Source organism: Lycium ferocissimum, chromosome 5 (assembly GCF_029784015.1).
Source record: "Lycium ferocissimum isolate CSIRO_LF1 chromosome 5, AGI_CSIRO_Lferr_CH_V1, whole genome shotgun sequence".
NCBI classification, from domain to species: Eukaryota; Viridiplantae; Streptophyta; class Magnoliopsida; order Solanales; family Solanaceae; genus Lycium; species Lycium ferocissimum.
This window is the reverse complement of record NC_081346.1, coordinates 755,185-827,035: the sequence shown is the minus strand read 5'-3', so window position 1 is coordinate 827,035 and position 71,851 is coordinate 755,185. Positions and strand designations below refer to the sequence as shown.

Here is a 71,851-nt window from a genome sequence, read left to right as displayed (position 1 = left end):
CTCGGCTATCAAGCTCCACTCAATGTGTTATTATCGAGAAGCGGATATTGTAGTTCAGGAATCAGACTATTGATTCACGCGGATATGAAATCTTGTTTATGCAACTGCATGCAACCTACTACCAAATAAATTTGAGAAAGTAACTCAAACAGACACCCAATTATTGGTAATTATCTAACAAAGTAATTTTTTTTTTTAACAACGTCGCCCAATTTTTGTCTGTATCACTTTAAAAGTCTCTCTTAGAAATCATAAGTTTCAAATTGTATTTCTATATCTGCTCATTACTATAACATAATTACTGCGAGCTATTAATTTATTTACATTTTAGATGTGGATACAATTGAAAAAAATCTAGGTAGAGAACAAAGAATTGATCATGTTATTCTTTGACGAGGGAGGGACACCTTGAACCGGACATCTAATTTGACCTTTCATGCAAAAGGTTACTCTGTTTGGATATAGAGAATTCATACAGGTCAAGGATTGGTAGTAGGGCCCGGCAGCACCGACGGAGTCCTCCTGCTTAAAACACTGCTCTTTCACATCAATATTTGACTTGTATAATCTCATTCCCTTAAACCATCACATCGACGGTCAATGATATTCTCAAGTTGATGATCCAAAATTTTAAAGTTTTATGAGTTTTTGATTCCCCCCAGTTAGTTAGAGATCAAGTAATTATGATACTCAGTAAGCAAAATGCGGTCGTTGCTGAGGAAATTGGTGGTGAATAGTTAAATGTCAATCATTTCAACATCTACATAAACAACTTGAGTTAGCATGTCTGTCCACAAAAAACTTTTTTAAGTCATTTTCAGTTTTCTCAAGTATATCTTATTATACGCATAAATCAAAACTGAATAGGCGCTTTTGACTTTGTTTTATAATGTGAGAAAATAAATAATGGCATGTTCTATCCAGCCATAATAGGTAGTTCAATTCCTTCCCTTAGAACAGTCTTGATAATTTATTATCTCATACAACTCATCAATTAATTCTTTTGGTGTCCCATTTTGATCTATACCATATTTAATAAATCTAATGATTGGTGAATAACACAAAATTGGTCGTGACAGCTTCTGTGTTTAGGAGACCTTTACTTAAAGGTTGATATACTATAGTCTACAAGACATACTAAAAAGAGAGAGAAAAATTAATGATTCTAATAAAGGATGGAATGATGCTACATAAACCTAAGATGTTTAATGATCACACAGACTGACTAAAAGCACCATAGCTGAATGCATTCAATCTTTGTTTCATTGCCACCGAATTAATATTATCCTAAACAGTCTAAACGTCTAAAAATCTTAATCTAAAGCATGGTAGAAATCAGGATTTTACTTTTTCTTTGGCCCAGGAAGGAAGTTTTAGACTAAGGGAGCTAGCAAGACTAATCTCTAGAACTGTATCATCATTCATCACCGAATGCAAACACTTAAAAGAGTCTTGGTATTCAATTTTCATTGGTTCCATAATGCAAACATGGGAACTGGCTGAACTAGGTCCATATTCCCAATTTGGCCTGAGCTCGATGAATTATCATCATTTCCCTTGCGTCCATCTTCAAACTTGTGTTCTTGAACTACGGATGAATAATAAGCCTGAGGATACTCTAATCCGACCCCAAAATCACAGCTCATTTCACCAGAGCCAGAGCATTTGGGACTTGGTGCACCAGAAGAGCTCCTGCTGCTTGATCCTGCAGCAGCCATCAATGGCATCATGTCCATGAATGAATCTATGGGCTGTTGCAATTGCTCCCCATTTGTTATGGCCAAAATGGGCTGAGGTGAAGTTGTGCATGACTTATAGTCTTCAAATGAAGACGGGCTGATGCCAGAATCTTTTGATGGGGAGCGCTTGGCTAGGTCTCCAGCAATTAAGGTTGAGCTTGAGCAAATCCGTTTGACATCGTACCTACTAATATCAAAATTGGTCACGGCACTTGTCCCCCTGAACTTAATCGCAGCAATATCATAGGCTTCCGCTGCTTCCTCTTGAGTACCTGAAATAAGACGCATGACAAATTTTGAGCACCAGAAGGCTGGACTATTTCAAGTTTGAAATGAGTTGATTCCAACATTATATCATTTAAGTTTGAATTACAAATCCTAGTTTTTTCTTAAAGTATACCCCATCAGATTCAAATACACCCATACCCCATCAGATTCAAATACACCAATATTCCTATGAGTTCAATACCCGATCGGATTAAAATTCTCTATAATTCTCCTTTGTTAAGTATTAGTTATATTATGGATCTCACGAATTAAACCCGCTTTCACCAATCTAATACAAATGAAAAACATATCACAATCCGAGTTCAAATTCTCATGCAAGTATTGGTGTAAATAAAGAGTTAATTTCAAAATGATCATCAAACATACAGTTTCTTTGACATACGTGGCTAAATTAATTTTGTCATTTTAAATTCGCTGGTACGTTACTCAAAATAATTGGCCAAAAGATCCATTAAATTTTACTAGAGGCCGGGTTAGCTAAAATGACTACACTGCTCTCGATTAGCAGTTCTGGCGAAGCATGATAGTAATACAGTAAATTCTCAAGCATATTGATGAGAATAAGAACAAAATGCCCGGCAAGAAAATTGAGGTAGACAGCGAACAGATGTTGAATGAGAAATTGAATAAACCAGAGTAAAACAATAAGACAAGAAAATTACTTACTAAAGGTACCAAGGTACAAGTCCTTGTTGCCTGCAACTCTCCCAATTCTGGCTTGCCACCTCCCATGCTGATGATGCCTGCCCAATTTCCTAAGTTTTAATCAATGGATATTGCTATACTGCTAGATTTTCATAGGTATGGATTATTGGTTTTTGCATGATTGCACATGCATCTTAAAGTTTGCCTGCCTGTGCCCTATTATTGAACATGGATAATTGCATTCAAAGAAAGCTGCAAAGTTTGCAGCAATAAAATAGTGAATGTGAAAACAACTTTAATCGTAAAAAAAAGTTGCCTTTTGGTTTAATGCTACGAACAAACCTCGTTACTCCTCTGTACATTGATGCCCCTCTTGAGAACCCACTGCTTTTCCTGTTTTAACATAAAAATGGGATACCCCTACCAGGTCAATTTTAGCGATTGGAATGCAAGTATGTTCCATCTTTTTCAGTGTAACAGGCCATCAAACAGAAGAAAGTAAAACAGGACTAGTGAAGAAAATGGAAGGGACATTACTCCCTATGTACCTTCTCAAGTGTGCTACAAATTCTTGTCTATTCATGTTTTTCATCTCCTCCAGTTCCTTTTCATAAGTGTTTAGCTGAGATTATACATGACAAGCAACTATTTAGTGAATGGAATATCGGTTAATGCAGATCCACAAATTTAAATTATGGGTTTAACCTTTAATGTTCTTAGGATTGAACTCATTGTATTCTTAAAATTATGTTTTAAGACATAGCATTTGTTGCAAATTCAATAATTTTTCTCACATAAATTTATGCTCCGGTTCAGATGAATCAACTCTACATCCGCCCCTAGGTTAATATCATCAAAATTATCAGGAGTGGATGCTACATAGGCTCAATAGATCAACTTAAACAAATATTCTATGCACGTAACATAGATTTATACATGTGAAAAATTATCAAAACTTTAATAATATCAAGTTATTTAGTGGTGAGAGCATAAAGGTTTAAACTCATCAAGGTTAAATTATGTATTTGTATATGAAAATGACAAGTACTTACGGGAAAATTAATATGCGTGTTTGGACCCCAGTATTTTAAAGCGGCTAAATCATATGCTCTAGCTGCCTTTTCCTCCGTGTCATAACCACCTGAAGTTAATTTAAATTCAAGAATTAAATTAATCGCCCAGACAGTCCAAAATGTCACATACGTACACATTGTTTTCCCTTTGAAATGTCAAAATTATTTTAAGCCCAAAGTCAAAGTAGAAAAACAACCAAAAAACAACGTAGAAAAGAAAAAAGCAACAACTGGAGAATGTCAATTACCTAGATAGACTGATTGATCCGCATGTCAATGGAAGCAAAGGTTGGAGAGAAAATAAGAAAAAAGTTAATAGTTGAAGAGAGACATTTCGAGAATAAAATTAAATGATGAAACTCAGTGCATGAAACAGTTGAGTACACACCTTGCCTGCCTTTCCTAGTTTGCCCTTCCTTTCTGCAACTGTTATCCCACAAATGAGCCTCGTATCTTCCAGTCCACCGATGTCTAATTTCGTCCATTTCATTAAATATAAACGAGTTTAATTTATATACACTATCAATCTATGTTGCGGAAGGTATTACGTTTTATTTTCAAGTTTAAAATCCCACGAATTAAAAAGACTTACATGTAACTATTAACTTGATGGCGTAAAAAATTTAAAAATTATTCAAAAAGTTTAAGCACGGATACCGTTAATATATGTTAAAAAGATGAGAAAATGTTAAAAACATATCATTTTTTCGTGTTTCGCACGTTCCTTTTTTCAACCATTACCATCATCATCTATGTATTAAGACATATCAGGTTGATAAGAAAGGGAACAACTAATAGTAAGCCTAATCAGCTTCGAGGTATGTCTTAATATGTAGATAGTGATAGTTCATGTAGAAAAAAAGTAACAGCTGATAGTGAACTCGCGAAAAAGTAATAGTAGTAGTTTAGAAGTGTTTTGACCATTAACTCTAAAAAGAAGTTGCATAAGTACCTTGTGACACCGCGGTACTGAGAGGTTCGTTGTCCAAAAGTATCAATGGATTTACGCGGTACCGGTTCTCTTGAACCACTAACATTTTTAACAGTTACTGGCCTTTTTTTCGGAGCAGTAGCAAGCGAAAGCGCTTGGCAATTGCTAGCACTAATTTCTTCAACTGATGAAATTAATGGTGCAGCAGTAGCAGCTTGGCGTAACCACGATTTGAATCCAGAAACAGAAGTAGCTCCATCAAATGGCACATGATAAACACTACCTGTAGAATTTGTGGCGAACTCATGAGAGCTGTGAAATTGATTATTTGGTAACATCATCTGTTGTGAAGGTATTAATTTCATGTTTGCTCCAATTCCTGTTGGAAAAAATAATTCATAGAGGTAAGAAACACAAATTGGTTAAGCTTTTATAGTCAAATTTATATAGGAATAGGCTTTTCTGTTTTAAGTTAAAGTAGTTATCGTACTGTTATAAATAAGGGTGGTGTTAGTTATTTTCTAGCGAGAGAGATAAGTGGAGATTGTAGAGAGTATTAAGAAATAAAATATTTTCCTTGTAGCTGGTGTTGTTCGTGATCAGAGTGATGATTTAAGCTTGGCGGAATGTTAACGTTGATTTCACCAATTTGTTGTTCATCATGAGGTGGAGAATTTGAATAACAGCATCCTAAGAAATCTTCAAGCTTCGGGCCTTCTTCTTCCGGGTTAGTAGCAGTACTCATATCATGATTCTCATACCTCCAACAATCTATTTTTCAACCAAAAAAAAAAAAAAAAAAAAAAGGTTACATATCGACTTCATTTTGGCATATGAACTAGCACAAGAAAAACAAATTAATTGGAATACCTTCAATCATACGTAGAGACTCATCAGAGGGTAAAGGCATGACCGACAAAAGAGTTGATTCTAGTGGGTTAGAGTCAATATTTCCAGTAGCTTGATTTTGTGTATTTACTTCTTCTTCTTCATCATCGATTCTGAAATCAGGAGTTAGAGAGAATCCCAACCAATTACTCATTATTATAACTATGAAGAGCAAAACGAAACTCAATTTTGTATGTTTCTCTGTCTCTCTCTCTCTAGAAATCCGTGAGGCTTTTTTGTCTAGCTTCTTCTGTGGAGTTTTGAGCTCATAGTTCGAAGATCCAGTGAAGGAGACTGGCGTGTTGTGTACATATATTTTATGTTATGTTACTCTTCCGGTGCCCATGAATGTCTTATTTTCTCTGGTCACTCAAATGGACTAGTGGAACATTATATAAGATGACAACAACATTTTTTTCTTCTATTCACATTCGCATGATGAGTATGCATACAAAAGTTGGAGACATTCCACATACTAATTTGGGTGAATATTTTAAAATATTATGATAAAGTCAAATTTATAGTGGTGTCGTTTCTAAGAATATTTTTTTTATTGCTATAGTAAAATGCTAGTAATATAGAGAACATAAAATATAACATAGCATGAAAGTAGATTCCAAATAAAACTTGACTATGATAGTGAAGTCTTGTTACAAAGAAATGATTATTATAGAGTATGCGTGTTTGGACATAATATGATTGAAATTTAAAATGAATTAGTAGTATTTAAAGGTATTTTTTTTGTTTTCGACCAGGTATCCGTGCCGAAAGTCCTACATTGAGGAGTCAAGCGTTTCCTAAAAACATCGACAGCGTACCCAGCAGGGCTCGAATCCGAGACCTCAGGTTAAGGATGAAGTAGTACTTACTGCTCCATCATAACCTTTGATGGTTAGTAGTATTTAGAGTAGATGTCAAAAAAGGATATATAAAAGTTGAAATTATATCTTGACATGATAACGAAATTAAAGTTTGTGGGTGAAAATTTGAAAAACTCCTAAAATAATACTTACTCCATTACCCGTCAATATTGTTTACAATTTAAGAAAGTATACCGTTAAAGGCTTTTTCTATTTTCTGTTTCCGTATAAAGTACATTTCAAAAATTACAACACTTACTTCTGTTTTCCGTATAGAGACTTTTTCTCACTCCTTGCAAATTTGTGCGTACCGGTGAGTATAATGTAGTTGGGATATTCATGACAAATACTAGTAGTAGTATACATAGCAGAATCTATAAATTTTATCGTATTATAAAAGAGTCTGAGAAATAGGCAGAGAGCAGAGAGAGTGTGTAGACTGTGGTTCTTTATAGAGGTGCCTCGGTTTTCGTTCCTCCCTCTCCTTTCATTTCATTTCACAGTTGTAGCAGTGCTGAAGACTAGCAGCAACGTCAGGTGTGGACATATGAGAGAGGAATGCCCAAAAAATACACCATTCTTGTTTGTTTCTGCCCAAATGCACTGTATATATTCAGCGTGATAGTATCTGCTTTGGACTCGACTAATTTATACTTGTATTAAAAAGTCTCGCTTTGCGAAAGGCTTTGTACAAAAGGCATCTCGTTCCCAGGGGCGGAGCCAGCTTATATCCAGGGGATTCCGAACCCCCTCGGCGAAAAATTACAATATATTTTCAAACTTAAAATTATTTTATTTTGTATATATAGTAGGTGTTGAACCCCTGATTTCTTCGTATATTTACCTTTTAGAATTTTTGAACCCCTGGATAAAAATCCTGGCTCCGCCACTGCTCGTTCCTATGGCTCGAACCCAAATCTCTAATTAAGGATGAAAATATATTTATCATCTTACCGCAATCTGTACTGGTTTACCCTCCAACTTTCATTAACCTCATTAACTCCTTCAAGCACCTTTATCAAATGCTATGACAAACATTTTCTCACATCTTCAATTCTGTAAGTTTTATATTCTATTTTATTAATAGAAACTTTGTACGAAAACAACTTAACCTCAATCTCAAACGAGTTGAAATCGGTCTGCTCCATTTGGATTTGTTTCATTTTACCACCATATATCATCGACAAGTTGAATTGCATAATGTAAATGTAACATACAAGAGTAGTACTAGTTACCATATGACCTCAACTCTCTTCATGCAATTTCTCTGAAATGAGTACCGTGAAGGAAAGGGGCCTATTAAGGCTCTACATACGGGTGTACAAAGTAAATCGATAAACCGCACCAAACCGATAAACCGAGTCAAACCGAGAAAAAAACTCGACTAGTGGTTTGGTTTGACTTGGTTTGGTGTTGAAAAAAAAAACCGACCATAATTGGTTTGGTTTGGTTTTAGCTAAAAAAAAAAAAAGTCAAACCGAACCAAACCAACCCGACATTAGATGTATTCAATTTTTAAAATATTTTATACATAAAAATATTTATTTGTAATGTAATTTATAAATATTTCTTAATTTTTTCGTAGTTTTTTTTATCTATTATGATATCATTCAAGTTTGAACTTAGAATTTTGAATGCGAATAAGTTTTATATCCTATGGATGTTAGTAACTCATATAAAGTTCAAATCAAAACCAACTCAACACTAATACTAACAAAAGGAATTCAATTTACCACTAGGAATGACAATAATGTTGGATATCTATTCTTTAGTTTTACATAATTAGTTTAGAGAGTGAAAATACATAACTTAAGTTTTTTTTCTTGCCATGTAAATAATACTTATTAGCCGTACTTATTTTAGCATAACTTAGTATTTTTAGATTATGGTAATTTTCTTTATGGCTAATTAATTAGCAATATTTATTTTAACAGATTTTTATTTTAACCGATTTTATTATCTTTTGTTGAATATTTTAATACAATGTCTTCACTCTTTTCACATTTTGTGTTATTTTCTTATGAAACACCTTAATTACATAGTTGTATCTTACTAGGACTAAAGAAATATTTGAAGTAAAAGTTATATGTTTTGTATCAAGACTATTCTGGAAAAAAAACCCGAATAACCCGAGGTTGAAAAACCCGAATTTTATTGGTTTGGTTTGGTGTATAAATTTAAAAACCCGACGCAATTGGTTTGATTTGGTATTTAAAAAATCCGATCCAACCCGATCCATGTACACTCCTAGCTCTACATAAGCTTTAATTAAATTGGGCCTACTTACCCATTTTAGAAAGACCGCTGGGAAGGTTGGTCATTTGCTCTTTTGACCCTATTTTGTGCTGGTCTTTAATTTTTGTCCTTCAAATGGGCTGGTCATTAATTTTTGCCCCTCAAAATCGAACTTATGACCCTGACATCATAATATCCATAAATTATGTCAGCGTCCTTAAAGAATTTATGCTCCTATAGGCATAAGTTCGATTTTGAAGAATAAAATTACAGACCAACCCATTTGAAGGCCAAAAATTAATGAGCAGTCCAATTGAAGGACAAACTGTGCAATTACTTCTGGGAAGTTAGCAAAGGAGTTTAACACTTTGTTTGGATGGTTGTTACATATTGTTTCATAATGTATCGTATTGTATTGTAATATGTTATATTGTATTATTTTGATTAACACAACGTTTGGATAAATTGTATCGTTTTCCGTCGTAACATAATCTCACACATCAGCGATCTGAAGGATAAACTTACAAGAAAAGTAGGGTACCAAATAGAGCTACCTCAAAAAGGTAGAATAAATGATAAAATAGAATTATTAGATAATAAAAATGAGAGGGAAAGATAAGGTAACGACGCAAGAATACCGAATCGGTTGTTACATGAAATGGGACTTTTCGTCGTTACGTAACGACGGATTTAATGATATGATACATTAAAATTAAAATAACAATAAAAACAAACAATGTGTTTAAACTAACAACACAATAGAATACAATAGGTAACAACCATCCAAACAAGCTGTAAAAGGGGCTTCGGGTATTCATAGTTTTCCTCGAAATACTTGAACTGCATTTCTGTTGGAGTTATGTTCACGTGAGCGGTAAAAGAGAAGCTCCAAATTGGGGAGAAAGCCACTTTTAGGGTTGCTGTTTGAAACATAGCCAACATTTATTTAAATTTTAGTCACATCGTCTCCTCCGCCGCCTAACTATCAATTACTTGTTGGTCTGTGTTGTTCTGGGAAGTTCCAGAATCAATTGAAGAAAAGAATCTATTATTTCAATTCGTTTATGACTCTTCTAATCGGTTTATGTTGGATTCGATCATGTTGCTCAAGGAAATAAGAAACAATTTTCTTATATGCATAAGCTTGTTTGTTCAGAGGCAAATTGAAATTAAAGTTTACAAAGTATGTGACGAGAACAAGTATCAACCTGAAAAATTGTCTTTCTAAGTATACAGTAAAAGTGACAGAAGGAGACACCCTATTGCACATGTAACAAAACTAAAGCTGTCTGCCATGATGCACAGACAAATAACCAATCTAGGGAAGCAGCTATTAGAGTTAGAAGATGGCCAACATAACTTAAAAGAACAGTTGAAACTTTACGACACAAGCCTGAAGTTCAAACTTCGAACTGCAAGAATTGAAAATCTGAACAGTGCCCTGAAGGTTGAACTGCAAGAACTGAATGTCCTGAATACCGAAGAAGCAAGTCTTTGTTGCTCTTTTTAAGTTGTGACTATGTTTGAAATACTTTGCAAACACTCGAATACATTTTAAACAGCAGGACCAAAAGTGGCTACTGGTGCACTTGGCACAAAAGAACGACCGAAGAATTATCTCCCTGTTTTAACCCAAGTTCGTGCTCTTAAATAAACCAGACAGTATGTACAAACCTTTTGCAGAGGGATAATGAAAATGGTATTCTAATTCAAATCCTCTCAGCAGTCGCAAAAGTTGAGTATAACATCCTTCAAGAGTTTAGAATACAAGTTACATTAAAAAAAGAAATTCCACTTGTTCTTAGGCTCTCTATGTTACAAAACAATCAGAAACATGCTAACTATACAGAGACAATGGTGGGAGCAGAAAGAATTCTCTGAACTTCCGATACTAATATGGAAAGCATCCAACTATACTCTTGACATGATGATGGTATAGTAATTCACATTCAGGATGGGTAATGTTAATCATAGTCTACGAAGAATAGAAAATTGACAAGCATCAGTCACTCCAACAATTCACGTTTCCACGTTGACCAAATTTATTATAGAACAAATTGAACTGTACTTGGATGATATGGAGTACTGTGGAAGTTATAAGCTTGCCAGTTAAAGGTGTTATGAACTAGTAAAGCAAAAAAACAGGACCACTCAGCCGCATGGCCATGGTGTGGAGCATAGTTAAACACTAACTTACCATCAAACCAAAGTTGTGTTAGAGAAAATAGAAATGCAATATATCAATCAACAATTTTGAACTAACTGCACACAGCTACTAATCCCTCAGTTTTAGGCATCTATGACCTGCTTAAATAAACAATCAATATACGACTCCACCAGTAGAGAAACAGTTGACCAATATGAAGCAATTTAAGGATGAATTTAGGTAAAATAAAACTATCAGAGAAAAAAGTGCGAAAAGGTTACTTGTGTATGACATTGAGCTGACTGCAGCAAGTTCGACTCCTACTAAACAAAGGCAAACACCATCTTTTTTGTTGATATTTTTTTCAAGTCATACACCATTTGAGTGCATCCAAAATGAGAACAGATATTTTCCTTCATTTCACAGAGAATAAATTTCTTGGTTTCCCAGGATCTAGCATAAGTTATGTCCTTTCAACTTGACACGGTAGCTCTCGTTCATGAACTACAACAAGAAAACCCTGCCGTGTAATCTAAACAACGAAAGAATGAAACAATTCTAGGAAGTATATGAGCAACTATGACGACTTTTTCATCAATGCGCAACCATGATTCTCACAAGAAAATAATGTTAAATGAGTGATAAATGTGTATACGCTTTTATCACCTCTCAAGCAATTTTCTCACCCTCTAAATGCTGATCATCAGAATTCCCTATTTTACTTTTATATCCTGAATGGAATAGACGAGGGAGGGGTCTGGGTGCCCTCCGCTTTCTGTCATATCCTCTCACACATGTATACCCTGCAAAAAGATCAAGTTAAAATACATAAGACAATTTTTTCCTTCAGCAAGGAAAATATTTCTCGTCATTTTCAACCATCATCAAATCCAACGCTAAAGGTGAACTGGGCTAATACGCCTATGAAAATGCCTTTTCACGGTCATTCGAGTAATAATATTTGGCCCCTAATTAGTTTTTACCTAAAGACATGATATTGTACTTTGTTCCAACATTTCTCCATCACCTAGTTCATGTTAGGGTTTGCCCTGATTTTCTTACCTTATTTGGATTTTCTTTTGTCCGGAAGGAAGCGCAATTTTTTTACCATAATTGGTTAATCCTTTTCACGGAGGAAAGAGATTTGGACCGATCTTTCCTTCTCATTTTACAGCATCCACAATATAGTCCTTTAGTTTTGGAGAGTCATGTTTAGGGGGAGAATTTATTCTTTTGATATTTTTGTAGTCTTTTATTTCAGTATATTGTTCATCTCTCTCATATGGATGTAGGTCAATTGACCAAACAACGTTACAACATTATGTTTTTTATATATTTCCTTTTGTTTCTGACTTATCGTCGTTCAAGGTTCCTTTACGAGCTTCCACATGACACCTGGTTATTTCGATTCCAACAGTTTGTAGCAAGACCTCCTAGTCATTTCATTACATACTTCAAAGATTTCCTTTATAGTTGAACCTTATATATTGTGCAGCTGTTTTAGCCAAGACTGGCTTTCGATTTTTTCATCAGACTCCAGACCATTCTTAATAGTTCTATTTAGTATATCAAGTTCAGAATATGAAGGTACAGACATTCTCAAAAAAAAAAAAAAAAAAAAAAAAAAAAGAGAAAGACATGAAGGTATAAAACCTCATAAAATAGCAACATCTTTTTTTCAGTTTTGTATATATAGAAGAGACGTCCCATACCTCTCCAAAAGCAATACTGAATGTCCTCCGTTGACATGCCTGGTTTGATATAATAAGTAACATCAATATTTATAACGTCAAGTCTTGATAAAAAATGATCATATAAAAGTGAAAAATAACAAGCAACAATATATTTTCTACCTTTAGCAATGGCGTGAACTGTAGTTCCACAATATAAAGTCTTTCGTCTCAAATGCCATATTGACACCCGCGGAACACGAATTGGGCATTCGCTCGACTCATGATCAGCAAAAACCTGGTTTAAAAGAAAATTAAATTTGTGAGTTGACTGTAAAACAACGAACTAGTCACCATCCAACACCAAAAAGGAGTTTATGGGGAGACAATCACATGATCTGATTACCTCGTTAACTTGAAAATATGTCCCATTAAGTGGAAAACTTCCCCTGTTTGCCGTCCGACATGGTATCTGTAAAACCATGGTTGTATGTCTCATATCCAAATGAAGAATCTCTTGGGAAACAATACGAAAAGAAATGTTCATGATGTACTTACCAAAATAGTTCCATAAACTATCTGATCATTTTGGGAGTAACTTGTACTGCCCGAGCATATCTTTGCACCATAAAGTTCTAATTCCTTGGAGCTAGAATCTCTTCCAAATTTTTTCTGATTTTTTATTTCTTCCTCTAAAAGTTACAAATTATAGTCAGTTCGAACTACGTCTGTCGAGAAGCATTATTAGGGGAGGAATTTCATAGTAACATTCACACTAAGCGTCCACAAATAACAAATCTACTTCTTTACCTGTTTGGCAGATGGCAAGAAGGTAAGGGCACGGGTCATCAGGCTCCCGTTTCTCAAACTGCAAAGTAATAAACATTATGAATGTAGTTGCATCAAAGAATATTTGATAAATTAAGATGTATAAGAAATTACCCCACTCAAAAGAGGATGATAATCTGGAAGCTCATACCTGCAATACAACGAGGAAGTGTTAGCTTTTATATAACTTAGCAATATGCTCTCTGCTGAGAAATTTGTTGTAAAAACATCAAACATGGCATCCTTATTAATCAGTCAAATGCTCTAAGCCAAAAACTTAACCATACACCAAAGCAAGTGTTCAATATACAAGCGGGACATACTATTTGCTCATGTTATAAGCATATAATTTAGTAACTTAAGATATTTTCTATACACAAAAAGATGGATTAAGTATTATTACTTACACTGTGTGCTCAGTCCTAGTTCGACTCTCACTTTTCAGTTTACGAGCATGACGTGAAGCAGATTCTGGATCCAAAAGAACCAAGGCTTTTGATACTTCTTCATCTCTATGCAATGTACTGATCTCATTAACAAAGTTCAACACATTTTCTTGAAACTCTTTAGCGTTGGACTTGTTGATCAAGTTCAAGATATTTTCTCGAAAATGGTTAGTGTTAAGTTGGATAGTAGGTATCTCCTGCTCATGCTCCACCCCACAAGGAAAGTCTTCAATGTCTCGTTCCAGTGATTCTATAGGTCTGTGCTCTGGAGATTCTGGCATTTCTATGATAGGCTCACATTCTTGAGTCTGGAACCTGGACTCCAAGAAGCTTTCGCCAGAAAGGGACAAATTTGGTGACGGCACACACATGTTTGGGACTTCATCAACTCTAACAGGCTGCTTAACGGCGACCACTCCTTTCTGCTGTGGTCCTGGAAGGCAAAGCCTAGCACTGCATAATGCAAATTTGAAAATATTCTGAGGCACAAGGATGTATTTGTCAAGGTTTCTTGGAATATGGAGTATTCGTTGTTGAAAAATTAAGTGTCTTACGGGAATTGTTAATATGTCAGATATTACATACAATATACAGATTATTGTAAGTCTTAGATATCAATTTCATCAAAAAAAAATTGTTTCAATTTAAAGTTGAGCAGTAATCTGATGCAAACCTTGCAAATGCACTAGCAAAGTGCCTGCATTCGGCTCTCAGTGGGCACGCATTACAATTTGGATTTTTCTTTGTACAGAAAACCTGTGTGATATTGAAGAAAATTCTTGCTGTTAGTGCTGCTCTCTGAAGAAATAAATACAGCTGATCAATCTATGGAATCATTGACTGTTGAGTTACATCTGACCTTTCCAAATGTGATCATGTGATAATGCAATTCATATCTGCCACACATACCAACTTAATGAGTTGAAGTATTTCCGGAACAATTTTTCAGTTACTTAGTATTAAAGCTATGAAGCAAATCTATTGAACAAGAAAACTCTAAAGAAAGTGGAAATGCTTTACAGTGTTAGCAGATCAAGGTTGCATAGACGTGGCCAAAGGTACTTTTGTATGGAACTCTCTAGGGGGTACCTAATTGAAAAGAAAATCAACTCTTAGTATATATTAAGTCAAACTTAGACACAATAAATAGAATTTATTCAATACATACTTCTCCAGAAGATGCATCAGGATCCCATCAGGTAATGGTTGCAAAGGAACCCATCCTAGACGTACTGATACCCGAGCAACATTTATGTCAACCTTTCAACCAAAAAAAAAAATTAGAAAAAACCAGAATGTTGAGATTCCAAAGGCCAAACAGAAGTGGACAACCACTCCATGCTGAAAACTTACAGGAAAGGCACAATGCCGAAGTGTCAAAAGTCGAAGGCAATCCACGCTCTTCGGCCCAAGCCCAACGATACTCAACAAGTATTCTCTGAGCAGCAGCAGAGTAATAAGAGAATGCTCCATGACATCTTAGCTTTAAATATCACAATGACCATAACTTTGACTAAATAATTTACGTTCTTACTTCGCTTTGTCTGTGGGGACATCTCTTAACCACTCGAGGTCAATGCTTCCATGATCTTCAACCAATCGATTAAGAAAATTCTGCAAAGTTCATATCACCACCCAATTGATTATGAGAGCACCAATGTAAATAGATCAATCAATCAGCTATGCCTTACTCCAATGTTGTACAGACACATTATAAATAAAATGAGAGAATGAAACCACTAACTTGTACCTTAATTTTTGCAGCAAGAACATTACCCTGTCCTCGAGATTTGATTGGCTCAACAATCTTTTCAACATCTGCATGTCTAATGGCTTCCCAGTCAACAGAATCCCGATTTCTTTCGGTAAGACCACTAGATCTACCAGTAGAATAGGTTTTCCTCAGCTCGTCCCAATCAATTTCTTTTTTTGGGAGTTCATCTTTCTCTCTCGATATATTCTCGGGCAAATGGACTGCTTCATTTCCTAAATCGTCACTCTTAGCAGAGTTTATCACTTCTGAGCTACAAGAAGTGACCGTAGCCTGACTTCCACAAGTACTCTCAGCTCTAAGATTTTCTTCCACTTGAGTTTCATGCAATCTCTCAGTTTTGCAGTCCCCAACGTGATGTAAGTGGGTATAAGATGTAGGCAAACATTCTGACGTGTTTCTATCATTTACAGAAGATAACTCATCTATGCTTGATCTACATGTGGACATTTGACTACAAGAAAAACCAGCCAACTCAGGATCTTTCTCATCGGCAGACACTTCCCTTTCAAATGAATCTGGCATTCCCTCTGTAATCATTAAAGCTTGTCCTTGCGGAATAGTCATTTCTTGTTTATTTTGAGGTGGGAATGCTGAAGCAAGAAGCATGAAGGCATTGCTGCATAGTGGGGTACAACAAGATTATTTACCCTCTACAAAATGAGAAAGAAATGGGCATGTAACACAATGAAGTTTACCTTGAAAGATTATCTGATACATTTTGTGTTAGGTAAACACCAACCACAGAGTCTACCACTGACCCTTTCCATTCGGAAAAACGCCTATCACCTGGAAGTATTCCTTGAGCATAAGAATTAAAGCATTGAACTACTTGTAAGACAAAAATGTTTGAGGTGTACCTAAGACAAGACGCATGCGGGCAATGAATGAGGCAGCCCTTCCTTGAAATATTTTTCTTTGCTCCTCCCACCATATTTCCTTCTCTTTATCCAGGTCTTCATCAATTTCACCTTCGTTTTCTATGAGTAGCTTCCACACTCGCAGTGACTCTGTATCAAGATCAACCCTGGGCAGTTTTTGTGTCGAAGGTTTGTCCTTTCCCTTGTAAATATTTATTGGACCAAAAGGATTCCATGGGACAAGCCGGCCAACATTTTTACTGGTTCTTTTCTTACTGGTTGCTGTTTTCCTCTTATAGGTTTTCTTATCACAAATTCTTATATTTTCTAACCTCTGAATAAGTGATGCAACCAAGGATTCCAAGTCTGGTGAACCTGCAAAATTGTGTTCAAGGTTATATAGTACAATTATTATGATAAGTGCAAAAAGGAAAAATGTCGGTCTCAAGTAGATTACTCTCTGTTCTAGGCCATGGATCTTGTTGTTGTGGGCATTCTTGAATTTTATTGGAAGCTGATTTATCCGTTTGAGAACACACATCTTCATGTTGCGAGCACTCCAGAATTTCATTGCAAGCTAACTTATCTATAAAAGATTCAATCTCATTGATTGCACTTATTTCTGACTTAAGGCAGAGGGAATCTAGAATAGCAGTTGATCTCTTGCTATTCTTGGATCTTTTTCTTTTGGACGTGACTAGTGGAGACAAAGTCAAGGCAAGACTTAAAGGTTCTAGATCTGTGTTTTCTTCCCTGCAAGCAGACTTGGTCCTCTTAGGACGGATAGATCTCTTCCTCCGAGACTTCACTATAGGCGACAAACTAAACACACATTCAAAAAATTCTGGATTAGCCATTGCAACTGTAATTTGATTTTTATTAGGTAGAACTTCTCCAACAAAAAGTGATTTTAATTTTCCTTTCTGCCCTGAATTCATAGTTGAAAAACATGTCTTTTTAGCACCATTGGCAATTCCAAAATTTCTCCTTGTAACCCTCTTGGAAATTGTAAACCAATTATCTCTCTTGCCAATTTTAATACGTTTCTCTGTAGCTCTCTTTACACCTCTTCTTCTGCCCATCTTATTTGCACTGGAAGTCACTTTGAAATTCATATGAGTTTTCAATGTTCTCCAGCCTTTATCTGCATCAACATTCAAAAACTTTAAAAACACAAGTGCTTTTCTTCTTTTTGTCCTCCTTTTCTTGCATATTACTGTAGCTTCCGGTTTAAGCTTTCTATTATTCCTCGAACAAACATCAGCTTCAATTCCTACAAAAGAGATGGTACAAATGTTATTTTTGTCCTCCTACGATAAACTTTTAGAAACTCAAGTTGAGAACCATCTGTCTCGGGATTTATGATCATTCAGGGAGATAGATAGCTTCATTACCTGCCAAAGACACGACACCAATGTTTCCTTTTGTCCTCCTTTTATAAACTTTCAAAAAACGATCCCGACAACCAGTTTGGCCGGTTGTTTCACGATCGTTTGGGTAGATATCAGCTTCATTTCCTGCCAAAGGCATCAACTCTGTTTTAGTTTTGTTCCTTCTTTTATAAACTTTCAGAAAATGATGCTGACAGGCACTCTGGTCATCCTGGTAGATACTAGCTCCATTTTCTGCTAGAGACATGGTACAAATGTTAATTTTCTGAATAGCGGGATAAGTTCCAAAAAAGTTCTTTGACAATTAAAAGATTTCCAACAAAAAAAAAGAGTCAAATGCAAATGAAATTTGGTTACCTTGGTTGGGCTGGAAAGTTGATTCTGCCTCTAAATTATCTTCTAAGCCAATGGAGATATTTGTATCAACTGCCTGCTCATTAACACCATCCAATGGATTTGTCAAGAATTTGTTGTAACTATGTGTTACATGATCCCTGATCACTTCTGTAGCTCCCACGGAAATGACATCATTCTCATTTTCCAAGTTGAAATCTATACCTCGTCTACATGACTTCAAATCATGTCCAAGATTTGTAAGAATATCATGCTCAAGCTCCGGTGGACTTGTTGCTGGGATAGCATGCTCCAGAGTTTCTGGTTGAGGTGTTGAAACCTGTAGGACTAGAGATTCGGGAATAGTTCCTGGAATCTTACTATTAGGTGCTTGCATATCAGCAAGTCCGGATAAGTCATCTGAAACTTTCTCGCAGGCCTTTTCTAGTTTCTTCTTTGTCCTGGCACTTGCCTTGGAGTTACCTGGTTTTGGAGGCGAAGGCTTTACCTTAGGCTTTGGAGTCTTTTTGGGCTTACTTTCATCAAAGATTTTTGGTGTGTGTTTTCTCATTCTTGGTTTCTTATGTGGTCTGTCATTCAAGTCTAAGCTACCACTTTGTTTCTCCCTGGGGTTACCCTTCTTGATAGGAGTTGAAGGAGCCAGCCATGCAGATTTAGAATCACCATCTAAATTTCGACTAAGAAATTCACTCTTCCTTCCGACCACAGCAGAAACCTCCTCATCCTTTTTTTGGCTGTTAGCTGCAAAAATGTTTGTAAGCTGATAAGTGAATTTGAACTTATTGCAGATCTGGACATAGAAAATTGATAGTGGTTTAGTTGGTAACTAATTAAGTCAATTATTTTTAAGTACATCAGATATGGTTAGTTCGTCATTCCAATATCAGAAATACAGGGGAAATAGTAAATAGATCAAGAAAGAAGGGACGAGTGGCATTATTTAATTAAGCATCAAATAAGTAAAATCGAGCAACCGAGTGCAGAAAAACCGTTAATTCTACCATTCTAATGTTACTCATCTAGTGGTTATTGTAGTGAATGGTAACATGAGGTGCTGTAGTAGTATCTTTACAGAGTTCCCATCCTTACAGTTTAGTCCTACTTTTTATTGTTATTTTCAGTATCATCCCGTTAGATGGTTCACTATTAGGCTTTTACTTATTCTTTTAGACTGAGCGTTGTAAGAGCGTGACTTGAATGAAAACCTATCTTAAAGGGCAGCCCGGTGCACTAAGCTCCCGCTATGCGCGGGGTCCGGGGAAGGGTCGGACCACAAGGGTCTATCGTACGCTTTCTCTACAATTTCCTTTCTCTCTTATTCTCACTATTTTCCTTTCTTTCTCACTACTAAGGTTATTTTGGATTAGCTTAAAGCGTAGTAATTGCTACGGCCATATACTCAGATTCAACTATGATCACTAAGTTCCATTAGATGCCACAGTTAACTTAAAACAGCATTAGATGGAAATTTTACCGAACTGCTCAACAAATTACACAAAAACTGTAATTTATGGAAGCAATCATCATGCAGAAACAAAATAGCAGGATCAATCTCTTAATAAAACATGAAAAATCCCGTTACTGAAACTGTGATATTAAATTAAGTTATGCACTGACCGTATAAAAAGATTTACACAACTAGGTTACTCATAAAGGTGATTACAATTTATAGACCAGTTTCTACCATAGCCATTAATCGTAACCTTATAAAAACAGTAATTACAACTGTTATAACAGGTCAAAACTACAATGATCTTTGTAACATTATTTACACTGACCGTGTATATAACTTACCTGAACTACTTATGGACAGAAATTTTTTCAAGCCAGCATCAATAGAGTTAAATTTTGTTCTTGCTGGGCACTTGTCGGGTGTTATTGGCGCCCAAGAAAGTGCTTTCTGCAACTTTTCCTGCATGGCATTGCCTAGTTCCATCTCTACTTCTTCTCGTATTTCAGTTAAAAGAAAACCCAAGAAAAAACATTAGGATTAAAACCAAAATACTGTTACGGAAATTGAACTAGTCTATACTGTTACGGAAATTGAACTAGTCTATAAGGGCTCGTTTGGTTGGGAAACAACTTATCCCGGGATAACTAATCTCGGGATAAGTTATTCCGGGATTAGTTATTCCACCCTCAAGGTGGGATAAAATAAGGCTACAATCCCGGGATAACTAATCCCGGGATTAGTTATCCCGGATTTTTATTCCAACCAAACATGGGATAAGGAGGCACTAAAATTTTATCCCGGAACTATTTTTGCTTATCCTTCACACCAAACGACCCCTAAGAGATCAAAGTCAAAATTAACCCAAGAAAAAAAAAAAAAAAAAAAAACTTTCTGTCATATACTATTTTGGATTAGCTTCAAGTGTAGTAATTGCAACAGTCATATACTCATATTCAACTATGATCACTAAGTTCAATTAACTTTTCGGCTATCTGAAAAACTACTTCCAAGTGTCGCTATACCAGATGCTGCAGCAACTTAACCAAAATTAAATGGAAATTTGCTGAACTGCTTAACAAATTACTTCATTGCTAATTACCTGAAATCACCCAAAAGCGTCATTATATAATGTGATACTTATACATAGAGAAGATTACACAAAAACTGCTGGATATTTGCTGAGAAGGAGCATATAGTTGGGAAAAAAATCTATAATATATGGAAGCAATCATTATGCATGCAGAAACAAAATAAGCAGGATCAATCTCTTAATAAAACATGAAAAATCCAGCCTACTGAAACTATGATATTAAAATTCAGTTAAGCACCGACCAAATAATTAAATATTTACGCAACTAGGTTACTCAAGATTACAATTTACAGGTTATTTCTAGGATAACCATTAATTGATCACCTGATAAAAACGGTAACTACAACTATTAACGGATTAACAGCCAGGCAAAGGAGGGGCCAGGATTAAAAACTTATGGATTCAGGATTCTAGTCTGTTTAAGTTACTGGGTTCTAAATTAATACTCCCTCCATCCCAATTTATGTGCCACCTTTCAGATTTCGAGATTCATACAAGTTTTTCTTTGACCACAATTTTTCATATGTCTTTTAAATTTTTTGAATTGTCAATCATTGTGACTAATAGTACTCCTACTTTCATGTAGTTTCCAAGAAAGTGAATTTTATGTCAAAAGCTTAAAGATTCTTTCTCGGAATACACGGTCATAATTAACAGGTTTGACTCTCGAATTCGAATTGTGCAACATAAATTGTCCTGGGAAATAATTTGTACATATTCAATGAATTTCGTAAGGTAAATACAGGGTTTTGACCAAAGTAGTTACTCTGTCGGCCGAACCCATAACATATACACTAGCTCCGCCCCTGATAACTGGTCAAACTACATTGATCTTTGTAATAATATTTTGCACTGTCAGTGTATATAACTTAACTTACCTGAACAACTTGCCAACAAAACATTGCTAAATTCTGTCCTTGCTGGCACGCACTTGCCAGGTGTTATTGGTGTAAAAGAAACTACTTTCTCCAACTCCTCCTGCTCTGCATTGTCAATTTCCATCACTAATTCTTCTCCTATTTCAATTACATGAAAAAAAATCATCAAAATTAAACCCAAAAATACACATACTAGCCATAAAATAAGAGATCACAGTCAAAATTAACCCAAGATAAAAAAATTCCGTCTCTGCAACTATTCAATTTGCATTGTTAGCCAAGATGATCATCCAAAAGTTAAATTTGTTTCTATTCACAGGTAAATTTGTAATTACAAACCAGTTGATGAAATTTGATCTAATTCCAGCTGGAAAATATCTAGAATTTAGAAGGAAGAGAAAATTATTATGCAGAATTAAAAAGAAAAATATACCTGATTTCCACAGAAAGGTGTGTATGAGAGAGGTGGAGAATAGAGCAGTAACAGAAATAGGGTTAAAAAGAGTTTTACTTCTACCAGGAAAGTACAAGCTATGCCCAACGACTAATTAATTAAGTTAAGCTGTATGTGCCTGAAATTAAGTTGACTTAACCAATTTCCAACTTCTTCATGACTTCCCCTTTTTTTTTTTCTTTTTTTTTTTTGTTGATTTCCCCCATGATGTTGTTGCATGCCTGTTACCTGGCCGCAAGGCATTGGGCTAGTTTTAATTTGTGTGGTCGGAAAATTTGATGTAGGAAATAAAGCGCTCTCTTATAGAAATGATTTGTAATATTTTTATGTAAATTTTTAATTAAAAATTAGGGTATTTAATATGATGTAAACACTCATGTGAGTACACCCACTTTTCCCAAATTTTCTTTTTTATTTTTATTTTCCATTCTACATTATTAAATTATTTTCCTGTATAAGTAAATATATCATTCCAAGATTATTTAAATAAGTACTTTTCATTATTATGGTTTGAAATTGTTTTATGTACCTTCATTGTTTGGGGTCACGGTTACATTCCGTTTTGTAGAAGACCAAATTGACCTGACTTTTGGAATTAATCTAGGGCCCGTTTGGCCATGAAATTTTTCACTTTTTTTTCGAAAAACGTTTTCACTTTATTTGGAAATCAACGTTTGGTCATGAAAATTTCAAATACAACTTGAAGTTGTATTTGTAATTTAAAAAACACCAAAAACAAATATTCTTTGCAAAAACTATAATCAACCACAACTCCAACTTCAACTCCAAAATACCAAATAAAGTAAAAAATATTTGATCTTCATGGCCAAATGCCTACTTAATTTTCTACTATAAAATTCCATATTTAAAAACACATTGTTGTTTAATTTACACATTTAAACATTCAGTAAAATATTTTTTGGATTCAAAAAGAAATACTTCAATATTGAAAAGTGTAATAATTATTCTACTTATCTAAAACATTGAGTACTACTCGTCCAAATAGAGAACATCTCTAATGAGCATACATCCTTCACTTAAACATAAACATCTTTAGAGACGAATGCCTGAAAATAACAATAGTGAAAATCTCAACTTCTTCTAGAGGAATTTTTTTTTTTTTTCCGTAAACAACTGCATTGTGTTACTTCATAATATGTCTTACATGTTCATAAGATACCAATGTATCATTAACAATCAGCCGGGGAAATTACAATCCCAACAAACTCTATGTAAAAGCAAAAGAGAATATTTAGCTATATTATGAGCTATCACATTCCATGCGCAAGGGACATGTATAGAGTTGATCTCTTCAAAATAACTCATCAATCTCCATATATCCTTGCAAGTGGTATCAATTTCCCACGACACTGTCATCTTCTTTTGTAGCATTTGTACCCCATTCTTGGCATCTGATAGTATATGAACTTTTGACCAGCGTTTACGTAGTGTTGTTTTCAATGCCTGTTGAATTGCTAGTGCTTCAACAGTGATGGCCTTCCCCACAAATTGAATAGGGGTGCCAAGGGCATGAAGCAAATGACCACAGCTCTCTACTTCTTCGAGAGGCATTCAAATGAGAAAATTGGTTAAATTCATTCAACTTAACCCAGTCTTCAATCATACCAGTCAAAAATCAACTTTGCCATGCCAGAAAAATGGTGCGACATTTCTCTAAATGTTCCAATTTCTCAAAATGGTCATCCAACTTAGGATTTTTTTTTTTTTTTGTAACACCTTTTTTTATCTCTTAAATAAATTTCGTGCTAAGTCAATGGAGTATTATTTACTCGATATATATTTTCTTCATTAAGTAATATCTTTTTCTATTTTTTCACCAGGTAAAGTATATCCCGTTTACTCGATAAAAAATAAAATTAATAATATACAAGTCATAAATAAAAGATACATATCAATTTGAGGAACAAAGGCGCGGAAAAATTGAAATAAAAATAATTTCTTACTCAATACATAAATTTTCTCATCAAAATTTTTGGGGTTGGGGTGAGGTTTTCGTCTGCGTTGAAGAGTTTTAAAAGAACCCAAATCGTTAGTAACTATAATTCAACCCCGTTTCACCTAAAAAGGTTTTAAGACTGTCACATAGGATATTATTATTCATTAAAAAGAAAGGGGGGGGTGGGGTTACTTTCCTAGGAAATGGTTCCGCTCCATTACAGGTTGCTCCAGTAATTATCAATATAATCTTAGATGACTGACAAGTGTATTATTATAAATTTGAACTCACCTACTTTATTATCAGAAGTTTTATCTCTTTCCAAAATCTTTAAACTTATTTTGTTTGTAAGAAAGAACGCATACACTTATATTGGAAGAAACTCGGAGTATTTATAAAAAAGTTATGCAAATATTACCAAAAAAAGAAGTAATTCATTGGTAGAAAACTTGGACAAGGGAGCATCAGCTTTTAATCTCATTATGATTATGACTTGGTTGTTCGGAAGAGCGATTAATTGGATTAGCGTATTGGAATGGAAGAAAGTTAATAATTCTTTCTTTTTCAATTGTCCCGCAAACACACCCAACCATACTAGCTCATAAACTCGTCTTAACAAACAATCACAACATAGATGCAGACTTGCATACGGTGTTACTTGCCTAATAACTGCCAAAAGCGAGAGAACAATTCATTTCTCTTTGTTTGAATCTTGAAAGGTTTCAAGGAAATGATCACACAGTAAAAATTTAAAAGGTTAATTTTATATATGATGTCCGGAATCAAATTTAGTTGAGTCAAAACCTCGTTAATGTCCCACTTTGATCGAATTATATTATTCTTATCAGGGGCGGATCCACCCTTTAGGGTGGGGTGGCGTGGCACTCTCTAGATTGATAAATTTTTTATATATCTATGTTGCAATTTGCTTAAATTAGGTTAAATATTTGATCTTGCCACATCTAGTCGCAAACTAGACAAAGGTGCCATAGCTGGTAAACACGAGTTTGAATCTATCTTGAAAATTTCTCGACTCCCATTTTTCTTCGCGCTTTTTAGTTCCTTTCGTACTTACCATTTCCTTTTCGCCCTCCCAATTTTCTATTTATCTTTTTATTATTTATTTTGCCTTTCCTCTATTCTACTCCCTCCGTTTCATAATAAGTTGTTTTTAGCTTATGCACACCCCTTAAGAAAGTGATCACTCCTAAAAAATCAGGAGTGTTTTTACTAACTTACCCCTAATTAAATGCCTAGAAAAACAAAAGCTTAATGATTCTTGAAAATGTAACTAAGGGTAATTTTGGAATAACAAGATCAATTTCTTCTTGAAATTTAAAGCACCACTTATTTTGAAACAAAAGGAAAAACCTAAAAAATCACTTATCATGAAACGAAGGGAGTATTATTTTATATGTGATCTCTTGTGAGAAACACAAATAGAAACTTCAAAATCCCTTAAATTAAGCATTTCTCTTAATCTCAAATTTATTACTCCCTTCGGATAAAAAAAAAAGAGTCCACTTAGCCTTTTTTTCTTGGATAAAAAAAAAAAGAGTCCACTTAGCAAATCAAGAAAGAATTAACCTTATTTTTTCATGTTTGCCCCTATTAAGTGTTATATGATCAAATCCCAAATCCTATTTAATTAGGGGTAGTTTAGTCAAATTGCCTATTTTTATCTAAGAGTTAGTGTTTTCTTAAGGGGTGTGCAAATGGCTAAATGGACTCTGTTTTTTATCTGGAGGGAGTAGTATTTAAATAAAAAAAACTTGGGTCTCAATGAGAATTTTGGATTGAGATCAAAAATTCATTTTTTTTTTATATTTTTTTTTGTTTATTACTTACTCCGTCCATGTTTACTTGTCTATATTTGACTTGGGACACTTTTAATAAGCAATAAATAAAATGAGAAATGAATTGGAGTACTTAATCATACGGGTAAAATAGGTATAAAATGGTAAATTATGTCTTATTTTTTCAAACTATACAACTTACACGTAAAAGTGGACATCTATTTTTAGTATAATGGACAAATAAAAATGGACGGAGGGAGTGTACTATAAAAATTAATTTGTGTTATTATAATTGTTAAATTCAATTTAAATCACTTTACTACTTAAATTGTGATGGAAATTTCATAAGCATTGCTTAGGAAAAACATGAAATTTATGATTCATTTTTGAGAACTTATAGTTTATCTAATTCTACATTTACTTATAAGTGTAATTACTTATTGAAGAGTTTTTCCATTATTATTTTTTATTTTAATTGGTATAATTCTCTTATTGAAGATGTAATTTTACTTGTGCAAGTTCATTTTTTAATATATATAAAGGATGTAGGTCCCTTGGTGAAAATGTTGATTTTAGCTATGTTGTTAATGGATGTAATTCCTTATTTAAAATGCTAATTATGTTCGTTTTTTGATTTTTGAGATGTAATTTTCATATTTGTAAATAAAAATAGGCCTACTAAGTTGAGCTGAACAAACTCAAAAGAGATGGACTCGATCCAAATACACGTTCCTAACAAGATATACATTGAAGAAAAATTGTGACACCCGCTATCTTCAAATCCTAGATCCGCCTCTGATTCTTATTGTGTCATTCTTCCCTTTTACTATTCGGAAAAGGGCCAAAATTACCCCTGAACTTTGAGAAATAGTTTATTCATACCCTTCGTTATACTATTGGGCCAATTATGCCCTTACGGTTATACTATGGTCCAAATTTACCCTTAATCTAAACGGACTGCCACGTGTCCTAATCCTAGACGCCCAACCCATTTCCCCCAACAATTTCATCCAGATCAAATAATTATCCAGATCTGACCCGGATGAAATTATTTCACCCAACTCGTTTTTGCTTATTTCAAACCCAAATAAAATCCTTTATCATTTAGCTGAGATTTCAATATCACAGTAATTATCTTCTTTTATATAGTATCTTTTTTTATTAGTTGTGTAACTGTTCTATAAGAGCACTTGGTGGATCGGAAAAATGAAGAACTTCAATCGAGCTTTAGTTAATGACTTAGTTAAAGAGAATCTAACTAAAGAGCATTCTGTATGGTTTGTTTTCATTCTAAAAATGAAACATGTTTCATATAAATATCATTCAGTGAACGTTTTAATCTTGGCTTGACCGAAGGCAACGTTTTTATGTTTAAAGAGTGAAGGAATAACTCATGAAGTTGAGCTTTGCTGGGATTTCATCACATGGTCGAACTCAGTGATTTTACCTTGCAGTCTTGAGCTAAGTTGAAGCTTCATGACCCGAATTGGGATTGAACTTGTTATCTGGTCAATCATGTGGTTCACAAATTTAAAGAAACTTTGTAATTCCTTGTTTCAAGAGGAGATTAATCGGTAGTTCAGAATTGTCAGGCAAGATTGTCCGAGAAGATGCCATCTCTTGAAAACCTCTGGCTGTATTTGTTAATGGTACGTTACAAGATCGGTTCACTACTTATAAGCCCCTTTGCAAAGGTTTCCTCTTGTTCATGGCCTGCAACTGTCAACTCACCAAGGAAAAGACAAGTACCAAAAGATGGGATTTCTAGGTCAGCATGAGAAATATCTAGGTTTTGAATTCAAAATTACGCTTTGACTCTCACTGTTCTGCAACTTGTGAGGAGTTCACTCTGTTTCATCTTGTTGAAAATTGATTTTAAGTCATTTTTTGGAAAATAAGGGATTGTATTTGGGTTTGAAATAAGCGAAAACGGGTTTGATGAAATAATTTCATTCGGGTCGGATCCGGATAATTATTTGATCCGGATGAAATTATTGGGGGAAAATGGGTTCGGCGTCTAGGATTAGGACACGTGGCAGTCCGTTTAGATTAGGGGTAAATTTGGAACATAGTATAACGGTAAGGGCATAATTGGCCCAATAATATAACGGTAAGGGCATAATTGGCTCAATAGTATAACAAAGGGTATGAATAAACTATTTCTCAAAATTCAGGGGTAATTTTGGCTCTTTTCCATTTATTATTTGTTTATGCTTTGGAAAATGAAGAAGATGTAAAGGGAAATAAGGAGAAAGCTTAAAGATTTTGGAAGGAAATAAAAGTTCTTGAATATTAAAATTTCCCAGCTTCTAACTGTTAGATTTAGCTCATTTCTCTTTCCAATATTACCATTAATAGAACTATAGAAGTTTAAAAAAAAAAAAAAAAAAAAAAACAAAACCAAATCTTGGCCTTTCAAAATTACAAGAAAACATCTCTCGCTAATCTAAGATTATATTGATAATTCTTGAAGCAACCACAAAGTTATTTCTAGTTCTCTCCTCATTCTTTGATTCCGATGCATGGAAAAACTAATATGTGGCCAAAACAGAGATTATCTAGAACTTGTACTCACACGGCATCAACCGCAACAACAGGACCAGAAGCTGGAGGAATAGCCGAAGCCAGAGCAGCAGACCACCACACATTGTAAATTTGTAATCGACAACCCAATTGGTAACGTTCCTGAGGAGAGTTGGGATATGAGTAAATGTGGAGTAAAATATTCTCAACTGTTGGAGATTGAACTACCAATTATTGAGAATATACGAAACCTTATTATACTCTAATTGTAATAGTTTAGTCTATTTATGGTACAATTCTAGTTATGGCAAATATAGGATTTGAATTTATTTAATGTAGTTATTTTATTAAACTATGTGTTAAAAACCTTACTTGTCAGACAAAGCACAGGAGATTTATTCCGATAAGCATTTTTAAATAAAATCCGATTCCGCCACAATATATTGGACTAGTTTGACATAAACACTGAATGCTGGGAACTGTTTACATTCCCGACATTACATCAAGTGATTAGTGGAAATTATTACTATAACTTATCGCTAACTGAGGATTCAATGCTTTAGCTTTAAATTTTTAATGTTTCTAAGACCAATTTAAAACAGGCTTACAAAAGACGCTAAAAAAATATATTACGTAAATTAACGTTTTCAATAACCACGCTTGGTTATTCGAGTATATATTTTTTTAATTTAGAATCACAATTTCCACGTTTAGACACTCTTAGAAAGGAGGACCGGCCAAAGCATGTCTTCAAGTTATAATAATTCCTCCTTAAATTATCTATCATAATTATTAAAAATGGTTATCTCCAATTATTTATTTTTGGACATTTAAGATAATATTAATTTTTTTCTCATTTTACTCTTAATAATATTTTGTTATTATTAATAATAATATAAATAGAGTAAACATTTAATTAAAAGATAAAGTAAATTAGTCATAAGGGTATTAAAAGAGCAGCAATAATTAGAGATGGAAGAAGTATCGGTTTTTAAAGTTTCACCCTTATTTTCACCGTATGACCCACTGACAAAAGTTAAAAGTAAGAAGTACGGTAAAGACTTAAAAATTACACAAACGTGGACCTTTCCATTATAGCACGTTCTACTATATCTTATTTTTATTAATATAATAATATAATATAGAGCCCGTTTGGATTGACTTATAAGTTTTTTAAACAACACAAATTTTTTTTAGTGTTTAATAAATCAAATTTAAATCATTTTGTGCTATTAAAATAAGTTTCAAAAAAATTAATTACTTCTATAATTTTAAATTTTATCTAAAAGCGAAGTATATGTTCTAAAATAAGATAAAGCCCAAAAAAAGTAAGTTGGATTGCTTCTAATTTATTTTTTTTTTTTTAGAACATATGTTCAAGCTTTACTACTTTTTTTAAGCCCATCCAAACAGGCTCATAATAATATCCTTATCTTCACAACTGTTTGTGGGCCAACCCCTTGTCCCCACTTTTTGCCAATATAAACCCTTCACCTCTCCACTTATCTACCCTCATATCAAACACCCTTCAGTGCTTACTAGTTACTAGCTCAATTTCCTCAATTTCTTTCATTTTCTGCTTCTTTAATCCTCAAATGGGTCAGAAATCAGTTGCTGTTGGACTGAAAATCCTAATTAAACAAGGCAAGGCAGATCCTAACAGTGTTCTAATTATGTATAGTTCAAGATTCACCAGAGTTAAACCCATCTTCCACACAAATCCTACTGAAATATCTAGCAGTGCTGAACATAATTCTTGCTTCCTCAAATGTTGTTTCCTTTGCAACAAGACTTTGAGGCTTGACAAAGAAGTTTACATGTTAAGGTACATAAACTAGTATAAAACCAATCAACTAGCTTATAACATGTTTATTCAAATTTCCAAAACCTTATTATTTTGAAGTGTTTCTCAAAAAAATATTTTTAGAGAGTAGTCTCTAATTTGTGTCTAACTAATCAATTTGACAAACACAACTGTCAGTACTAAACTACTTGTGCTTGGTCAAGCTTTGAGAAAATACTTCTAGGGAGAAATTACTATATTCAGTTACTGAAAATTAACTTACTTTTTTCATAAAATCTTAGCTGAACACATCAGTTCTCCGTTATGAGAATTTTCGAAAGAACGAAACACTTTTTGACTTCACAAAACCTTGGTTAAACATACTATAGTATTAATTTAATTGATTTTCTCTATTTTGCTAGTAGTATCATTTTTGAGAGACACGTTAATTAACAATGTTTTGTATTAATTAATGCAGGGGTGATCTGGGATTCTGCAGTTTGGAGTGTAGAAACAGGCAGATTTACATGGATGAAATTAAAGAAATTGAAACTCAAACTAAGAAAATTTTAGGATCTTTTCGCAGACGTGGAGAAAGTGGCCGGTGTAGTGAAACTTCGGCTCTATTGGAAGATTACCATCAACGGCGAAACCCTATAGCATATGCTAAAAATACACCTATATTCACATTCTCATAATTTATTTTCTTTTTTTGCTTTATTCTAAAGTTTAGGTGATTATGAGTATATATTCGGAAATGTATAGTGGAAGAAATAGTAGGGAACACAAAGTGACAATATGAGCTGTCGAAGATGCTGATGTGGGTGCATCCGTCCATGAAAGTTTCCTACGTGACAATAATTGAAGACGAGGATGATTTTAACCCATTCTTCTCTTTATCCAATTCTGTATTTTCGAACTTTATGTGGATTTCCGGAATAAAGGTACCAAAATTATAGAAACCGTAGTATAATGAGAGAATTGTTGTTACTTTATATATTTCCGAATCGACCTCAACTACAAACTTATATATGTAATGCTTATGTGTTTTCACATACACTATTATCACTAAATTACATTTAATTGAAATATATTTATTCTCACATCAACTTATCAGCACTTAATTTTAAAAATTAACATGACTTGAGGGAAGCACCATATATGGTGAACCTTTACCTTCCTCTTGGATCAAACGTTGAGTACAAAGGAATTGAACCTTTTTATTTTTCACACAATCAACTAGTATGGAAATGTTATTATATTATACTATAGATTAACATAGTTGAAATTTCACATTATTTATTTAAGTGCGAAATATGGGGAACTATTCAATCAATTGTCTTAATACTTACATATTTTACATCTCACCCAATTTGCATGAAAATATCTTTTACGCACCTTAATTTTGCGGTCAACGAATTTGCGATTTTCACAGCTGAGAGCTTGTTTGGCTAAGTTGCCAAAATCAAGTTCTTTTGATAGTATTGCATCAATAATCTTGTATTTATGTCATTAGTTGACCACCAAAAATTGCAGGTGGTAAGCTTATCTTCTTCTTTCAGATATAATAAATCTCACCTAATATTTGTTGATATGATGATTGATGACTATGATGTATAGCTATAAGCATGTGTCGTCTCTAAGTGTCATAAATATTGCAAACGACCTTTATCAAAATATCTTTTATTTATTTCATATTAAAATTTCTATCTTGGTAGCTGAAAATATGTGTGGATATGTGGTTCTATCAAATTTTCTTAGTAAATAGAGATTATTAACTTAAGTACTAAAAATGTTAAGGGTTGATCATACAGAAATTTATAAAGAAAGTAATGTATAAATCACAAATTGAGTAATATATGAATCAAATATAACATTCATTTTACTACACAGTAAAAAAAAACACACACACACACACACAAAACCCACAATGGACTTGGATAAAGAGGAGATATATAAGCATACATGAATTTTATCTTACTACTTAATTAGCTTTTAAACTTTATTAGCTACCTTAACCTTATTAATTAGGTTAATAACAGAGACAGCAACCTAATTAATAAAGTGCGATAGTTCTAACGTTGTGTTTGAAAAGCTCAATATGTAGTATTAGTATATGCTGCAGTTATTAGGCATAACATATTAACATGTACCCCCAAAAAAAGTGATTAGGCATAACATGCTACACGCTTATTGTTATTCCATCACATGAGCAGTGCTCTTGCACTGTGAGTGTGAGCCTGTGAGGTCAGTACTTGTTGAAAATATGAATAAGTCAACATTCTCATAAGCACGTTTGATTTGTTACAATATTTTTATTATTTTTGAAGTTACAAGCGCACACTATTTCCACGTTCAGACACTCTCTCATAAATCGGTGACCAAAAACTATTTCTACAGTGTATCGTGGCCCACTCGAGAAGTTAACGAAGTATCCTAGTTTTTCTGTTTTACGTAGTCAAACACGGTAAAGATTAAAAAAATTAATTTTCAGGAACATGAACACTCCATCAAAACCACGTTCTTGTTTTCTTGCCCGCTAACTTGTCCCCACTTCAGTCAATATTTGATCATGCTTACTTGCACCAAATCAAACTCCCTTAAGCTTAGACCTCATTTTCATTCTTTCTGCTTCTCCTATATTCTACCCCTCAAAAGGAACACCTCTACCATGGAATTGAAAGCAATAAACCAGTTGCTCGCGTTATGTAATAAATGAATCTAAATGAAAACATGATGAGGCAAGTGATCCTAATGGTGGTTAAGTTAGTTAGAGGAGTAACTGTTAAGTTAAAGGTAGTTAGAAGGATTAGTGTGAAATCTGTTATAGAGTTCAGGGACCTAAGTATCAATATCTAAAAATGATTTAGTTATTAATTCATAAGTTAGTTACATGATTAGGCTCCATGGTTCACACACCTATATATACCAGATATACAGACCTGTATACATCATCACAATAATGAGAATTCAGTTTGATCTTCTTCTTCTTACCTCTTCTTCTGCGTGTACATTGTGATCAGGATCATTGATCCTTCTTCTCCTTCTAAAAACTACATGGTATCAGAGCTTTCAAGCTTGTAATCCAGCTTGATCGATCGAAACATTCTGTTCAAATCTTCCGCAAATATACAGTTCTTATAACTGCTGTTACTGATTGAAATCTTGAAAATTCAAGATGGCAATTGATGAAGTTACAAATGTGACTAATGGTGGTACTCACAACAATAATCAAAGACAAGAAAATGCTGATAGCTTCAACTCTCACAGAACAGGAAATCAAAATGGAATTGATTATACACATCCACTATTCCTGCAGTCTTCTGATGTTAGTGGAATCCAGGTGATTTCTTTCCAACTTAGTGGTTCTGAAAATTTTTCTGCTTGGTATAGATCAATGAGGTTGGTATTGTTGGGTAGAAACAAACCTGGAATAGTTGATGGAACAGACTCAAAAGACAAGTTTCCTGGTTTAGAAAATTTGTGGGGGAGGGTTAATGCTATAGTGTTATCATGGGTAATAAATTCTGTATCAAAAGAATTACTTGGGGGTATCATGTATGCTTCTAGTGCTCAACTAGTGTGGGAGGATCTGATTGAAAGATTCCACAAGATAGATGGTTCAAGAACCTTCAACATTCATAAAGAAATAGCCACTCTTACCCAAGGCACAAGTTCTGTGTCTAGTTATTACTCTAGGATGAAAGAACTGTGGGTAGAGTTTGAATCTTTAGTCTCTACACCATCTTGCAATTGTGATAAATCAAGGGAATATGTGGTGCATCTACAGAAAATGAAGTTGTTCCAATTCTTGATGGGACTAAATGATACCTACAAGGCAGCTAGAAGCCAAATCTTGCTTATGAATCCTATGCCATCTGTTAATCAGGCATACTCAATGATCATGAGTGATGAAGGACGAAAGTCTGTATTTGCTAATGCTAGGGTGTTAGGGTCAAATCCTGGACCACAAGGGTCATTTGAGTCTGCATTGTATTCTAGAAATGGAGGAAATCAGAAATTCAAGAAAAACTATAACTCACTATTTTGTGATTTTTGCAGGATTAAAGGTCATACTAAAGAAAATTACTATAAGATACATGGATATCCTAAAGATTTCCAGTTCAAAAGAAAGGGTGGAAACAACTCTTCTTATCATGGAAATAGTTCTGCACACAATGTGATGGTTGAGGGTGATAGTTACAACTGTGGTAATGAACAAACTAACAGTTGTCTTGGTGGTGGCAAGCCTAGTCAAGCTGGACAAATGCTTTTCATGAGTGCAGAGGGTCAAGGACATGGATATGCAGCAGCATCTACCTCAACAAGCCAGATGAACCAGCAAGAGTCTTGTCCACTACTGACTCAAGATCAATATCAACACATCTTGAAGTTACTGAGCAAACCTGCTGATCCTATTCACTCAGTGAATATGGCAGGTATGATGAGTACTGCATTGACAGTCCAGGACCAGAAACAAGAGTGGATAGTAGATACAGGTGCTACCAATCATATGGTAGCAGACCTGAAGTTACTAGACACTCTAACTGTGTCAAATACTGGAAATCCTAAAAGGGTATACCTACCAAATGGAGACATTTCTTTGGTTACTCATATAGGATCAAGTACTCTCTTCAATAACAATACAGTCACTGATGTGTTTTATATTCCTCAGTTCAAATTCAATTTGCTATCTGTCTCAAAACTAACTAAAGAATTGAAATGTTCAGCTTCATTTTTCCCTGACTTCTGTATTTTTCAGGATCTCTTCAATGGGAAGGTGAAGATGATTGGTAGAGAAGATGGAGGATGGAGGCTTATACATACTCTCAGAAAACACTGACAAAAAAGAAGTCATTTTAGCTGCTATCAATCCTAGAAATGTTGTTTCTGTTATACTTGATCAAAACTACAAAATAGATGTAGATGTCTGGCATAGGAGATTTGGACATGTATCAATAAAAGTCTTGAAAAAACTATTTCCTGTTAGCCTAGATCATATTACTAAGACAGTCAATAAATGCACAGTGTGTCCATGTGCCAAACAGACTAGGTTGCCTTTTCCTGTTAGTGTCACTCATAGTTCTAGTAGTTTTGACTTGATTCATATGGATTTGTGGGGACCTTACAAAACTGCTACTCTTGAAGGAAATAAATACTTTCTTACTGTTGTGGATGACTATTCTAGATTTACATGGGTGTTCTTGTTAAAAGTAAAGTCTGATGTCTATACAATCTTGCAACAATTCCTTACTTATGTGAATACTCAGTTTAACAAAATGGTAAAAGTTGTAAGAAGTGACAATGGGACTGAGTTTGTAAACACATTGTGCAGTGACTTATTTAAAAAACTAGGCATAATTCATCAAACTTCATGTACCTACACCCCTCAGCAAAATGGAATTGCTGAGAGAAAACACAGACATATACTAGAAATAACAAGAGCAATTAAATTCCAAGCTTATATTCCTATAAAATTTTGGGGACTATGTGTTAAAGCTGCAGTATACATTATAAACAGGCTACCAAGTTCTGTCGTTAAAGACAAATCACTATATGAGCAGTTGCATCACAGAGAACCATCTCTAGCACACCTAAGAATACTTGGTTGCTTATGCTTTGCAAAAATTGTGCATGAATTTGATAAACTCAATACAAGAGCAAGAACTGCAGTCCACCTTGGATATGCAGAAACACAAAAAGGCTATATACTCTATGATCTAACTAGTCATGTTTTGTTTGTCAACAGAGATGTTTTTGTCACGACCCAACCCCGTAGGCCGTGACTAGTGCCCGAGTTGGGCACCCAAACGCATTCATCAAACCTGAATCACACACAGCTGGCTGACGCGTATACAAATATCAAACGCTGTTTCAAACACATCTCAAACCCATTCATATATATACACATATATCGAAAGCCGATATACGTCCGATGGCGCATTGGCCCAAAACATATAATATACAAACACACACGTATGTGGTAGGCACACAACCCACATATACGTCTACGTGCCTCTAAACAAACCAACCGAATCATATGACGGGACGGGCCCCGCCGTACCCCCCGAACACACATACACATATACGCAACGAACGAGTATATACCAAGATATAGGCTCGGATAAAAGGAGCACTCCAACACGGCAGAATGTATCTCCTAAATCGGCGGACCGCAAACCGGTCGTCCGTACCTCGCGGGCATGAACGCGCCCCCGAGGAAAGGGGTCGGACGAAATATGTACCGAGTATGCAAAGCGTAAAATATAGTAAATAAACCGAGTCACGCTCGAACGTATACCGAAAGTAAGTACATTTCCAAATGCCAAACGTTTATTTTCAAAATCGAAAGCATGCAAAGGGCACGGTAAAATATGGTCGCCCGCCTGTCGATGGCGCCATAACACAAAGATAACACCGGAAGGTTTCAAATCTCCGTACAACCCCGAACGCAACACATCATCACAACACATCGTAAGCCATATCACAAGATAACTTCATAAACGGGAACCGCCCCCATGGCGAGGTCTCGGAACCGTAACACAAGATAACACCGGAATATATCATAGTGCGCACGACAACAAAACCGGCCCGGGAACCGGTGAAAGATATACCAACAACACGCACGAGCAGAGTCGTGAGTAACCATATGCATAAAATCGTTATCATAAGTTCAAAAAGTAAGTAAAATAACCATACTTGGGGATCGGGAAAATCGTCATACCAAACTCTCTCAAACGTCATCAGAAAAGTGCAAAAGAAGGTCGCGGGACCCACGGACGAGCGTCAACCCGAGCGGGGCCCGCCTATGGAAATCATACTCATCACACGTCATACAACCTCCCACGACGATATCGAGGCAATCCGAGCCCTTAGTCGAAAGCTATGAGCGTTCGAAGTTTCAACATCGTTTAAGAATAAAACTCTTTTGAAAACCAAGTTTTTATGCAACTTTAAAAATCATTTTTTCCAACAACATCAAGACCAATATTTTCTCACATCAACATACGATTACCAAGAGACAAACGCGAACCCTGGACATGTTCGGATTATGAGAATAGAATTCCTCGAGGCTCGTGTTGTAGCCTATACACAACTAAGACATGCCAAAAGAAAGAAGGGTTAAGCTTACATACCTCGCTTGCACACAACGCTAATCCAAATCAAACTTATATCTCGAATTCTCCAAGATCTACATAACATCAATAAATACCAACGTCAACCAAGCATTTAGAAGTTCATTTCCAACTAACACATAATCCTACGAAATTGGGCAAAGACTTCCTTTATAAATGGACCAACCCCGAGAATTCAACTCGGCCAAATTCAACAACACAACAACACCAACAATCATTCCAACAATATCCATAATCAATTCACACACATTCGAACATTAATAATCCTTCTCCACACATTCCAACAATATTCCAATTATACTTACTACAACTACATACTTACAAACCAACATGTAATCAAACTAACGCATATTCAATCATCAATCCAAAACCATTCAAACAACATTCAAGAACTCTTTAAATAATCCATACAATATTTCCAACAATCCAACAAATACTCCATTCCACCAGAAATGGTCCCCAAACCCGAGAACCTCAACTCTAACACATTTCTCGGTTTCAAATCATGATTTGCTCCAACAATTCATACTCTAACCATGCCATTTCCATAAACATAAAAATTACACTAAATGGACCAAACCTTCCAAATCACCCATAACACTTACAATACCAATTCGAATCATTAAACTCTTATTTCCAACATAGAATCCACATAACAACACCAACCAAAACTCTAAGAAATTTGATTCATTTCTTGGCACACGAAGGCCATATTCGGCCAACACCAACCACACACATAAGGATAATTTCATGCTTTTCTTCACATTACAACAATCAAAACATGCAAACTACAATTAATTCATTACTTCCAACACAACATACACACACACGGCCAAACCCTATGTGCACGGCCAAACTTCAAATACCAAGTTTCCATAAATTTCATCCATATGAACATACAACAACACACATAAACCTTCCATAACTCATAAAACAAGATTAAAATTTACCTTTCTTCACAAATCCTCAACTTGTCCAAAGTTGGCCAAGGATGAAAACGAACAATCCAACGCTTGAAACAACAACTCCACGTTATCAAGCACCTTCCAATTAGTAGATTTGCTTAGGAGAAATAATTTTGGGATGGCTTAATCTTGGACTCCTTTTTTCTTGTTCTTGTCGAAACTCTCTTTTCTCCTCTCCAAGTTTCTTGATTTTTTCCTAAGTCTTAAAATGATGATATAATGGTCCCTTAAGTCATCTCCTAATTTACATATAATAACCATGTGGCCATGGCCCACCCAAAGGTGGCCGGCCACATGGCCAAGTTTTACTCCCTCCATTTTTTCAATAATTGATAACTTCTCATAATTCCATCTTTGGTCCCAAAGTTTCTTTGATGCTTCCATACCCATAACGTCATACACACTTAGGTCACACGACAAAATCGAAGGTCACACGTCCCGACTTCGTATCCCGGAATGGTCTCAACCCTAACTTATCATAGTTAACCCGAATCGTCCCGTTGTTCAAAATACGGGATGTAACAGTTATCTTCAAGGAGGATATATTTCCTTTTAAGCAACAGGAAACTGCTGCTCCACCTTTCAAGTACAATGGCACAAATGAATCAGACATGACAACAGTTCAATTTGACATGAATGATCAAGGTTCAGTACCAAATGAGGGGGAGCAACTAAGCACGCAACAAGTTGCACATCTAGAGGCTGAAACACCTGAAGTAAACCAACAATCACCACTATAGATACCAAATAATATTCCTGCTCAACCAAATCCCATACCTACTGCGTACTCAACTAAATATAAGAACATGAAGAAGGAACAAAACACCACCGGTGTGGATGAAAGATTTCATTTCACTAAATATATATGATGAACCTTATGCTCTAGCCAAATACCTATCATATGACAAACTAGCTCCTAAATACCAAGCCTACTTGTGCAAAATGACAAACATAACAGAACCAAAGAACTACAAAGAAGCAGCAACTGATCCAAAATGGATAGAAGCCATGAAGGTAGAAATCTCAGCATTACAAGATAATCATACATGGGATATTGTCAGCCTCCCAGCAGGAAAGTCACCTATAGGGTGTAAGTGGATTTATAAAGTGAAATACAAGTCCACATGTGAAGTTGAAAGGTATAAGGCAAGGCTAGTAGCTAAGGGATATAGTCAAAAGGAGGGTATAAATTACCAAGAAACCTTCAGTCCTGTAGTAAAGATGAAGAGTGTTAAGGACAGTTTGACAATTGTAGCTCAAAACAAATGGCACATCCATCAAATGGATGTCTTTAATGCATTTCTATAGGGTGATTTGAATGATGAGATCTATATGGAGTTACCTCAGGGATTTAAGAGCCAGGGGGAGAAAAATTCAGTGTGTAGACTCATTAAATCCCAGTATGGATTGAAACAGGAACCTAGACAATGGAATGCTAAGCTATCTGAGGCTCTATTGAGTTATCAGTTCAAGCAAAATGAGCATGATCATTCTTTATTCATCAGGAAAATAGCAACAAACTCAGTATTTGTGCTCATATATGTGGATGATATGCTCATACTGGAAGCAGCCTACAAGTTATTGAAGAAACTAAGAATCAACTGAAACAATCTTTCAAGATGAAGGATCTGGGTGAACTCAAATATTTCTTAGGCATTGAGTTTGCAAGATCAAAACGTGGCATACTATCAAAGGAAATATGCACTTGAGCTTATTGCTGAGACTGGATTAAGTGGTTCAAAATCAGCTGTAACACCTATTGATACAAATATCAAGCTTACTACAAAGGAGTATGATGATCTAGTCAACAAAGAAAATTCAGAATCTCAGGAAACCAACTCAAAAACCAAGACTATACATGATCCATTGGCTGATCAAGGAGCTTATCAGAGACTAATAGGGAAGTTGCTATAGCTGACCATGACCAGGCCTGATATATCATTTAGAGTACAGACATTAAGTCAATTTCTTCAACAACCAAAAGAATCCCATATGGAGGTAGCTCTAAGAATAGTAAGATATATAAAAGGCTAGCCAGGGCAAGGAGTTCTACTGTCAAGTACTCAAGATAACAAAATTTCTGCCTTCTGTGATGCAGACTGGGCTTCTTGTCCACATACTAGAAAGTCTGTATCAGGATATTTGGTAAAATTTGGGAATTCTCTATATCATGGAAATCAAAAAAGCAATCTACAGTCTCAAGAAGTTCAGCAGAATCAGAATATAGAAGCCTTGCTACAGTGGTCACTGAGATAATTTGGTTGCTAGGCTTGATGGAGGAGCTAAGGATTAAAGTTCAAAAACCAGTTGAAATATTCACTGATAGTAAAGCGGCAATACAGTTGGCTGCAAATCCTGTATATCATGAAAGAACTAAGCATATCGAGATTGATTGCCACTTCATAAGGGAAAAGATTACACTAGGATTGGTGCTACTAAATATGCTCCTACTCAAGAACAACCTGCAGATTTACTGACAAAAGGACTATGCAAATTCAGCATCACTATCTATGTTCCAAGCTAGGAGTTCAAAACATTTTTTCAGTCCCTAGCTTGAGGGGGAGTGTTGAGGCAAGTGATCCTAATGGTGGTTAAGTTAGTTAGAGGAGTAACTTTTAAGTTAAAGGTAGTTAGAAGGATTAGTGTGAAATCTGTTATAGAGTTCAGGGACCTAAGTATCAATATCTAAGTATGAGTTAGTTATTAATTCATAAGTTAGTTACATGATTAGGCTCCATGGTTCACACACCTATATATACCAGATATATAGACCTGTATACATCATCACAATAATGAGAATTCAATTTGATCTTCTTCTTCTTACCTCTTCTTCTGCGTGTACATTGTGATCAGGATTATTGATCCTTCTTCTCCTTCTAAAAACTACAAAACATGCTGTAAAAAACGAGAGAAGACGCATGATAGGCTCTTTATTTTTCAATATGACATGCATTTGTTTTAAGATTCCAAGTTAGTAATTTACATTTATCTTAAAATGTATTTGATATTAAAAAAAAAAAAAAAAACAGAAAATCATTTAGGGTGTCTTTGTGTTCGGTACAAAGAAAATGTTTTATTGGAAAACATTTCCTTGGAAAATAAATGGTGTCAATTTCTTATTTTTCTTTACTACTTTTATCACTTAATTATGTAATAACATATATATTTTCACTATATATATTAAAACATTTACAACAATAGTAAGTCTAGTTGATTTCGTGTCACACATGTGTTTCGTACAGCTGTCAAATCCCTTGTAAACTTGGCTCCCTTTTATCAACACTTTCAAACACAAATAACCCCACTTTCTTTTTAATGTCGTCATTATGATACAATTATGTTTAAATAAACTTCAATTCTCGCGCCTTTAAAGAGAATCCCAAAGTGTTTCATGTCCATGTAAGTCTTTAGTAGTTTGGGGGTTGGGGAGTTAGGGTGGGGGTTTGGCTGGGGTGGAGCTAGTGTAGAGCATGCGGGTTCGGCCGATAATACTCTAAAAGGAATAAAGTATATTCTCGATAAATTAAGAAGCAAATATACTCTATAAGGAAAAATAATATTCTGAATTAATTGCAATATTTGAAGCGTTGAGATCCAATTGTAGACTTGTAGTCGTCGAAACTCGAAAGCATAACATGCATGCAAGAACACTTGGACGAAAATATCCTTTAAGTTCGTGGACAAACATGTCGAGAGCTCCAATCCACAGTAATAGCAAAAGTCATGCCCACATCTGCAAAAGATTCAAACAAAAAAAAAAAAAAATTCAATTTAAACATTTATACCAAATCCCAAAAGAAAATAATTGATATTCACTAGATAGTCATATTACAAACTTTTTAACCATTTGTTACATTTTGTAAGGATCTAATGGACTGAACAATAGTGTTAAATCGTTTTCATTTTCATTGATTGCGCGAAAAGAACAGTGATAGTATTCAAAATTTAAGTGGTAGTAATAATGCCGAATTGACATACTGACTAAAACAAGTTATTAATCAATCTCCAGATTATCTTGTCAAGCTTTGTTATTAAAAAAATTACTTGTTATTAGAAGCCAAATTTTGTACAACATTATCTCTCTTAGAGCGTCATTATTTGATGACGGTCAACAAGTCCTTTATTAAACAAATCAAAAGAGGGGAGAACCAATGTGCCGACTTGGCAAAGTCGAAGAGCACAAACATGATGATTTGACAATATGAGAAACAGGCTAAAGGATATGGAGTTTCTTTTCCCGACAAATTTAAGTATTGTTGCTTTTGAAGGATTATAAGTTACTCCTTTTTAGTCGTTTCTATGTACCAAAAAAGTAACAAGGTTGATGAATGAGAAAACTACCGGCAAGTTAGGTGCAAAGAACCATCGCCCTTTTAAACGTAGCTCTTGCACTTAGGACATCTCCGCCATTTCTTGTTCTTGGCAATTCCCATCAGCATCACAGCTCTGCCCAAACGCTGAAACTCTTTGCAACCCAATCCTTCATTCCACGACACATTGCCCTGAGCACAAAACAATCTACTGCAATTGGGACACTCAGAGTAAATCACAGTTTCACTCCTATCAACAACCAACATAGCTGAACAATCCTTATAAGGACAGTACAATTTCAGCGAATTACCCAAAAGAAGAGGTTCAGGCAAAGTATTTTCCCATCTATCAAACACTTCCTTAGAAACAATTTCTCGCCATAACTTAGGTTTAATTACGGCTTTACAAGCAATATCCGGACACTTGATAACGTTAACATTTTCTTGTAGTACTATTTTGCAAGTTACATATTTGTTGACGCAGGCTACACAGAAAGAATGTGAGCAAATATTGTTGGTCACGGAACAACTCATTTGCGGGTTTATTGTCCTTACAAATCATGCAGAACATTCCAAGAGATTCTCCAATTTCCTTCTTGATTTCCCTCTTGACCCTTTTAAACTTATTAAATTCTGAAATGTGCACGGCGACTGCAGACACTAATGCCTCTTGCAGTTGCAATTCCTCAGCATATTTTTCATCTGAAATTGGGAACAATTGTTCATCATCAAACAATGCTGAGAAATAGAATCCGTCCACAGTGTCTAAGGCCATCTGTTGATATTAATTGCCGTTTTGTTGTGTCCCTTCTCTAGCTTATTATAGTTAGATGATTACACTGGGAATCTGAAAAGGTTGACTCGAAACAATTTCCAATGCTAGTTTATTGAAAATCTGAAAAGGCCTTCGAGTTCACTATGCAATCTAGTTTAGCTATTGCATTCAACGAATGTGAGGTCCTACGTGATTTTAATTAACGTGGAGATTCAGATATGTTTATCAAAGCAACTTCAATTATTATTCCTTCGTCTCAAATTATCTGTCATGGTTATTAAAAATAGTTGTCTCAAATTATTTGTTATTTTAGAAGTTCAAGGCAAATTTAATAATTTTTTCTCATTTTACCCTAAGTAGAATTTTGCAAATATTTAATGGAAAGAGATTATAACTTAGACATAAATAAGAGTGAAGTAGTCAAATACCCCTCCTAATTAATATTTTCTAAGGGACATGTAAACTAAAAAAGTGACCAATAATTTGAGAGGGAGGTAATTCTAACTAGACTAGATGCATATCATTTTGGAGGGCATCATTCTCACTTTGACCATACGTGTTATCGATATGATGATATCGCTTCAAGTTTTAATTCATACATTACATATTTGCAAGCTATATCGAGGATAAACCTATAATATTCAGCTCCTTAAAATTGCACTATTATGAATTGGCGGTTTCAGAATTTAAATTTGATAATTTTAACTTTATGTTCTTACCATTGTATTCATTACACTTTTGAAATTATAGGTTCAATATATTCTTTTAAAAGAAGTAGTAATTGTTCGCAAGCGGGCACATACACCTCGTGTCGAAAATTTTAGTATTAGTTGAATCTATTTACTTGTACGTCCTTCACTGCTACTAATTTGAATATAGATATTGGGTTTACTTCTACAACAGTTTTATGAATACAAAAGAAGAATAGACATGGAGATGTTGAAAAAATAAACCGTGCAAAAAGGACAAAGAAAGAAATACAAAGAAAAAAAAAAGAGAGGATATTTTCAAAAATATAGCTTCTGAAAATATTTACGCCACGTAGCCCAATATACAATTTATACAACATTATACAATATTATACATCATTATACCTAGGAAAAATATTGTACATAATGTATCAACCTTATATAAAGTGTACTAATAGTACTGTATAAAAAGTGTTTATATACAAATATGGGCTAAATAGTGTGTTTATACACAAAATATAGACTAAGTGGCGTAAATATTTTCAAAATAGACATAGAGCGTAATTTTCCCAAAAAAAAAATACTTGATTGATATGCAATACAAGATGGATATGAAAATTGAACCCTCAACCTCACCAATAAAGGTGTAACAAATAACCATTGCACCATCAAACATTTCGAATTTAGATGCGTATTATACTTAGATACGCTACATGATTTTCAAGATGAGGAATTAATATGAGTCATCAAAAATTTTGAAGTTCTTTATCTAGCCAAATTAGATGAAACTCTTTTTCCTCATTTTTCGTGTTATATATATCCTTTTTCGTTTATCCCAATATATTGACCTATACACTTTGTCCTCTAGAGAATAGTGTTGATTTCGAACATTTGTCAAAACTGGCCCCTTAACTGTATTGATTCCTCTCTCCATAGTAGTATGAACAACAAGTTGCGTTAAGCTTTGCACATATTTGAGATTTGACAAGCTTGTTACACTTGTGAAGATTGTTATCTACCTGATAAGGCCGCAAAACTGGGGTCAGTGTGAATTTGTAGTGTCTATTTGTAGAGGAAGCTGATTTTATGCCCTTCCATAATGCCCATTACTAGTTTAGTATAAACATTGACGCTGCTAAGTGTTTTCCTTTCCCCACACATCAAATTGACAAATGGAAATTATTAACTTGTCCCTAACTGAGGAATCATGCCTTAGGCTTTTAATGTGTTTAAGACCAATTTTAAAAAGGCTTACAAAAGACGCTAAAACATACATAAATTATTGTTTCCATAACCACGCTTGGGTTATTCGAGTATATATATTCAGTTGTTATAGCCACAATTTCCACGTTTAGACACTCTTTAAAAGGGACCGGCCAAAGCATTTCTTTGCCTTATTACAATATCGCTTTTTAATTTTCACCCATTGTTCAACTTATGATTTAGACCCACTGAAAAAAATAAAGACGCGTTTGGCCATAAGAATTTTTTACTTTTTTCGGAAAAATCTTTTCACTTTGTTTGAAATTCAACGTTTGGCCATGAAAATTTCAAATACAATTTGAAGTTGTATTTGGAATTTGAAAAACACATAAAACCTGTTTTCACTTTTTTTCCACTTGCAGTACATTCAAACAACCAAATATTTTTTGCAAAAAATATAACAAACACAACTTCATTTTTAACTCCAACTTCAAAATTTCAAATAAAGTGAAAAATGCCCACTTAAAGTAACAAGTATTCTCGATTTTAGTTTTACTTACGTGGGCTCCATGTGATAGACAAACATGGTAAAGATTTAAATATTACACAAACGTGGACCTTTCCATTATATCACATTATCACGTTCTGCTTTTTTATTATTAAAATAATACTAATATCCTTGTTTTCTTCACAATTTTGTTTTTGGGCCAACCTGTTGTCCCCACTTTTTGCCCAATATATACCCTTTCACCTCTCCACTTATCCACCTTCATATCAAACACCCTTCAGTGCTTACTAGCCCAATATTCCTTGAATTTCTTTAATTTTCTGCTTCTTTAATCCTCAAATGGGTCAGAAATCAGTTGCTGTTGGGCTGAAAATCCTAATTAATCAGAAGATTAATCAAGGCAAGGCAGATCCTAACAGTGTTCTAATTATGTATAGTTCAAGATTCACCAGAGTTAAACCCATCTTCCACACAAATCCTACCGAAATATCTAGCAGTGCTGAACATAATTCTTGCTTGCTCAAATGTTGTTTTCTTTGCAACAAGACTTTGAGGCTTGACAAAGAAGTTTACATGTTAAGGTACATAATACTCTTAAAAGCCAATCAACTAGCTTATAAAGACTAGCTTATAAAATGTTTGTTCAGATTTCCATGGTCTTATTATTTTGAAGTGTTATGCGAAAAAATATTTTTAAAGAGTAGTAGTTTGTGTTTAACTAATCAATTTGAAAAACACAATTGCTAGTACTAGACCATTTATACTTGGTCAAGCTTTCAAAAAGTGAGAGAAGTTACTTTTTTCAGTTACTGAAAATTAACTTTTCGTACTACATAAAAGAACTTACTTTTTCATAAATCTTGGCCGAACACATCAATTCTTTGATATGAGAATTTTCGAAAGAACGAAACACTTTTGGCTTCACAGAACCTTGGTTAAACATACTATAGTATTAATTTAATTGATTTTCTCTATTTTGCTAGTAGTATCATTCTTAGAGACACATTAATTAACAATGTTTTTGTATTAATTAATGCAGAGGTGATCTGGGATTCTGCAGTTTGGAGTGTAGAAACAGGCAGATTTACATGGATGAAATTAAAGAAATTGAAACTCAAACTAAGAAAACTTTAGGATCTTTTCGCAGACGTGGAGAAAGTGGCCGGTGTAGTGAAACTTCGGCTCTATTGGAAGATTACCATCAACGGCGAAACCCTATAGCATATGCTAAAAATACACCTATATTCACATTCTCATAATTTATTTTCTTTTTTTGCTTTATTCTAAAGTTTAGGTGATTATGAGTATATATTCGGAAATGTATAGTTGAAGAAATAGTAGGGAATACAAAGTGACAATATGAGCTGTCGAAGATGTTGATGTGGGTGCATCCGTTTATGAAAGTTTCCTACGTGACAATAATTGATGACGAGGATGATTTTAACCCATTCTTCTCTTTATCCAATTTTGTATTTTCGAACTTTATGTAGATTTCCGGAATAAAGGTACCAAAATTATAGAAACCGAAGTATAATGAGAGAATTGTTGTTACTTTATATATTTCCGAATCGACCTCAGCTACAAACTTATATATGTAATGCATATGTGTTTTCACATACACTATTATCACTAAATTACATTTAATTGAAATATATTTATTCTCACATCAACTTATCAGTACTTAATTTTAAAAATTAACATGACTTGACGGAAGCACCATATATGGTGAACCTTTAGCTTCCTCTTGGATCAAACGTTGAGTACAAAGGAATTGAACCTTTTTATTTTTCACACAATCAACTAGTATGGAAATGTTATTATATTATACTATAGATTAACATAGTTGAAACTTCACATTATTTATTTAAGTGTGAAATATGAGGAATTATTCAATCAATAATCTTTTACGCACCTTTGCGGTCAACCTATTATACGCTTAAATTTGCGATTTTCACAGATGAGAGCTTGTTTGGCTAAGTTGCCAAAATCAAGTTCTTTTGATAAGTATTGCATCATTAATCTTGTATTTACGTCATTAGTTGACCACCAAAATTGTAGGTGGTAAGCTTATCTAGGTGGTAAGCTTATCTTCTTCTTTCAGATATAATAAATCTCACCTAATATTTGTTGATATGATCAGTGTTTTAAGGCGGGACGCAAGGCGAGACATTTTACGCAGCACGGGGCGAGACGTAAGCCCCGAGACACAGTGCGTAAGTCCCACGGATCTACAGGACGTACGTCTCATGTATCTTTAATTTTATAATTTTATTACTAAAAATAAGCAAATGTAAAGTTTTCATTAAAATTCTGCAAATAATTCAAATAAATCACCAATAATATAAAAAGAATTATTATAATTATTATTGAGAAAGGTAACAACACAAAAAATGATAATAACCTAGATAATCTTTAAAATTAAAATATTCATTCGTTTCATCATCAATCTGCAGATCTATTAGTCCTCACCACCCTCAACAAATATTTGCACTGACTTCTATTTATACATTCAAAGAAGGAGAAGGGCAAAAAGTGTAAGAGCAATGACAAAAAATGGATGAAGTTGCTTCAAGAACATAGTGCTATGAAATCTCTATCATACCAATTTAAGACATAATTGTCTAAAAACACTATTTATGACAGTGTTATTTTTCATGAGAGTTGCTTTATTTATTTACTCCCTCTGTTTCAATTTATGTGAACCTATTTCTTTTTAGTCCATGCCAAAATGAATGACCTCTTTCCTAATTTGGAAACAGATTCACTTTATGAAATGATTTCTGCCCACACAAATATTCGGATTTATTTTGAACCACAAGTTTCAAAAGTCTTCACTCTTTCTTAAATGTCGCGATCGAATGGGTTCACATAATTCAAACAAAGGGAGTATATATTTTTAAAAAAATCACTACAACATGAAAACGTGATAACGTCAAGTATAAATATCATTACACCACAATAAAAATCATAATCTATAGCAAAAAATAATTTTAAAACAATAAAAACTAAATTTAACGCCCGGGGTGTACACCTTTACGCCCGGGACTTACGTTCCAAATTTTAGGGCGTACGCCCTATGGATCTACGCCTTTCATTTGCGCCCCGGGGCTCACCCCGAAAATGCCTCTAAAAATATGGCGATTGATGACTATGATAGTATTATGTATAGCTATAAGCACGTGTCGTCTCTAAGAATTGCTTGGCCAAGTTTTCTAAAATGTTTTTTTTTAAAAAGACTTTTCAAAAAAAGTATTTTAAAATAAACGGTTGTGTTTCGAAAAGTACTTTTGAGCAACAATTAGTGTTTGGTCAAGCTTTTAAAAAGTGCTTCTAATTGTATTTTTCTCAAAAGTACCTTTCAAAAAGTGCAAGCAAAACTATTTTTTTTTAAAAAAACGGCGCTTTCCTCTCTCCGAAGACTTATTTTCTCTCAAAAGCTTGGCCAAACACCTTAGTTTTTAAAAATAAGCACTTATTGAAAAAATAAATATTTTTGGGGAAAAAATAAGCTGGGCCAAACAAGCTATAAGTGTCATAAATATTGCAAACGACCTTTACCAAAATATCTTTTATTTATTTCATATTGAAATTTCTATCTTGGTAGTTGAAAATATGTGTGGACATGTGGTTCCATCAAATTTTCTTAGTAAATAGAGATTATTAACTTAAGTACTAAAAATGTTAAGAGTAGATCATACAGAAATTTATAAAGAAGTAATGTATAAATCACAAATTGAGTAATATATGAATCAAATATAACTTTCATTTTTAATACACAGTTAAAAAAAAAAAATACCCACAACGGACTCGAATAAAGAGGAGATATATAAGCATACATGAATTTTATCTCACTACCTAATTAGTTTAACTTTATTAGCTACCTCAACCTTATTAATTAGGTTAAATGCAGAGACAGCAACCTAACTAATAAAGTTCATTAGTTCTAAGGTTGTGTTTGAAAAGATCAATATGTAGTATTAGTAGACGCTGCAGTGATTAGGCATAACATATTAACATGTACCCCAAATTAAAACTGATTAGGCATAACGTGCTGCACGCCGATTGTTATTCCATCACATGAGCAGTGCTCTTGCACTGTGAGTGTGCGGTCACTTGTTGAAGATGATAAAATATGAATAAGTCAAACATTTTCATCAGCACACGTTCGAGTTGTTGCATTATTTTATTATTTTTGAGTTACAAGCGCACGCCATTTCCACGTTCAGACATTTTCTGACGAAAAGGTAACCACAAACTATTTCTGCAGCTTATTATGAGTGTGACCCACTTGGAAAGTTGAATAAGGGTCCTAGTTTTTCTGTTTTACGTAGTCCAACACGGTAAAGATTAAAAAATAAATTTTTAGAAACATGAAAACACCATCAAAAGCACGTTCTTGTTTTCTTGCCTACTAAACTTGTCCCCACTTCAGCTAATATATACTGATCATGCGGTAAAATTTACCTGCACTAAATCAAGAAACGTAAGATATCACTTTCATACACATATTTAACATTCAATTATGATTTTAAACTATTAGGTTAAATTTGTCAATTTGATAAAAATACAGGGTGCAAATAAGTTTTTAACCTGATCATAATCAAACTCCCTTAAGCTTAGACCTCATTTTCATTCTTTCTGCTTCTCCTATATTCTACCCCTCAAAAGGAACAACTCTACCATGGAATTGAAAGCAATAAACCAGTTGCTCGCGTTATGTAAAATGAATCTGAATCAAAACATGCTGAAAAAAAAACGAGAGAAGACCCATGACCGTAGGCTTTTTATTTTTCAATATGACATGCATTTGTTTTAAGATTCCAAGTTAGTAATTTACATTTATCTTAAAATATACTCCTATTTGATATTAAAAAAAACCAGAAAATCATTAAGATTTAAGGGTGTGTTTCAGTGTTCGGTATGAAGAAAATGATTTATTAGAAAACATTCCCTTGGAAAATAGATGTGTAGGAAATCAATCCGTGCCTTGTATTGATGTATCAAAGTTATTATATACAAAGTAGGTATCCCTAATTAGAATGATACTAGCCTAAATTACAGGACCTGATTACAATATATAAGGAAGGGAATATTACAATATTTATACTATTACATAGTCTATCACACCCCCGATCGAAGCGGGAGGTTGTCGTACGCTTAGATCGTCCACGAAATCATCAAAGAGCACGCGCGGAAGACCTTTAGTGAAGATATATGCGATCTGGTAGCGGGACGGGACGTGAAGGACACGAACATCTCCACGGGCAACTTTCTCACGTACGAAATGTATGTCCATCTCAATATGTTTAGTGCGTTGGTCTTTCGCCCCGGATTACACGATAGGTATATGGCACTAACATTATCACGATAGACTAATGTAGGCGACCGAGATTGGACAACGGAGCTCAAGAGAAGGTTGCGAAGCCAACGGGACTCGAGATACTACATTAGCAACGCCACGGTATTCGGCCTCGGCACTCGATTTAGACATAGTGGGGCGCCGTTTGGATGACCGGAGGAGAGGAGGTTATCGGCAGGAAGACACAAGAACCAGATGTGGAGCGGCGAGTGTCCGGACAACCACCCCAATCTGCATCAGTATAAGAGACAAGAGAGGCAATGGAGGACTTGTACAGATGGAGACCAAAGTCAATAGTACCTTGAATGTATCGGACTATGCGTTTAAGAGCATGCATATGGGCAACCTTAGGATCGTGCATGTGAAGGCATACTTGTTGAACGCGTACAGAGATGTGCGGTCGTGTGAATGTAAGCAGTCAACGCGCCGCCAACTTACGATATTGGGTGGGATCATCGCAAGGAGGGCGGCCGTGGCACCAAGTTTGGCTTTGGTGTCGGCCGGTGTACGACCGGGCTTACGAGCGGTCATGCCCGCACGCTCTATAATGTCCGTGCATAATTTTTTCGAGAGAGAAACATGCGTGTGAAGTCCGGGTAACAGCGATACCCGAGAAAATAGCTGAGAGGGCCCAAATCCTTCATAGCAAATTCGGCACTAAGCAGAGACATGATGGATTTCCGGAGAGCATCAGAGGAAGCTGTGAGAATAATATCATCAACATATAGCAGAATGTAAGCAATGTCAGAACCTCGACAATAAATAAAAGAGAGTGATCGGATCCTTTATGTGAAAAACCAATGGTGGAGACATAGTACGCAAAGCGTTGGAACCATGCACGGGAGCTTGCTTAAGGCCGTACAACGATTTCTTCAGACGAGACATGATGGGGATGCGTGGGTCCTTAAACCCAATAGGTCGATGCATATAAACGGTCTCATTAAGATTACCGTGTAGGAAAGCATTCTTGACGTCCAACCGATGAATGGGCCAAGAGTGTGTAAGTGCAATGCTCAAGACGGTGCGAATAGTAGCCGGCGACGACCGGACCGAAGGTCTCGTCGCGATCAACTCCAACTTTGTTGAGACACCGCCATCACGTACAAGACGGGCTTTGTGCTCTCAAAAGAACCATCAGAATTCTTTTTATGACGAAAAATCCACATAGAACGAATAAGATTCACATCAGGGGGACGTGGAACCAACTCCCACGTCTTATTATTAATTAGAGCATTATATTCATCAACCATGGCGGCTTTCCAATTGTGGTCATTTAGAGCATTGACGAGATTTCGCGGGAGAGGCGAGATGGAGAGAGAAATTTGGAAGTATTTAAGTTGAAAGGTTGTTTGGGTTTGAAAATCCCGCGTTGGCCTCTAGTAACCATGCGGGAGGGCTGCTGGGCAGTGACCGCGGGTGGGTGGGTGGTAGGGGGGGGGGGGCGGTCACGGGTGGGGCGGCGGGGGGGGGGGCGGGGGCTGCTGGGCCGTGTCCACTGGTGCAGGAGCGGTGGAGGGGTGGACCGAGGGAACGACGGGAGGAGCAGGTGGAGATAGAAAATGCAAGGTATATGGGGAAATGCCATGGTCCAAGAATTCATAGGACGTTGGGGAGGGGGAGTGCAATTTGGAGAAGGGAAATTGAGTTTCGTCAAAGAGGACATGCCGTGAGATGATGATTTTGTTGGTGGACAAATCATAACACTTATATCTCTATGATTCAACGGATAGCCCAAAAAAATACACGGGGTGGATCTTGCTTGTAACTTATGAATAGTCGTAGATGGGAAAAGTGGATAGCATAGACACCCAAAAACCCGGAGATGAGAATAAGAGGGGGTTCGTTGATAGAGAACTTGGGTTGGTGATTTATGCCTAAGGACTTTAGTGGGAAGTATATTGAGGAGGTAGGTGGCCATTTGGAGAGCATGATGCCAAAAAGAGGGGGACGGAGGAGTGGACAAGAAGAGTGCGCACTATGTTGTTAATGGATTTAATTTTTTCGTTCCGCTTTGCCATTTTGAGGGGATGTATGGGGGCAAGAAAACCGAAAATTTATACCATTGGAGGCGCAAAAAGATTGAAATTGCCCATTTGCGAATTCCCGCCCATTGTCACATTGAATGTTTTTAATGTCTCTTTCGAATTGAGTCCGTATTAATGCCTTAAAAGATAGAAAGATAGAATACACTTGGGACTTGTTAGAGATAGGAAAAGTCCAAAGAAAATTACTATAATCATCAAGAAAGAAAACATAATAGCGGTGCCCATTAGAACTTAAAACGAGGAGATGTCCATAAATCGCTATGAATAATGTCAAACGGCATAGTAGTAAACGACAACGAATCGAGAAAATGGCAATTTAACATGTTTCCCCAAAGGACAAGAGGTGCAAAAGAAGTATGGGCCTATTACATTCAATTAAGGCATTACTACGAAGAGAACTAAGGATAGCTTTTCCGGATGGCCGAGGCGGGAATGCCACAAGCTAGGTGATGCGGCAAGGAAGGTGGATGGTGGAGTAGACCATTTCGTGGCATTGAGAGGATACAATTCCCGGTGCTCTCACATCTCGTTAGGCGGCTCCCCGTCGGTAAATCCTTCACGAGAAAACCCAAGAGGATCAAACTCAACGAAACATTATTATCCTTAGTGAATTTACGTACGGAAACAAGGTTTTTGATGAGTTTTGGAGCATGCAAGACATTTCGGAGACGTAATTGAACATTAGGTGGGGGAAGGGATGTATGACCATAGCCTCGAATTGGAATAGTGCTACCATTACCAACAATGATTCAATTATTGCTCAAATTAAAATAAGACGTGAGAGTACCGAGTTGGCGGTCATGTGAGAAGTCGCCCGGTGTCCGTACCAATTGTCATCGGTTGATGCAAGGATAGAGTATGCGTGGCCGCCTCCACGTACGTCGGAGTGTACCCCCGAGTTGGGAGGAACGTGCATGGAATAGGTCTGCTGAGGCCGAGGACCCGCGCCAAGAATGCCGCTGTCGGGCCGCGACGTGGCGGGTCGCGCGCCATCGTCTCGTCGGGCACGGGCGGGGGCGGTGGCCCGCGCCTGGGGGCGGCCGAGCGAGCCGATGGTAGCCCCTGCCGGTGGTCGTCCCCGTCGGCCACCGGCCACCGGCCTGGGCGATCCCGGCTAAGGCCGCGGCTTGCTTCCCGCGGTTGGCGTTGTTGTTGTTATTTTTGCCCTTGTTCGGCAGAATTCTGCCACGATTATTATCACGTCGGTTAGCGGAATTATTGTGACCGCCGGGTGGTGGAGAGGGAGTATCATTATCAACAAGTAGAGCGCGGGGTTGGAATCGCGGGCACGTTCCTTGGCGCCCGCATCTTCAAGCTTGAGTCCGGAGCACACTTCGAGAGAAAGAAGGCAAGACATCTTTGTTGAATGGTGGTGACAAAGTGTGCATACGTCTCCGGTAAGCCGGCGAGAAGTCGCGAGACCGGACGTTGATCGGACACCGGCGACCCGACGTTGGCAAGCGATCCGTGAGAGACTTGAGCCTATTGTAATAGGCCATAACTGAGCCGAAGTCGGCCATTTTTGTGGTGGTGAATTCCGTTTCAAGGTACGCCGCCCGTGAGTGTTTGTTATCTTGGAAAAGTTGAGCAACGCGATTCCAAGCCTTCTCGGCAACATCATCCGCCACGAGAATAGAGGTAAGAATATCATGGGAGACGGTGGCGTATATCCATTGAAGGACCACCGCATCTAGGCGTTTCCGGAGCGGAAGGTTAGCCGCCTTTGTTGCGTCATACGCGGTGAGTTCGGCGGTGTCGGTGGGTGGTATGATGTGCTCGAGTACGGAGTGAACGCGGGCTAGGACTTTGAATAGGGTTGCCCATTCGTGATAATGGCCGGTTTCCATGTCTAGAGTGATTGGGATTAAGGATTTCACATTCGTGACGGTTAAAGCAGAATGGAAATTTTTGTTGTCAGCCATGGGAGGGAGAAGAGGAAGGAGGAAAGGGGACGGCTAGGGTTAGGGTTGAAAGAGAAAGAGAGAGGTGGACGGCTAGGGTTTGGGAAGGAAACCTGCTTACGATACCATGTAGGAAATCAATCCGTGCCTTGTATTGATGTATCAAAGTTATTATATACAAAGTAGGTATCCCTAATTAGAATGATACTAGCCTAAATTACGGGACTCGATTACAATATATAAGGAAGGGAATATTTACAATATTTATACTATTACATAGTCTATCAAGATGGTTTCAATTTCTTATTTTTCTTTATACATATACTTTAATCACTTAATTATGTAATAACATATTTTCAATATATATATTAAAACATTGACAACAATAGTAAAGGTCGAGCTGATTTCGTGTAAAACATCTGTGTCGTACCGCTGTCATATCCCTTGTAAACTTATGTCCATTTTATCAACACTTTCAAAAATCTACACATATGACCCGACTTTCATTTTAATGTCGCTATGATATAATTATGTTTAAATAGACTTCAATTCTCACACCTTTAAAGAGAATCCCAAAGTGTTTCATGTCCATGCAAGCCTTTGCCCTTTAGTAGTATGGGGGTTGCGGTGTTGGGGTGGGGGTTTTGGGGGGTGGTTGTTAGGCGGTTAACTAAACAGCGAGGAGAAAACTAGATTTATGACCAAGGGAAAAACTGTAAAGATCCCCAAAATAGTCCAGTTGATTGCAAGAACAAGGACAGAACCTTTAGGAAGCAAATATACTCTAAAAGGAATAAGAATATTCTCGAATAATTAAGAAGCAAATATACTCTAAAAGGAATAATAACATTCTGACTTAATTGCAATATTTGAAGCGCTGAACCAATTGTAGACTTGTAGTCGAAAGCATAACATGCATGGAGGAACACTTCGACGAAAATATCGAAAACATCCTTCTTAAATTCGCGGACAAATATATTGAGAGTTGTGGTCCATCAATCCACAGCCAAAGCAAAAGCCATGCCCACATCTGCAAAAGATTCACAAAAAAAAAAAAAAAAAAAAATCAATCTAAGCATTTATACCAAATCCCAAAAGAAGATAATTGATATTCACTAGATAGTCATACTGCAAGCTTTTTCACCATTTGTTACATTTTGTAAGGATCTAATGGACTGAACTATGGTGTTGATTCGCTTTTATTTTCATTCATTGCGCGAAAAGAACAGTGATAGTATTCAAATTTGAGTGGTAGTAATATTGCCGAATTGACATCCTGGCTATAACAAGTTATTAATCAATCTCCAGATTATCTTATCAAGCTTTGTTTTGAAAAATATACTTGTTATAGTAAGCGAAATTTTGTACAACATTATCCTCTTAGAATTATTATTAAAAATTGTCATTATTTGTTGACGGTCAACAAGTCCTTTATTAAACAAACCAAGAGAGAGGTTAACCAATATGCCGATTTAGCCAAGAGCACAAGCATGATCACCATTAGCAAACGACTTCATAATCAGAGAAATGTGCTAAAGGACATGGAGTTTCAGCTTCTCCTAACAGATTTAAGCAGTGTTGCTTTTGAAAGATTATAAGTTACTTTTTAATTTTTCCTATGTACCAGAAAAATAACAATAAGATTAATGAAATTGAGAAAATTACCGGCAAGTTAGGTGCAAACAGCCATCACGCTTTTCAACATAGACCTTGCATTTGGGACATCTCCTCCATTTCTTGTTCTTGGCAATTCCCATCAGCATCACATTTTCTTTCCCTTTCTTGTTTCTGCCCAAACGCTGAAACTCCTTACACTCCAATCCGTCATACCACGACACATTGCACTGAGCACAAAACAATCGACGGCAATTAGGACACTCAGTGTCTATCACAGCGTCACTCCCATCGACAACCAACATAGCTGAACAGTCCTTATAAGGACAGTACAACTTCAGCGAATTACCCAAAAGAAGAGTTTCAGGCAAAGTATTTTCCCATTTATCAAACACTTCCTCAGGAACAATTTCTCGCCATAACTTAGGCTTAATTACGGCTTTACAAGCAATATCCGGACACTTGATAACGCTAACATTTTCTTGTACTATTTTGGTAGTAACATATTTGTTGATGCAGGCTACACAGAAAGAACGTGAGCAATTGTTGGTCACGAACATTTCATTTGCTGGCTTATTGTCCTTACAAATCACGCAGAATATTCCAGAAAATTCTTCGAATTCTTTCTTGATCCTCTTATACTTATTGAATACCGAAATTGCCGCTGCGGACATTAAGGCCTCTTGCATATGCAATTCCTCAGCATATTTTTCATCTGAAATTGGGAACAATTGTTCGTCATCAAATAATGCTGAGAAATAAAATACGTCCACAGAGTCTAAGGCCATCTGTTGATTCAGATTCCTGTGTTTCCCTTTGGTTGCCATTTGATAGTGTCCCTTCTCCTGCTTATTATAGTTACATGATTACATTGGGAATCTGAAAAGGTTGATTCAGAACAATTTCCAACGCTAGTTTATTGAAAATCTGAAAAGCCCTTGAAGTTCACTATGCAATCTAGTTTTGCTATTGCATTCAACGAATGTGAGGTTCTATGTAACTTTAATTAACGAGGACATTCAGATATGTTTATCAAAAGGAACTTCACTACTAAAAAACCGACGGATTGGTCGATTTTTCGACAATTTTTTTAAATCTTTTTTTTTTTTTAAGAAAATCGACGGATTGCGTTAGTTAATTTTCGCGCAAAAATGCGTAAAAAATATAATTATTTTTTATATTATTTTCTAAAATAAACCGATGGAGTCCGTCGGCTTTTTATTTTTTATTTTTTCCGACGTAGTCCGTCGGTTTAGAGCGAAAAAATAGTATAAATTAAATCAATGTAAGTATTTTATCAAAGAATATGAGTGGTCTAATGGTAGAGCCCTTTAATGCCACGGGACATACCCGGGTTCGATTTCAAGTTGCTACATTGCATTAATTTATTTTCAAAAAAAAAACAACAACGGATCGGTTTTTTTTTTTTTTTTTTTTTACATAACCGACAGAGTCCGTCGGTTTTCGAAAAGCGACGTAACGTAAACCGACGGACCGTTTGCGTCGGTTTTCCCCAAAAAACTGACGTACTCCTTTTGGCCGTCGATTTTTGCCTGTCTTTTAGTAGTGCTTCAATTATGAACTCACTTCTCAAATTATCTATCGTGGTTACTAAAAATAGTTGTCTCAAATTATTTGTCATTTTAGAAGTTCAAGACACAAATAATAACTTTTTTTCATTTTACCTTTAGTAGAATTTTGTCATTAATGGAGATGACACATAAATAGAGTAAAACATTTTTAATGGAGAGATTATAACTTAGACATAAATAAAAGTAAAATTAGTTAAATCCCTCTCCGAATTAATATTTTTTAAGGGACGTGTAAACCAAAAAATGACCGATAATTTGAGATAGAGGGAGTACTAACTAGACTAGATGCATATCATTTTGGAGGCATCATTCTCACTCATACGTGTTATCGATATGATGATATTGCTTCAAGTTTTAATTCATACATTAATTACATATTTGCAAAATTGCAAGCTATGTCGAGGAACGTACAATATCCAGCTCCTTAAAATTACACTATAGTGACTAGGCGGTTTCAGAATTTAAATTTCATGATTTTAACTTTCATAAACGTGTAATATCCAGCTCCTTAAAATTATAGGCTCAATATTCTTTTTAAAAAAGTAGTAATTGTACGCACGCGGACACATACACCTCGTGTCGAAAATTTTAGAACTAGTTGAATATTTACGATATGTTACGTCCTTCACCTGCTACTAATTTGAATATAGATATTAGGTTTACTTCTATAAAAGTTTTATGACGACAAAAGAAGAATAGACATGGATATGTTGAAAAATAAACCGTGCAAAAGACAAGGAGTGAAATACAAAGAAAAAAAAAAGGATATTTTCAAAAATATATAGCTTTTGAAAATATTTACGCCACGTAGCACAATAAACAATTTATACATCATTATACCTAGGAAAAATATTATACATAATGTATCAACCTTGTATAAAGTGTACTAATAGTACTGTATAAAAAATGTTTATATACAAATATGGGCTACATAAAGTGTTTATACACAAAATACAGGCTAAGTGGCGTAAATATTTTCAAAATAGACATAGCGCGTGATTCCCCCCCCCCCCCCCAAAAAAAAAAATTGAATAATATGCAATACAAGATGGACATGAAAATTGAACTCTCAACCTCGCCTACAGAGGTTCAACAAATAATTACTATTGCACCATCAAACATTTCGAATTTAGATGCGCATATATATATATATATATATATATATATATATATAGTTTTAAAAAGATATATTATTCTGCATGATGTAAAGCGGGAAATCTAAGTTCAGGTGAATTCATACCCTATACTTAGGCCCCGTTTGGACATGGTTTGAAATATGATTTGAAACCATGTTTGGACATGCAATTTGGGTATTTTAAGGAGTATTTTCTGTTATAGACATAAAAACCCCACAAGTTGTTAAAACTATCAAAACATTCTCAATTCTTATACAATCACTACTAAAAAACTACCAAAATTCGATGGACAAAAAACAGACGGACTGCGTCGCTTTGAAAAACCGACGGGAAACCGACACAGTGCGTCGGTTTTGTGTATTTCTAATTTTTTTAATTAAAAAACTGACGGACAGCGTCGATTTTTTCCGCAGAATTTTGAAATTACATTTTTGCCAAATTTTTTTTACAAAAACCGACGTCCCCCGTAGGTTTTATTAAAAAAAAAATTAATTAATTAAAAACCAACAGACAACGTTGGTTTTATTTTTAAAAATATATTAAATAATTTATAATTCATTTTTTTTAAATATCAATAAATGATTTTTTTTAAAGAAACCGACGGAATACGTCGGTTTTTAATTTATTTTTTTTTGGTCAAAGGCTGGTCAACATTTTAAAAAAACCGACGGACTGTGTCGGTTTTTCCGTCAGTTTTTTTTAACAATATGATAGAAACGGGTTTGGCATATCATTTGTCGTTTTCCCCAAAAAAAATACCCACTTCTCTCTAAAATAAAAAACCCTAACCCGCCGCCCACCTCCCTCCGCCCACGCTCGCCACCTGCTGCTAGCCGCCGCCACTTGCGCAGCCCAACCCCACCTAACCCAGCCCCGTTTTTAACTTGTAATTTGAGGTAGTTTCTTTTAAATTAGGGCTTTTAAAATTCTTTCAATCTTAGTTTTATTTGTAGATGTTAGGCCTAATGTTAGTCTATTTAGCTTTGTTAAACATCATTTGTAATGTTATTAATGTTGAATTTGTGAAAAGCTCGTAAACTTTATTTGACTAGTTTACTTTTCATTTTTTTTTTTTTTTGCTTGAGATTGTGCTATATTTTATGTTCATTGTCAATGTATTTGTGTTAACTTAGTTATCATTGTTTGTAATATTATTGATGTTGAATTCGTGAAAAAATTTATACTTTATTTGACTAGTTTTTTTTTTTTTTTGTGCTATTTGTTAGAATCCATAAGTTAATAGAATTTTAATTGAGCATTCAAAATTAGAATTGGTTGAGATTGTGCTTTTCAAAGTTAGAATTTTTAAGTTATAGTATTTCTATAACCTCAAAACTAAAGTGTAGACATTATTTGACTAGATTTACTTTTCAATTTTTAGAATTGGTTGGGATTGTGCTTTTCAAAGTTATATTGAAGTTAAAATCCATAAGTTATTAAAGTTAGAATCCATAAGTTATTAAAGTTAGAATTGTTTTTGAGAATTGAAAGTTAGAATTAGGGGTGTTCAAATGAAACCGAAAAACCGATCTGAATCGTTAAACCGAGTCAAACCGACTTAATAAATCGAAAACCGGCTTGGTTTGACTTGATTTGGTTTTAAATTTTAAAAAACCAATAACATTTGGTTTGGTTTGGTGTTAATTCAAAAAAACCCGAACCAAAACTGAACCAAACCGATAGATACATACATAGTTAAAATATTATATATATATATATATATATATATATATATATATATATATATATATCTTCTTCAAAATTTTGGCTCAGACCAAGTCCAATATAAATTCAAATAATTAGAAAGAAAAGTGTAGCCCATTTAAGTTTAAGGTAAAATAAAATAAAAATTTGCTAAAGGTAAAATAATTTTTTTCCCCTTATCGAGTTTTACGGTTCCCTCTTTTACATGCCATCTGAATTACTACTAATAAACTAGCATTTTATCCGCAACAAATTAAAGGGAAGAAAATGGCAATTGGAATTTAAAAAGATTTGGTAGATGACTTTGTCTTTCTGTTTATCATTTTCCGTTTTAACTTCTGTGCTTTCTTCTCAATGCTTCATAAACACGATGAATCTAGATAATAAAAATTCCGGATGACTGCGTAATATCAAAAGGCTATATGTAGGGAGGTAACTAAAATCATGAAAAGTAGATGTTATGTTTCTGTAATTCCTATACCCATAGCCATAGGCCTATACCAAAATAAAGTTAATGAATTAATAAAGAAGATTCTTAGATTTGAATGGATCACGTCAAAGCCGTATTTAGTTACCATTTAATTCAAAGGTTCTTTGTATTAATACATTGTTAAAATCCGAAAAAACCGCAAAAACCGAACCAAACCGATGAAACCAACAAAACCGAAAAAACCGAAACTGATAGAATTTATACTATAGTGGTTTGGTTTAGTTTGAATATTAAAAAAACCTACTTAATTGGTTTGGTTTGGTTTTAACCAAAAACCGAGTCAAACCAGACCATGAACACCCCTAGTTAGAATTGGTTGGTATTGTGCTTTCTTAAATTATTGATCTTTGAATTTGTGAAAATATGTAAACTTTATTTGACTAGTTTACTTTTCATATATATATTTGCTTGAGATTGTGCTATTTTTTTATGTTCATTGTCAATGTATTTGTATTAGCTTAGTTAGAATTGGTTGAGATTGTGCTTTTCCAAGTTATATTAAAGTTAGAATCCATAAATATTAAAGTTAGAATCCATAAATTATTAAAGTTAGAATTGTTATTGAGAATTCAAAGTTAGAATTGGTTGTGATTGTGCTTTTCAAAGTTAGAATTGTCAAGTCATAATATTTCTATAACCTTTAAACTAAAATGTAGACTTTATTTGACTAGATTTACTTTTCAATTTTTAGAATTAAAGTTAGAATCCATAAGTTATTAAAGTTAGAATTGTTATTGAGAATTCAAAGTTAGACTTGGTTGGGATTGTGTTTTCTTAAGTTATATTTTAAGTTAGAATTCTTAAGTTAAAATATATTTCTATAACCTCAATAATTTATGGGTATATTTTTGTAGATGGATCGTATGTGGATGTATAATATAAATAATAGTGATCGTGTGGGTGTACATGATGAATTTGTTGACAAGTTTAATTTATCACACATGCAATGTCACTTCACCCTTTTCAAAATGAAGGGGTAATTAGGTGTGCTTGTTCTCGTTGCCGGTGTAATAAGTATTTGAAACCGGAAGCAGTTAGGGTTCATTTATATAGTCGTGGGACTTATGTTTTAGTTTAGATTTCATAATGGACTTATGTTTTATGCTTTATGGACTTATGTTAAAACTATGTAGAACTAGTTAATGGTACTTTTGGTTGGACATTTAAATATTTTTGAACTTTGAAGGTCTATTTAGATTGTATTTGATGTGTTTAGATAGTGTTTGATTGTTACTTAGGGTGATTTTATGTGTTGTAGCTCTTTTAGAATTGATTTGGAGCATTTTAGTCTTTGGTTTTGAGCAGGTTTTGGTGCTGGTTTTTGTATTGGTTTTGTGCAGGTGTGGTGCGTTAAAATGCAGCAATTGCACGCAGGAAATTTTTCAGAAAACCAACGGAAAACCGACACAGTCCGTCGGTTTTCTGGAAATTAATTCTGTAAAACTTCCAGAAAACTGACGGACTGCGTCGGTTTTTTTTTTTTAAATTAAATAAAAACCGACGCAGTTTATAAATTTTATATTATTTTTTTTTAAATTAAAAAAATTAAAGCGTCGATTTTTTTAATTTTTTTTTATTGGATAAAAAATCGACGGACCGCGTAAGCGATGCAGTCCGTCGATTTTCAAAAAGCGACGCTATGAAAACCGACGAACCGTGTTGGGTTAGTTTCAATGAAAAAACCGACGCGGGCCGTCGATTTTTGACAATTTTTTAGTAGTGAATCTTACCAAATGAGCAAGTCATAGTTCATAACAAAATTAATATGCTAATTCATAACAACCCGCTCAAAATTAATACTAGAAGACCTTTCTAAAAATACAACATCAATTGATCAAATTTTAGTTCAATAAATAAAATTGGTAGACATATATAAATTAAAAGGTTGGTAGACATAAATAAAATATGGTGGAAGTTAATGAGATTGGTAAATGATTGATTGGGGGTAATTATTAAAAATATTTACCAACTTCTGAGTCTTTTTTTATAAAATATAAACTTATGGGTTGAATTTTATATTTAAAAAAGTTGAAACCATGGTTTCAAACCCCAAATCATGCCTTTTTGGATGATTTGGGGTTTCAAACCATGACTGAAAATGCATGTCCAAACGCTGGTTGATGGCCAAACGCCTACTTAGATACCCTTGATTTTCAAGATGAGAAATTAATAGAGTCGTCAAAAAGTTTGAAATTCTTTATCTAGCCAAATTAGATCAAACTCTTTTTCCTCATTTTTCGTGTTACATATGTCCTTTTCCGTTTATCTCAATATATTGACCTATTGTAATTTTTGTTTTCATAACAAGGCATATGATATTATGGCCATTTGTTTATGTAAGATGTTGGGTTCCTTGCAGAAGTCAACTAAGTAAACTAAATCAAAATTAAAAATAAAATACAAGAATAATTAGAAAGATACTTGGTCAGCAAGTAACATGAAAAAGGAAAAGCATGAAATTCAAAACCCCTAAAACATGGAAATAAGTCTAAAACACTATCAAAGAAACAAGTATAACCATATATATATATATATATATATATATATATATAACAAGTATAACCATATATATATATATATATATATATATATATATATATATATATATATATATATATATATCTACTAGTTATACACAACCGGGAAAGAAATACATGAATCGCTTAAATACGCGCATTGCGGGGTATTGGGGTAAAATAAAATTATAAAAATCATTATTAATTAAAAAGATTTAGGCCTCAAATTTTTGGGCATAAAAAAGTAAAATTTTCATAAACGCCTACCTTTTAGCTCCTTCTAACAACCTATAACTACATGTTATATATTTACAATTCGTAGCTAGATCTCTCTATATTTAGCTAGTCGGCGGTATACTAAAATATAGTGCAAATACGGCGGAAATACGGTACGCCGGGCTACCGAAATTGCTATATTTATGGAAACAAAATACGTTCCAATTTAAATTAAAATCGTTTTATTGTTCCCGATTCACGCAAATATCCTCCCATTCCATATACGATCACATTTCGCATTCAAACAGCTAACAAATTCAAAAAAAAATTGAATTCAAAAAAGTACATTCATATTTTTAACCAAAAATAAAAGATTCAGCGATTAGTTCATCAAAAATCTTTGAAAAATAACAATATCAAACCAGTGAACAGAGCTCGATTAGAATGACGAATATATATTTGACTTAAATACATTGAAATATCGAATTCAAGTTGATTTCATAATTGAGGTAACAATGTTTTCACCGCAACCTTTTTATTTTTTTTCGCCTTTTTCTGAACTTTTGAATATACGAAAACTCAGATTCATAGATTCAACATATAATTTTATCAGCTAAATTGAATATAACACATTGCTGTATTCGAAAACAACAGGATAATGACAAGCATAACTGCGTTGATCCGTCATTCCGGTTTTTGGAACGATCAGAACTGTTTTGTGAATTAAAAAATTGATGTTGTTGTATTCACTGATAATTGCAATTACGATGAGTTAGTTTCTACGATTACAAATCAATTAGGCGTGGATCTTTGTCGGGAAAACTATTTCAATAAAATATACTGTTGAAGGCGATTTTCAACCAATTGAAATACACAACGATATGGGAGTTCGTGTGTATGTTGAGCTTAAGAGAGAAAACAGAGTTTTGGGGATGTATCCAATGTGCGTTAGTATTCATGATTTTGATGTTGAAGATGATGCAGCTGGTAATCGTATTATTGGAGATGATGTGCTGCAAATTGGATATAGCGAGAATCGGGATGGTATGGAAGTTTGTGATTCTACAGGAAAGGCTATTCTTTTGTTTGAAAATGATAACAATTTGGTAATTTTGAAACCGGAAGCGAAAGGAGTTTTTGTCGATCAAATTTACCAGGATAAGGAAACTTTGAAAATTGTGATGACGAAATATGCAATTTGTGAAAGATTCAATTTCAAAACAGAGAGATCGAATGCTATAAGGTATGTCTTTCTAAATGTATTCTGGTAACTGAAAGTGCAGATGTATTTTTGTTATATTTGTACTATATTTAGATGATTTGTTAACTTGTTTATCAAACTGTTTATTAAAAAAAGTCTGATGCAATATATTTCTGATATATTTTTTGTATATTTCTACTGTATTTAATGAAAAAACAGCAACAAAAGTCGCAAACCAACTACGCTATTGTTCAACATGAAAATCAAAAACACAAAAGACTTGGTGGCCTAATCAAGATCCTCTTTATCAACTGCATCGTAATCAACGCGATCTAATTGGTCTTGGAGGCTGCTCGTTATCACTTGATGCATTGTTGTTTGACTTATCCCATGCATAGTCGCATAAAAGGGCACCGTATCTCATACGGTGCCACTTTGCATCGAATTCGGTTGGGATGACTTCAGTTGAGCTCAAGTATTCAGCAAAGGCTGCCACATACACACCACAATCCCTGAAAAAAATGATCAAAAACTTTACTGATCAAAACCCAAGAAAAAAATAAATGTATTTATTTTGTTTTTTGTTGGAAGAGAAAAAATACGAAAAAGACAAACATATAAATTTTGTAGAAAAATGAATGATTTTTTCAAAGGATGAGAGCACACTTGTCAGTGAAAGTTATCACAACCAAAATCCAGTGATTTTCCTCTTTTACGTTGACAGGAATTAGTACGTTGTCAACAGAATACCATGGTACATTAGCCAACGACTCGTGCCGTTAATGTACTCACACAGTTCATCTTCTTTACTGGCGACGCATGTGGATGAATCGGGATTTTCCCAAGATTTGTAAATTTCAGCAACTAAAGTGTGAAAAATACAGCTAGCAGTGGTGAATCTATAATTGTTGTTATTGTGATACTTCCCCTTCTTGCGTAGGTAGTAGAAAATAACGTCAATATGCTGTAAAAACATAAATTCAGTGACTATAATCAATACTATGTTCAATAAAACTATTGCTGTATATATATTAACTATAGTGAAATATACTCTTGAATATAACAAAAATACAATTCTGTATACATAATCAGTACTCCACACCTCTAATAAAATAATGGCTCAATATTAAATATAGTGCAAATATAATGATGAAAATATTTTTAAAATATAATACAGTCTTAATGTAAGTACAAAATTGTGATCTATATATATATATGTCAAATATAGTAAAAATATACTCTAGATACATCACAATGTAATTCTATTATAAAACATAAAAAACTTAAGTAACAAGCGAAACACATCAAAACCTCATCGGTCAAATTTGCCCATCCATAGATAACAAGTAGAACCGCTTTTTGTCGGATACGGTATCGTAACTTCTAAATGTAACCGAAGTTCGGCATCCGCAGGATCCAGTCCTTCCTTGTTCTTTCTGTAATGATAAAAATACAGATCTGGTGAATTGAAAAAACAGGAATAAACTGAAGTTCAAAACACAAACTAATTGAAATAATAAAAAATACGACAAAAATATAATTAAAATGTATGCAAAATATAGATCTGGTGAATTGAAAAAACGGGAATTAACTGAAGTTCATCAAAAAATACGATAAAAATATACTTAAAATGCAAGTAAAACACATATCTGGTGAAGTGAAAATACATCTCCTTCCTCAACAGATCTCCAACATTTATGTGTTCGAACCCAAAAATTTCTATAATCTTCGGACATGAGTTCCTTTTCCACTACCTAACCTGAAAACTGGAATCTCCAAAACAAAAAAAATTGGAAAAGCCCTGCAATTAAACTCCAATGCTTCTGATTTTTACCAATTAAACTCAATTTAAACAGTAACTCATCATCAAATTCACTTATGAACTACAAATCTTATTGTGTATTTGAGTAAATACCAATTAGACCCAAATTAAGCAAAGAACCCATAATACTCTAATATGCAATCAATCGATTTTGTAAGAAGAAATTTCCAAATTAATAGCAATATAATCCTTCACATCATAGAGCTAATTATAGTACCCTAATATTTCAATATGAAATAGGATATGTAAGTAAATAATGAAGAAGAGAAAAAACGCCATACCAGAAGAGAATCGACAGCACCAAAATTGGAAGGTCCGCAATGAGGGAGGCGAGTAGGGTTTATGTTGAGCAAAAGTAGATTAAGAGAGGGAGCGAAAAATTTTAGATTAAAAAGGAAAAGGGAGAAATTAATGAGCAGTTAATACAGAGTAAAAAAAGGTAGTGAAAGAAATCAGAAACTGATTTGAAAAGCACGAAATTAGGGGAGATGGGAGTTAGAAACGTATATTTAGGAAAAGGGGAGAGAGAGAAAGTGTGCAGCTAAAAATAGGGGTGTGGGGAATGGTAAGTTAATTGGTAGAAAAGTGGGTAGCTATAAGTTGTAAAAATATAATATTATAGCTACTAAACTTAATTATTAAAAGTATAGTTATGTTCCATAAATATGTAACATAGTAAGCTATGCCAAGTAAAAATTCCATAAAAAAACGGTTTTACTGTCGTTCCCCTTCACGCTCTCCTGAAACCCATAAAACACTAAACCCAACCAAAGTCTAAAGCCCTAAACACTAAATTATTAACGGTTAACCACAAGAACGGGCAATAGCTATATATATTCGGTTATACACATACTCGGAAACAAATACAAGTATAGCAGGGTTTTGGGTTTCAACTCTGTCTCCGCCGTACGAAGCCCTGCATCATGTCCCAGTTTTCGCACCTGAAGCGAAAGTTTGGAAACACTAATTGGCCCAAAAATTCCCGCAGCCGCCGGAGAAGACGTAAATTTCAGAAACCTGCCGGTGCCCGCAAAGAAAGTGATAGTCTCAAGGACGACAACAACAATAACAACAACATATCCAGTGTAACGTACGATGAAGATGAAGATGATATTGACTTGCAACAAATTCTCTTCTACTCTGCACAGTTCCACTCAGGGAAAAAATTAGGATCATGTTCTGATAAAGCTGCAGGTAAGAAAATTCTAGAGCCGCAATATTCTGTTATTTACGGTTCAATTAGTAAGGTGAATAGTATACGTGAAAGGGGAGAATCTTCATGCACGTACTGTGAAATATGTGACGATGCCAAACCACCAAACACGTTGATACAAGGCAGCAGTTGTCAGCATTATTATTGTAAAGAATGCATAAGGAATTATATAGCAGAAAAAATAGACGAAGATATTAATGAAGTTAAGTGCCCTGTTAAAAATTGCAAGAGAATTTTGGATGTCGAGTCATTGATGCCGAAAGATTTTCTCGTTCGTGTAGAAGATGCGATACGAGAAACGGAAGTTCTGGCTTCGCCATGTGTTATTGAATGTCCTTTTTTGGATTGTATCGGGGAATTGGTTGATGATAAAAAGGGATTTTTGATCAGGGCATGTCCCGAGTGCTGGAGAATTTTTTGCGTAAATTGTAGAGCTTCGCATTTGGGAATGACATGTGCTGCTTATAAGTTGATGATTAAGAAGCGATCGAATATTTTCAACTGGCGAATTCAAGGATATGATGACGATGATGATGATGATAGTGATGATGATGATGATGATGATGAAGAAGAGGAATATAAGGAAAGAGGCAATTCCTTGTTCCAAATACTCCCATTACTGGGGGAAAAGGTCAATTTTTTTTCTTGAAGACAAACTTTTAATTAGTACACTACAATTTAGCAATTAGTATTCTTAATTACTTCATATGCAGAGTCTTTTGTGGGTGAATTATTTATTTTGCTGAGTCTTTTATCCGATTCCAACTGGTGGTTAAGTAGGTACTTAACTTTGATCTCCAATTTGATATCTAGTATTCAATTTTGAGAGATCATGTCTTGTAGGATACCCAAGTATGAGTTGTTGAGTTGGACTAGAAAGAGTTTGGGCTCCTAATGCAGGCCTATAGTCCAATCTCAATTTAGCCCACTTTCTGTTCATAATAGTCCAGGTTCAAATGGGCAATTTGCACGATTGTCCTTATTCGGTGGTGGTCTTTAATTTTGTCCCTCAAATTGTTGATTTTGAATTTTTGTCCTTCAAGGTTCTGGGGTCGAACTCCGACTAGGCAAAAAAAAAAAATTGCAAGGTAAATTTCGTAGCAAAATTAGGCCTTAAGACAAACCTGTGCCTTAAGGCCTAACTTTTGCCCGAATAGGCCTCAAGGCAGAGATTTCGCGAAAACCCTTACCTTGCGAATTTTTTTTTTTTGACTGAGCGGATGTTCGAACCCATATTTTCAGCCACTTTTTTAAGCGAAGACCAAAATTTAAAGACCAGCAATTTGAGGGCCAAAAATTAAAGACCAGTGCGTTTGAAGGACAATCTGCAGAAAAAAATGGGTTCAAATTACCAACATTCGAAAAAATGGGTTCAAATTACCAACATTCACTGTTATCAGTCCACTTCTTTTATTTCTAATCGCTTGCTCAAATTATGTTTACTGTATCACTTATTAGAACAAAGTGTTCAAGAAATCATCTCACAATTGTCTTGAATTGTATATAGCTTTAACAGTAAAAATGGTTTAATTTGCTTTTGAAAATCAGGCAGGTGGTGGAAAAAGGTGGTGGAGATAATTTGTAGCTTTATTAGCTTGGATTTTATGAGAAAATTATATTGTATGTTAATTGGGATAACAATGTTACTAAAATTGACCCATTTTTTTAATTCTTATAAAAAATGATCCAAACTTTTCTCTCTCTCATTCTGTCTCTCTACCTCCTCTCTCACTCTCTCACTTGGCCTCCCAACGTTAAGCATTTACTTCTCATATATTTTCTTATTTCTCCTCCATATAACTGTTCTAATTTTTCAAAATACATTTCATACGACTTATCATCATACTCAGGGGCAGAGCCAGCTTAAGTCCAGGGGTTCATCCGAACTCCGTCGGCGAAAAATTACAGTGTATTTTCAAAGTTAAAATTATTTTATTATGTATATATAGTAGATGTTGAACCCCCTGACTTCTTCGTACATTTACCTTTTGGAATTTTTGAACCCCTGGATGAAAATCCTGGCTCCGCCACTGATCATACTTAATTCTAAACACCAAATATGGGAGAACTGAAGCATATTCTTTTACTTAGTACCCCACTGTTCATCTAAATTGATTGTAATTTTCTTATTCAAACTGCAATCTAAGCTACCTTTGGTGTTGTTGGCTGCGGGTCTTGTGATTGTTTTTTCATTTACTTTCCTAAACATAGACATGCATCAATTTTGAAAGAAGTATTACATTTGATTATTGTATCATGTCTATTCGTTTGACATGTAACCTTTAAGTCAATATTCTCTTTTGTGTGGTTGATTAAAAATTTAAAGAATAGAAGTACACCATTGAAGTCCGTTTAAAGCTTCGATTTCGGAAAAATTGGAGTTTGTTAGTTGTTTGCATTGGATATTGTTCCAATTGATTGGAAACATCAATAGGAGTTCGAAATTTAAATTTGAAGTGATTTCAAATTGATTCGAGCTAGATTTGATTTAAATTTCAGAAGAATTGCAAGGAAGAAGACGAAGTCAGTTTTTGTATAATAGTATATATGTTTGTATATGTTGGTATAAGTGTTTGTATATGTTGGTATTAAGAATCTGAATATGTCTATTTTTTTTTTTTTGGCATATTTTTGTATATTGCTCTTTTGGGGTTACAGCACATCACAGTACTCTTTCAGTGAACAAAAATACCTTTTTGCAGTGTATATGATTGTTATACACTTTGATATTTGAAAGTGGTTGTTTTGTATAATTCTAATTGTATATGTTTGCCCTTTGATGTATATGTTTGCCCTTTGTGTGATGTCTTGTTTCTTTCTGCCCAACTGACAATTAAGATACGAAACTAAAAGCTTTGGTTATTTTATATCAGATATGGGCCTATTGTGTTTTTGGGCCAAAGCTTTATAATGTAAGTTTTGTGTTTTTTTTTTTTCTTTGCAATATAAGTGACCAAATTGTATATTTCTGAAATTTTTCCTTTTAAGTTTTGCACATGGCTTTCACTATCAGTTTAGTTTTAATTAGTTACCAATATTATAATAGGAATTCACCTCTAATTAATTTATACGTAATCTAATTGTGTAAACGAATTTTAACACCGTCAAGGTTAAAAAGGTGAACTCTTTTAACCGATTTCCTATCACCATTGTTGTTGAGGGTGAGGATTAGTCAAGATAATTGCCCATTTTATTATTATGTTAATCAAGTCGGTCTCAACCAATTCTTATTTCACCTAATACTATGCTCCTGAGCGTTAGTAGTCCCACATTGATGGATGAGATGACAATTTGTCTCTTTATATAACCGTGTGGAACCATCCACACTGTGTCTGCTTTGTTCAAAAGATGCCGAAAGATGAAAGAACCTTCTCCATAAAACCTGAAAATTGAAACC

General features: G+C 34.8%; 6 protein-coding genes across 12 annotated transcripts; 2 read left to right on the top strand and 4 right to left on the bottom strand.

Annotated features, from left to right (window-relative positions):
• Positions 1–1,222: 1,222 nt before the first annotated feature.
• Positions 1,223–5,939, bottom strand: LOC132055281 (AP2-like ethylene-responsive transcription factor AIL1). Of its 2 annotated transcripts, XM_059447018.1 has the most exons (10): positions 5,547–5,939; positions 5,322–5,447; positions 4,698–5,055; positions 4,134–4,216; positions 3,994–4,002; positions 3,725–3,813; positions 3,221–3,294; positions 3,015–3,065; positions 2,694–2,770; positions 1,223–2,011 (listed from the first exon to the last, which is right to left on the bottom strand). In XM_059447018.1, exons 1-10 carry the CDS (start codon positions 5,716–5,718, stop codon positions 1,467–1,469), a joined length of 1,584 nt encoding a protein of 527 aa, XP_059303001.1. In that variant the 5' UTR covers positions 5,719–5,939; the 3' UTR covers positions 1,223–1,466. The 2 variants fall into 2 exon arrangements, with proteins under 2 accessions (XP_059303001.1, XP_059303002.1); XM_059447019.1 differs by lacking the exon at positions 3,994–4,002 and having other exon boundaries at positions 5,547–5,938.
• A 4,395-nt stretch (positions 5,940–10,334) lies between these two features.
• On the bottom strand, positions 10,335–22,138 carry LOC132055280 (transcriptional activator DEMETER-like). Of its 6 annotated transcripts, XR_009414551.1 has the most exons (25): positions 21,980–22,138; positions 21,538–21,684; positions 19,920–20,066; positions 18,129–18,866; positions 17,775–18,008; positions 16,838–17,653; positions 16,381–16,755; positions 16,219–16,309; positions 15,500–16,139; positions 15,284–15,363; positions 15,103–15,187; positions 14,918–15,009; positions 14,770–14,838; positions 14,609–14,645; positions 14,423–14,505; positions 13,711–14,202; positions 13,418–13,454; positions 13,286–13,343; positions 13,034–13,167; positions 12,882–12,947; positions 12,659–12,773; positions 12,518–12,556; positions 11,492–11,608; positions 11,087–11,309; positions 10,335–10,634 (listed from the first exon to the last, which is right to left on the bottom strand). XR_009414551.1 is itself a non-coding variant. In XM_059447017.1 (24 exons), the coding sequence occupies exons 2-24, from the start codon at positions 21,668–21,670 to the stop codon at positions 10,624–10,626; spliced, it is 4,689 nt and encodes a 1,562-aa protein (XP_059303000.1). In that variant the 5' UTR covers positions 21,671–21,684; positions 21,980–22,138; the 3' UTR covers positions 10,335–10,623. The 6 variants fall into 6 exon arrangements, 5 of the variants coding, with proteins under 5 accessions (XP_059303000.1, XP_059302997.1, XP_059302998.1 ...); XM_059447017.1 differs by lacking the exon at positions 11,087–11,309; XM_059447014.1 differs by lacking the exon at positions 11,087–11,309 and having other exon boundaries at positions 11,472–11,608; positions 21,980–22,137.
• Positions 22,139–29,788: 7,650 nt separating this feature from the next.
• On the top strand, positions 29,789–31,021 carry LOC132058055 (FCS-Like Zinc finger 17-like). The gene is made up of 2 exons (XM_059450622.1): positions 29,789–30,101; positions 30,538–31,021. The coding sequence occupies exons 1-2, from the start codon at positions 29,872–29,874 to the stop codon at positions 30,755–30,757; spliced, it is 450 nt and encodes a 149-aa protein (XP_059306605.1). The 5' UTR covers positions 29,789–29,871; the 3' UTR covers positions 30,758–31,021.
• An 11,512-nt stretch (positions 31,022–42,533) lies between these two features.
• On the bottom strand, positions 42,534–43,245 carry LOC132058600 (uncharacterized). Its single transcript, XM_059451056.1, has 2 exons — positions 43,026–43,245; positions 42,534–42,955 (listed from the first exon to the last, which is right to left on the bottom strand). Exons 1-2 carry the CDS (start codon positions 43,243–43,245, stop codon positions 42,534–42,536), a joined length of 642 nt encoding a protein of 213 aa, XP_059307039.1.
• A 2,646-nt stretch (positions 43,246–45,891) lies between these two features.
• On the top strand, positions 45,892–47,209 carry LOC132058054 (FCS-Like Zinc finger 17-like). The gene is made up of 2 exons (XM_059450621.1): positions 45,892–46,226; positions 46,685–47,209. Exons 1-2 carry the CDS (start codon positions 45,985–45,987, stop codon positions 46,902–46,904), a joined length of 462 nt encoding a protein of 153 aa, XP_059306604.1. The 5' UTR covers positions 45,892–45,984; the 3' UTR covers positions 46,905–47,209.
• A 9,331-nt stretch (positions 47,210–56,540) lies between these two features.
• On the bottom strand, positions 56,541–57,617 carry LOC132058053 (uncharacterized). Its single transcript, XM_059450619.1, has one exon. It carries the CDS (start codon positions 57,389–57,391, stop codon positions 56,612–56,614), a length of 780 nt encoding a protein of 259 aa, XP_059306602.1. The 5' UTR covers positions 57,392–57,617; the 3' UTR covers positions 56,541–56,611.
• Positions 57,618–71,851: the final 14,234 nt, after the last annotated feature.

Coding starts and splice junctions, on each gene's coding strand:
- LOC132058600 (XM_059451056.1), bottom strand. CDS start 43,245: ATGGCCTTAGACACTGTGGACGGATTCTATTTCTCAGCATTGTTTGAT. Junction 42,956..43,025: donor TGGAATGTTCTGCATGATTT/GTAAGGACAATA, acceptor CTTTCTGTGTAG/CCTGCGTCAACAAATATGTA.
- LOC132058055 (XM_059450622.1), top strand. CDS start 29,872: ATGGGTCAGAAATCAGTTGCTGTTGGACTGAAAATCCTAATTAAACAA. Junction 30,102..30,537: donor AAAGAAGTTTACATGTTAAG/GTACATAAACTA, acceptor TAATTAATGCAG/GGGTGATCTGGGATTCTGCA.
- LOC132058053 (XM_059450619.1), bottom strand. CDS start 57,391: ATGGCAACCAAAGGGAAACACAGGAATCTGAATCAACAGATGGCCTTA.
- LOC132058054 (XM_059450621.1), top strand. CDS start 45,985: ATGGGTCAGAAATCAGTTGCTGTTGGGCTGAAAATCCTAATTAATCAG. Junction 46,227..46,684: donor AAAGAAGTTTACATGTTAAG/GTACATAATACT, acceptor TAATTAATGCAG/AGGTGATCTGGGATTCTGCA.
- LOC132055281 (XM_059447018.1), bottom strand. CDS start 5,718: ATGAGTAATTGGTTGGGATTCTCTCTAACTCCTGATTTCAGAATCGAT. Junction 5,448..5,546: donor GTCTCTACGTATGATTGAAG/GTATTCCAATTA, acceptor GTTGAAAAATAG/ATTGTTGGAGGTATGAGAAT. Junction 3,295..3,724: donor ACACGCATATTAATTTTCCC/GTAAGTACTTGT, acceptor GTATAATCTCAG/CTAAACACTTATGAAAAGGA.
- LOC132055280 (XM_059447012.1), bottom strand. CDS start 21,670: ATGGAAATTGACAATGCAGAGCAGGAGGAGTTGGAGAAAGTAGTTTCT. Junction 16,756..16,837: donor TCCATGGCCTAGAACAGAGA/GTAATCTACTTG, acceptor ACAATTTTGCAG/GTTCACCAGACTTGGAATCC. Junction 16,310..16,380: donor CCGCATGCGTCTTGTCTTAG/GTACACCTCAAA, acceptor GAATACTTCCAG/GTGATAGGCGTTTTTCCGAA.